Here is a 72,089-nt window from a genome sequence, read left to right on the forward strand (position 1 = left end):
GGTGGGATCCAGATAACCTGCGTTTCTCTGACAAGAGTCAAAAGGCCATTGATTTATTGCGTGTCAAGTGCCTGAAATTGAGATGTATGGTCCTAAGGTAAGTCATCTCTTTACACTTTCTTCTCTTCCAATCCCAAGAATTTACTTCAATCTTTTCCTTATATAGTGACGGACGATATTACGAGACAGTTAAAGCCAACTTTGAACGTGCCGATAGGTTGACTGTAGTCAGGACTACAACTTGTTGTCGCGTCTCAGCCTACCACCTCCTAAGAAACTACAATGATTTAATATTCAATTAAGATCTGAGAATGAAGTACCTGTAAAAATAAGAAACAGCAGAAATAGCATCAAAAAACAAACGTGCCTTCAACCACTTACGACTTACGACGATTTTTGAATGTTGAAAGTTTCACAATTTGTTGTTTATATTATTTTTTAATGGAAATGCAGAAATGTTACTACTTAATAAGTTAAGACGTTTTGAAAAGTAGAAGCGGAAATTCCCAAACTAATATTTAATAAAAGAATGACCACAGTTTGATGATATTGATTTTCAGTGCAATTTTATATATTTATTGGCCTCTTCCCAAAATTATGTACATCCAATCTAGTCAATGTCAACTTGGTTTTGCTTAAGAAAATACCAGGAACGCGGCATATCCCCGCAGTACCGAATAAATCCATTACACTTGCCAATGACGGGGGCGATTGGCAACCTATGCCCAAAGTGAATTATTGGGAATCTCAATAAAATAAACCAATTCGGCCAAACTTATCTACATTTGTAAAACAAACGCATGGCTTTGAATGGTTTTTTTGAGATGAAAAATGGTCTTCACTACCTTGGCCTTCAAAATCCACTATCTTTAAAAATCTAGATCCTCCGATCACGTCCTTTAATTCCTGAATCCGAGCAGCCATGCTCTACTTATACACATTGAATCTGCCTAGCGTTTCCTTGTTTTTCTCAATGATCTTCGGATTTTTGCCTCAAATACCTTTATAAATAATTTTGTCAATAAATTGGACGTATACACCTAAGCAAATAAAGCTGTCTATACCGGCGTTATTTCTTTGGGTTCCATAATTAATTTTATTTTTGATTATTCTCTGAACTTCCTTTGCGGCCTTGTCAAAAAAAATTAAAATATCAACATTTCATAAAAAGTTGTTCACTAACATGTGTCGAGGAGTGCTTATAAGTTTGACCAGAGCTGTACAAAACAGAGACATCTTTTCTTTATCATAGGTGATTAGCAAGAAACAACAAGAAACCCGATGGTCTCCTGCCAAAAGCTTCTCTATTTTGGTAGCTCACACACGTATACCATATTAGAATAACCATCTCAAAGGGTTTCCTTGATGCCATCAAAGAAGTAGAACGATTCAATGACAGACTGATGAAGCTCACCATTATATCAGCTGATCGCACTATTCAGTTTTTCACCGCATATGCACATGACGAGGTTTAAATGAAGGTCAGCAAAAGGAAGCGCCGCTACCACAAGTTTCTCAACCATAAAACGCTCGCCAATTGGCCAATTTATAAGACTGCCAACTGGGAAGCGAAGAAAGCGATTATCGTCATCCGAACGGTTCATTACAAAGATCTTTACGATAAACTGGACACTCGGCATGGCGAAAGAGATCTGTATCGACTTGCCAAATGCGACACGAACGCACGAACATTTCAGTTGTGTTAATGACAAAAACGGTACTTTGCTTACGGACCGACGAGTCGAGAATTTGTTCATCCTCCACTTCCACAAGCACTGGCATTTGGAGTAATTCCACCTGTAGCACCACGGAGAAAGCAACAACACCTGACAACATCACATCTGAGCATTGGAAAGCGAACCAACACTATGTCTCAGTGAATTCTTCAATCGGGTTATTGAGGAATGCAGAACACCATTTGACTGGCAAGAAAGTACCACAGTTCCAATATGGAAAAGGAAAGGTATCTCAACAAAATGTTCGAATTACTATCCGATTCGGTCGTTGTCCCATACCAAAAAGATTTTTGAACAGATTCTTGACAACAATGGTTGTTGGAAGTACCTGGTTTGCGCGGGAAGCGGTCCACACATACATGGGCCTCTCCAGACGGGACCATTTTCAACCAAATTGAACACAATTGATTGATTGATCGAACGTCGCCACCTCTCAACCTTGATGAATGTCAGAACATATAGGGGGGCCAATATAGACTCGGATGACTATCTCGTTGGCATGGTGTTCCGAGCTCCAATAACAACACCACCCAGAATCCCCTCTGACAATCAGGTGAGAGTTAATACTGAAGCCATCCACAATACAGTCCTTCACAACGCCTATAAGAGGGAAATGGATGCCGCAACAACCGCAGTCAACAGAGATCCTAGAGATGAAGCATCAACAAATGATCTTCACAATCACCTGAAGAACGTTATCATAAATACGGTCACAAAGATACTTGGCCCCAGCCGCAGAAACCTGGGAGAACCAACAGGTCTGTGAACTCGAAAAGTACAGGGAGCAACCGTACCAGGCGCGGAAGTCTTACCAATAATTCAGCAGGATGAAAGATGAATGAAGCCTTACACACCCCGATGTTCATCCTGCCGAGACAAAGAGGGAAATCTGATTTCCGACAGAGTGGGCATATTGGAGCGATGGGCTGAATACTTTGATGAACTATTGAATAATCGGAACATCGGCGAGTTGGAGGTTCCGCCAACTGAAGACGACGGACAAATGCTGTCACCACCCAGTATAGAGGAAACAGTCCGTACAATTTATCGATTTAAAAATCATAAGCCGTCAGAAGTTGCTGGAATTACAGCCGAATTGGTTAAATATGGAAGTGGTTCATCCACTTGTGCTCAAGGTGTAGGACAGCGAATCAATGTCTGACGACTGGCAAAGAGGCATTATCTGTCTCATACATAAAAAGGGAGATATCACACAGTGCAGCAATTATAGAGGTATCACGTTGCTGAGTACCATCTACAAGATATTCTCCGCAATCTTGTTAGGCCTGATAGCCCCCCATACGCTCGGAACATCATTGGTCCATACCAAAGAGGCTTCACTCCAGGCAAATCAGCAACAGATCAGATTTTCTCTGTGCGGCAAGCGATGGAAAAACTGTTGGAATATGAACATCAGTTGCACCATCTTTTCATCGACTTTAAAGCTGCCTATGATAGCATAGCTAAGGTAAAACTGTACACGGCCATGAGAGAATTCAGTATCCCGGCGAAATTGATAAGACTGAATAGGGTGACCCTGACCAATGTGCGAAGCCAGATGAAAGCAGCAGGATCACTCTCAAGACCGTTCTACATCAACTACGGTCTACGACAAGGCGATGCCCCATTATGCGTCCTTTTTAGCCTGACCCTCGAAGAAGTGATCCGTGATGCTGAGGTAAATGCGAGGAGTACGATTCTCTTTTAGTCCACCCAACTACTGGCCTATGCTGGTGATATCGACATCATGGGAAGAACCACGCGAGACGTACAAACTGCCTTCATTCAGATCGAGCAGGCGGCAATTGGATCGAGATCTGGGGCTGCACATCAATGAAGGCAAGACAAAATATATGGTGGCAACGTCAGCACCAAAAACCAACCAACCAACATCAAATCGCACTGGTTAAACGGAAAGAATAAAGATAGGAGGCTACAACGTTGATAATTTCTCCTATCTAGGGTCGAAAATCACAACCGATAACAGCTACTATGATGAAATCCGCGCACGGCTGTTGGCAGCCAACAGAGCCTATTCCAGCTTACAAAAACTATTCCGCTCGAAACGTCTCACCATAGGGTCAAAGCTCTTACTGTACAAGACAATGATCTTGCCAATCCTGATGTATTCCTCGGAGACTTGGGTTCTTATCAAGAAAAATTGCGAACTCTTGGCCGCGTTCGAGAGAAGAATCCTCCGAAGAATTTTTGGCCCCTTACATGAGGATGGACGATTCCGTAGCCTACATAACGGCGAAATCTACGAGCGATGCCATGATAGCCAGGTTGTGGATAAAATCCGGCTCAATAGGTTACGGTGGGCGGGTCACTTAATCCGTATGGATGAGGATGATCCAGCCTGGAAAGTCGATAAGGGCAATATCTATGGTAGAAAAAGAAGACGAAGTGCACCCTGCCTAAGATGGAGCGATGGCGTAAGTCAGGGCGCCAGATAGCTTTTAGGGATATCGAATTGGTGGACCTCGGCGCAAAATCGGGATGTCTCGAGTTCCTCATTAAGGCAAGCCTAGACGGGATACCGGTTGTTGCGGTTCGCGAAATCGTTCAAATAACCGTGAGTCCAATTTGCCAAGAACTGCGGAGCTACTAACGCAATACACGCTTCGCAATTACTCATGGAAAAACATCGTCCTCTTTACATTGCATTTCTGGATCTAGGGAAATTGTTTGACCGGATGTCACACGAACTCATCTGGTATGCTCTATGACTACATTTAGTGCTCGAAGAACTGGTACGCTGGGTTCAATTGTTCTATCACGATCCGAAAATTTAAGTTCGAAGTGTGGCGGGTATATCAAAACCGCTTCGTGTCTCTGTTGGTGCTCATCAAGGAAGCGCCCCCTAACCTTCATTGTTCTTGTTAAAAAGATTGTCGCCCAGGACATCTAACGTTCAGCGTCGTATACACCGCTTTATGCAATGATGTTTCCCTAGTGTCCAATAGCAAAAATAATCTCGAGCAACTTGTCAAATGGAATTGATCGCCGCATACAACACAGACTCAGATTGAATTTTAATAAAACTGAGTTGTTGACGACCGATTCCCATGAAACAACCACAATCACTGTCAGCGGCAGTGACCTGCCCAGATCTGAGCGATTTAAATATCTTGGGTCAATGTTATCAGCCAATGGTAAACTACGTAATGAAATTGACTTCAGTTCATCGCAATGGTTACATACCATGGATACCATGAATAGGATGCGAGTTGTAGTCAATTGTACAATCTTTTTAAAACGTTGCTCGATTCACATCACTTGAAGTATATTCACGCGTTGAAGATAGTCATTTTCTTGATCTTTACGATGGGCTGGACGAATTCTCATTCCCAATCGAGGCGTTTGTTTTCGTTCCTTGCTTCTGTATCTTTGAACTACGAAATCAAGCCATGTATTAATGGATTAGTGCAAAAATACAAAGCGAGCGTTCATTTTCCATTGGTTCTATTTTTATAATGCTTTCACCAGCAATTATACGAGCTACAAAACTGCAAGTCATGTTTACTTTTTGCGATTTCGTTGCTTCACCTACCTTTTGTCAACTGTGTATCGACCGCGACTTCGCGACGGGAGCGGAATCTCATTCGTCTCTTTCTGAATTAATTTGTTCAAATAATGCATTTCATAATGTGCAATCACCCTGATCTTCGCCGCAGATTGCACATTATTGAATGCATTCGGGTGAATTCATCTTGAAAGGTGCACGCGCCTGTTGCTGCAACATGAACTCAACAGAGTTCAAGGCGAACGTAGCGGCATGGGGAGTGGTTCTCGGGTGGAACAGCTGCACTGGCGGGTGACAAGAGGAGATCGTTCTTGCCTTTGCGAGAGATCGATTTTTCTTTTGGCGGTGAAATTCGATAAATTTTCGCACGGGAACATCTAGAGAGGAAACGTTTAGATTTTTTCGCGGGGGACACAGCGGTGAAGACGACAGGTGACGTGCGGAAGATTTTTCGCGGGGGACACAGCGGTGAAGACGACAGGTGACGTGCGGAAGATTTTTCGCGGGAGCTTCTGGCAGTAAGGAGCAGCCCCTATCCGTATCCTGGAAGCGGATCTTTTTCCGACATCGACAGAGGCAGGAGGGTAAAAAGGATACGTTGGAGCAGAGGAAGTCACGGATGGTTTTAAAGGCGCCGATGGAGTTGTAATCCCAGCGGGCGTGCCACGTAAACCTGGAAGGAGTCGAAGTGATTCGTTTAACTCCAATGCTGGTATCGTTGGCAATTTGACTTCTGCCATTGCGGACAATTGTCCAAAGACTTCAATCGTGATTATTACAAATCTTGTGAACTCGTGTGTATCAATTGCCGCAGAAGTTCTAAAATCCAAAGGAAAGAACTATCCCCGTCGTCTCTCCGGTGTTTCAACTTTGGATCCAACTTGTCATTGTTCGAAAATTCATTTCGGATTCATGTAAAGTTGAAACTCTAAAAGGGTTTAATTGAAAAGAAAAATGAAATTATCATCGTAACGTCTTAAATATTTTCTTTTAGCCACTAACAGAATCACCATCATCATATTTACACACCACGCCGAGCTCGGAGTGATTCCATGTATAAGTTTTAATTTTTCTTTTGTTTGGAGTTCATTTCTTTTTCTTCTATTTTTTTTTCATTTTATTTCTTTCTTTGATTTTATTTAATTTTTTTTCTTTTCATTTGTATATATTATTTTCAATTTTTTCTCTTATTTTTTTTGTCATCTGTTGGAGTGAGCAATATATAATAAATTTTGAATAACTTTGATTTGAGGACTTCCTCCCTCTCTCTTCCTCCTTCATCCCGCAAAACCTTTATTAGGGACATTCTCTGAAATACTGGCCTGAAGATTTCAAGGAAAGGAAGGAACCTCAGGGGCCGCGCTTCAATCACAATCTGAGGCAGAAGAAACCATGATCAGGATTGCGATCTGTCGTGGATCTTCCCTCTTGACCGCGGCACTTGGATCCAGAGACTTACGGCTCCACGCGCGCGGTCGAGTCGTTTTTTTTTTCATTTTTCAGTTTTAGCTCGCGTTCTGGTTTTTATTCGTTAGGCCGTCGCGAAATCCTTCGTTTATTGTCTATTTTGAAATCCGGTGCGGACCCACGCATCGGTATCGACACGTTGATTTTGTATTCAAAGCGCTCCAAAGACCCCCCACATTCTCGAGCCTGGCTTGCACAGAGGCGTGCAAGAACGTGTCGACCGAGCACTTTGATGGAGCTTCAATCTTTGCGGGCGGACCTTCTCGGTCAATTTCGTCAACTTTTTAGGTTTCTGGGATAGCTCTTCCCTCTAGGTCGTTTTCGGCCAGTTAGAATGTTCGTCAGATCCTCCTATTCCCATAAGTTCATTACAACTGTTTCAAACGTTTGCATCGTTTCCTAGTCTAAATTTACGCAGCAAAATATCTGTTATCAACTGCCAGGCCCAGCTTCTTTTGTATGTTTTCCTTGTTTTAGCAACATATTGTTACAAATGATTCCGTTAAAATGAAAATTATCTTGAATTCTAGTCCAATGCAAATTGTTTCCAAGCCTAACTTTGAGTATCTGAATTTACAAGGCTTTGTTTCGTGGTTTTTGTGACATTTTGTTTTGTCTGAAACCATCATTTGTAATTGCTTCCCTTATCGATATATTATTGTTTTAATGTGGTATGTTTTGAATTAAAATCGCAACTCATATGATTTCAACTTTGGAACCACCAAAGTTCCTTCTCATTTGCCAACTCACTATTGGTTGTTGCCTAGGAAACAAATGCGTTGATAGGAACAACACAAAGATTATCTCAAATAAAAATAATTTTGAGCGAGTTGTACATCATATAGTCATATGCCAATCCCGTCGTCAGACACTTTCGTTCTAAATATGCATTAACTCGGGCACTAAAATTTCACATCACAATACGGGGTTGAAAGTGCGTAAAACAGTTTTTAGCTTTAAACCTTGTTCTTTTACTACATATTAAAAATATATATATTGGACAGCAACATCAGAAACATCTTAAAAATTATGTCTGTGTTTTTTTTTTTTAAATAATTTACTATATAGAATATCATCAGACTTGACTTTTGAACATCCCATCTCTTCACTTAGCTTCAAGTGTTTTTTTTTGCCGTAAACTTAATGAGAATTGTCTACTTTGTCGCCTACGGCTCCACACGATTTTCTCCTCATTTTCCCTATATTTAAAATGAACTAAACTTCGAGTTTGGAAATAAAAAGAAAAATTCACAGGAAGTATAAATAAATAATTCAGTAGATTCAATTTGTTTTCTGTTTCTTCCTTTTTCGATTGTAAGTACGTTCATATAAAAAGAACAGATGGAAAAAGAAAAAACCGCGAAAGTATATCTTTTCAAGACCATAATAATAGTAGCGTGTAAATACATATCGATTGTTTTTTTTTTATAAAAAATTTAACTATTTTTTATTGTTTGTTTATTCTACTTCATTTCCAATTAAATCATGTTCAGCTGTGAGAACTTGTGTGGTATTTGTTGATATTCGAAACTCGATACTACTGCTACTGGTTTGTGAACTACCCGTGTTTTGCGTGGATGCCGACACTGATGAATTTGCTTCCTGAAATGTTTACAAAAGGATTAAATGTGCTTCCATTAAATAGTTTAACAATAAAAGAGACACATTCGAAACTTACATTGGCATTTGCACGACGATTTGAATTATCTATTGCTCTGTTATCTGCGGGCTGTTCGTCCTTTTCATCTGGCTTTCCATCATGGTACATCATTATTTCATGGCATAACGGACAACGATCCTGAACGTACAACCACTTTCGAAGACAAACACCGTGGAAGAAGTGTTTGCATCGGGTTATTTTTGCAGAGGCCATTTCCTATAAAGTATTATTTACAATTGATTAATAATAATTGACAAAGAGCTCACTTGGTATTGCAAAGGTAAGTTTGCTACAATCTAAAAGTGAATGGAAGCGATTGCACGGAATATTCTGAAATGATCTGAAACTAACCATCAGTGCAAAGGAACAGAGGATAACATAACAAGAATAACAAAAACCTAAACGGTGTGTTCTTTTGGTAAAGATATGCAAAACCCTGAAAAAAATGCCTGAAAAAAAGGACCTTAAGTTGCCGTCTTCATACCGACCACTTTGTATGCTTGATATTGCCGAGAAAGTGCTCTAAAAACTCATCAGCAGTAGATTCGCTGAAGCGCGGAGTCCTGCCGGAAACTTATACCACCTTTAGAGCAAGGAGATCCACAGTTGATGCTGCCATGCAAGTCGTGAATGTCATTAATCGAGCGAAGGCACACAGCTACCGAGCGGGTGGTGCTCTTCGTAACGCCTGACTTCAGAAATGCTTTTAATTCCGTAAGATGGAGACATGCTAGGTACACTAGACAGAACTTTCCACACGTCGAGCTATCTCTTATGAATATTGAGGGACTATCTGAGGAATAACTCCCTGCTCTATGAGGGGCTAGAGGGTCACAGGAGGATGCAGGCCACGCCAGAGGTACCGCAGGAATCCATCCTAGCGCCGGACCTCTGGAACACTTCCTATGATAGTCTGCTTAAATTGCACATGTCAGAACAGTCGCGCCTAGTCGGTTATGCAGATGATGTTGCGGCGCTCGTTGCTGGACGCACTGTCAAACAGGCGAAAACCAGACATATTGATGCGACGGGTAAGCGGATGGATGACTGCTCGTGGTTCCAACCTTGCACTGGAAAAAACCGAAGTAGACATTTCGACTAAAAAGAGAATTCCAACCCTGCGTCCCATATTGAACGGCGAATCGATAATCAATTCAAAACCAATGGTAAAGTACCTCGGACTGACTCTTGTCTCAAAGATGAGCTTTTTCACGCAAATCAAAGCAACAGCGAACAAGGCTGCAGCTGGAGTTTTGACCTTAATTCGACTAATGACAAATATTGGGGACCATGTATCTAGCAGGCGACGTCTTCTGATGAGTTCAACGCAGTCTATCATGCTCTACAAGGCAGAGGTATGGGCTGATGCTTTTCGCAAGAAAATATATCGTAAGCATCTCGCACAAGTACAGAGACAACTTTGCGGGTGGCGTCTGTGTACCACACTGTCTCTGAAGCCACACACATGGTATCTCTCTCCAGACGACATTGTCGAGGAGATCCTTAGGAGCACTGACAGGTGGAGCCGTAATGCGCATTACGTTCGGGTTACGGCCGTATGGGGTAAGGAGTTCCATTCCTTCTCTCCCCTCTCGTTGGTGAAAGGAATTCTATGGTTTGAAGACTTTGCAAGGCGGGAGAACTCAGGGACGAGCTCGAAGTAATGTGACAAACAGCTCCAGGCTAGCTCTATGCCGATGAGGAGGTGTTTAGTTGGTAGTCCGACGGCGTACAGTTGGGGGAGTCCAACACTATGCACAAATACATTCCTCTACTTTACTCGAAAAAAAATATGAAAGTTTTAGATTCAAAATCTACTGCAGCGTCGCTCGCCTAGCCCCTTTTTCCAGGCAAACAGCAAGGCATCGAAAAAACTTATTTCCATTGTTTTTTCTTTGCCGGAAAACAAAATACTCAAAACATCACCCTCATTTTTTACCTGAGAAGGAGATGGTGCTTGAGAAAGAATTGCGTAACGCAAATAAGCGATTGGCACCAGAAATGTGGTTCAGCTTATTGAAAGAGGACATTCGTAACACATTCTGGGAAAATGACTTCCATTGCATGAAATAGTCGGCATAGGCATGTGTGACCTATCTATTGTTGCTTTCGCCTTCTCATCCACATGTCCAAGAATATTTGGCTGTAGGTCGATATACTTGTTCATTAGAGATTACATGGGTTAGAGTAACTCGGCGACATGATGCAGGCAAGCTTAGGAAGAGTGACAGACACTTTCTATGTGATGTTTCCATATAGCAGTGTAGGGAGAATATCGACGTGCAAGAGTCCCCGCTTAAAATTGCGCTGCACTCCTACACTTTGAACTAAACAACGAAGGCGGTTACATCGCTGTTAATGCGTTGAGCGACATCAAGCCTGGTATCATCGCCAGCAGCGGTAACGCTATCTAGATGCTCAAATTGATAAATGCAGATGGAAAAAGCTAGGCAGAAGTTTGGTTTTTTGGTGTTGCTCTTCAGTCCGACTCTGCTTGTTTTTTCTCTAAACCCAGGACCAATTGGATAAAATTGATAACTAGGTGAGTGAGCAAGCAGATATCACCAGCGTAGTCAAAAGAATAATAATAATAATCGTTGGCACAACAATCCATGTTGGATCAGAGCCTTGAAGTGTGTTAGAGCACTTCATTCAAGACCGTAACGGTACAGTAGGAGGCAATGTGGTCAGCAGCGTAGTCAAAAGATTTGATGAAAAATGTCATGGTCCAATGAAGCCCTCCAGCAGGATGCAGCTACACCAGACTTCACTCAAAACGTCTGAGATTTTAAATTAAATTGTTTATGGGGCTCTTCTTCCCCCTATTAAGCTTCTCATCGTCGTGGATGTGGAGCTGAGGAGTGATATCCTTGATCCGATCGCGATGCGGTATATGGTTCTGAAATCGTTATTATTCGCAGCAGATTCTGCTTCTCTAACCAGCGCAATAGTCAATTTTTATTTGTCACTGAGCTTCCAGGGTTTAATCACGGTATTGGAACACCTTATGGCGGAGCGATGCTACCCTTCACACCTCTGTCATTACCCGACCAGGCAATGAGCGTGCCCGGCGAGAATGAGTGGTCATGAGGTCGGATTCTTCCATTCCGCACTTCTCCAAAAAATATTGCAACATTACTACCAAATGTAATATCACCTAGCCAGTTAAACATGATATTCGCCACCACATCGACACTACTGACAACTCAATCTTGTCGAAAGTGCGTCCTTTACTGCTCCAGAAGTTCGCGCGAAAAGAGTTTGAACAACTGCTTCTGCCGCAGTCGATTCTTCGGCAATCGCTGTACCAGGGAAGGAGGACGCAATTCGTAAGAGCCTGCAGCCGGACTCCAAATACACGTTCAAGGAGTTGCCTATCTTTGGCTCACCTTCTTCTATCAGCTGCGAGATGTCTGAAAAGGAACCTAGTATTCACGCCGTTTTTGCTCAGTACGCGATCTGAACACCCCAGGATTCGGACAATGAACCGGCTGGTTTCTATGATACTTAGTATTTCTGATCGTCCATACACAAGGACGTTAATTATTGCATGGCAGAAGGATAAGATCACAAGGCATTCTAAGAAGGAAGGAGATTTATTCCCTTAGTCACAGAAGCGCTTGCATAACCTTTGCGTGACTCGCACGGTTAAAAGTGTTGCCTCAAGACCATTGATCGGTTTACGCGGTGGCCTGAGGCAATACCTCTGTAGTAAATTATAGCACAGTCATGTGCTGAGGTTCTGTGTCGAAGGGGGATTCCGAGATTTGGCGTCCCAGCCGTTATAATCATGGGCGAGGACAGTCACATTGGTATGTGACTTTGAATTCGAATACACCTTCATTTTGGAGCTTGGAAAGCTTTTCGGTTTCAAACTACGGTGGACAACTGCATACCTCGTTCAGACTGGACGTTAAGGGCAAACCCAAAATGGCCTCTTGAGCAGGCTAAGAATAACTAAAGACACTGATTTTTTCGCCGAAATGTCTTTGTGCCCAGGTTCGCCACATTTGTAACACAAAATGCTTTTTCCATATGCTCAGCACTTAAAGCAGCAAGTCGAAACGGCCCTTCGCCTTATTCTGCAAATAATCGTCCCGATCTTTATATTATTGCAATGGAGAAGTTCGCTCGCTGTCTTCTCAGGGACATTGGCCAATTTTTGTCCTCTAAGTTTGACAGACACATGCACACAGAGTTGCCCACAACCCATTTTTATCGCCTCCTCCACCTCTTTCGTATTAGTGAGAAAATCCAGATCTTTTACTTCAAGGATGCACATGGGTTCTAGCCTGGAAACAACTGGCTTCGTGCCTAGAATGCTCTGGACTGTCTCGCAGAATGTACTCTTCTTTTTGGTCTTTGATCCAAGCTCTACGAATATATGGGTGTTTGCGTCCGCCAGATAGATTTAACATCTACCCCAATGCCTTCTGATTTGGCGTTGTTGCGGACTTCTCGAAGAACTTCCTCGAAAGATCCCCTTTCGTTCGCCTTCATGAAAATGGTCTCTGACCGTGGTTTGCCCTTTCCCTTTTTCTTTGACGCTGATGTCGAAGTCGACTTTGCTACAGTAGGGCCACTGCCGTCGCTATTCAAATAAGGTTGCTGTTGTTGAATTTTCTCCTGTTTTCGACGCTGCTTGGTCCACTTGGTTATCACCTCGCAGAATTCTTCCGTCGGCGTCCTCGTCGGCACATTCTCGCTGTTTTTCCCTCGCCTCCTTTTGTCGATTTTTTGTTCCCCTTTGGCGGACTGAGGACACTGCGTTTTTCGCAACTAGAGGCTGCACTAGCGATGTGCTTTTTCCTGAGCTCCTCTTCGGCTGTCATCCAGGAGTTTTGCTGCTGTGCAATAAGGTCCAGCAGTTCTTTCATCTCCATTATGTCATTTTTGACATTCGTGGAGATGTTTCGCTGGACATAGCCTTCGTTTTCTGTAGGACCACCCCGCCTTTCTTAAGTAGCCTTTCTTCCTGTACTCTCGCCTTTTGGATGAGGTCCACCCTCCCCGGTGAGATGACTTGCATTTCCGCCTATTTAGGGAATTCGTTACCCTTTTTTCCCGCGGAGTTTGCCACCTTTTCTCGTGGCCCCTTTCTCGAGCTCAAGTTAGATGGCGTCTCTCCTTTTTGGTCGCCAGGACTCTTAGCTTCTACGGTGTAATTCCCTTTTTCGTTTCCTATCGCCTTCACCGGTAGAACCTTCGAGTTTGTAGCGTTTCAAAAACTCTTTGGAAATCTGCACAAATTCTTAAAACTATTTTGGGGATTTCTGAGGCTTGGTCGATCTATTAAGTCGAGCGGCGCCTATTCGGCAGGAATATTGGCGACGGGGCAGAAGCTGAATAACTTCAATTTAACCAGTAGGAACTCAAAAATGATCTACACATTTTAAAATCTTATTTCTGATAATTAAAATTTAAAGCAAGACGAACACAAATATTTATGATGAAGCTGGACAACACATCAAGTGGCTAACGCCCAACTCCATTTTCGATAAAAACAGCAAATTACGGGAAATAGCTTGATATTGAATATGTAAATAGAATATCGACAACTTCCCAAACACGAGAGATATGATGTGTTCTTTTCGAAAGAAAAAGTTATAAATCGATTACTCACCTGATAGCAAATGGCACAAACATCATCGAATGCTTCAAGTTGACGTGGGGTAGCTTCTGGTAATGATGAAATTTTGTGTACAGCCGTTCTCCTTTTCATGAATACAGACCAACCAGCCCGTGCTTCGCACCATATATTGAAGTATGCATGAATACACATCATCAGAGCCCTGATTGCACCGCCTGCAGCATTTCGCACTATCAAATTGTATCATACATTCCAATCAAACAAAAAACCATGCACACAATATAAAAAATAAAAGAGAAAAGAGACTTTAGGGAAAAAAGTAAAGAAAGGAAATCATGGAAATATAACCGAGATAAACTAACAGACAATATCATGTAATTAATATGAGAGAGAGAAACAGAACTATAAATGTAACCACACTAAGTCCACATTCACAGAATGATAATGAATTGCAAGAAATTAATTTTACCATTGTTTGGTCCCTAAATGCTGAATAATGAAATAATTTTTAATATAAAATGGTAAAAGTTGCGATAAATTAAAGAAATAGTTCAGAATTTCGAAAACAACAATTTACCCCTTTTTTATTGTAAACTGAACATTAATGATATTCAGAAAATCTTAATTATTCATCATATTAGGTTGGGGAAAAAGTAATGTCGTATTTTGTCAATAGATGGTGACACTTAAACATATCTTGTGTTGTACTTATCACATCGGGTCATCCTATACGGCGATTTGAAGATGACAATCTGAACTACAGGTGTCTCTTTGACAGTTTTATGATCGTACGTGTCAGTCTCAAGTTATAGCGCGTCAAAGATAGAGTCCACCAAGCAAGAAATTCGTAATATTTTACATTTTTACTATCTGAGAGGTAAAAATCTGAAGAGGCAACGAAGGCACCCAAAAAAATTTGTAAAGTTTATGGGTCCGATTCGACAGCACAGCGTTGGTTCGATCGATTTCGTTCTAGTGTAGTGGATGTCGAAAATACACCCCGTACTGGTAGGCCAATCGTCGTAGAAACCGATAAAATTCTCGAAATCATCCCAGTAGACCGCATGTGAGCATTCGCTCGATTGGCCAGGAACAGGATAAGGACCATAAAACCGTTTGGAACCATTTTCAGAAGATTGGTTTCCAAAAAAGCTGGATGTTTGGGTGCCACACAAGTTGACGGAAAAAAATCTCTTGGACCGAATCAACGCCTGCGATGCCCTGCTGAAACGGAACGAATTCGACCAATTTTTGAAGCGAATGGTTACTGGTGATCAAAAGTGGATCACGAACGACAACCTCAAGCGAAAAAGATCGTGGTCGAAGCGCGGCGAGCCGGCTCAAACCATTGTCAAGCCCGGATTCACGGCCAGGAAGGTTTTGCCGTGTGTTTGGTGGGATTGGAAGGGAGTGAGCAACTCGACCGTTTGAAGCAGGCAATTGACCAGAAGCGGCCAGGATTGGTCAATAGGAATGGTGTTCTGTTCCACCAGGACAACGCTCGGCCTCACACATCTTTGATGACCCGCCCGAAGCTACGGGAACTCGGATGGGATGTCCTATCGCACCCACCATATAGTCCGGACCTGGCACCAAGTGATTATCATCTCTTCCGGTCCATGCAAACCGCTCTTGGTGCTAGTAAGTTGGCCTCAAAAGAGGCTTGCGAAAACTGGCTGTCTGAGTTATCTGCAAATAACGAGGGGGGGTTTTATAAGAGGGGGACAATGGAGTTGCCTTCTAAATGGCAACAAGTTCGCAAACAAAACGGCGCATATTTGACTTAAATCGGATAATTCTAAGTATGTTAAATAAAGCGTTAAAATTCGATCACAAATACGACATTACTTTTTCCCCAACCCAATATTACTATCTGCTACTCACAAACAACTAAAAAAAGACGACGGAACAAAGCTAAACTATAAACTACTTTAGAAAAAAACAACAGAAAAGGTGGAAAGATAGTGAAAAGCAACGGTGTGGAAAAGAATGGAATGAAATCACTTTCACCATAAGAGCGACAATCACATATCCAGACAATAGCTGCAAAGAGAGAATACGCACCCGACTCGAACACCAAAATCCAAGCACCATTGAAAAACAAGAAAATCCCAAAGAAGAATTCCACCGAATTCCCAACGGCACGAATGTAATAAACGTAGTCATCTAATTTCTCCCAGAAGGTTTGTCTCCTTGCGTCCAGCAGAAATAGGGTGTACGTCGCCAAGCTCACTAGGACCTGTAATAATTGCATAGAGAATACAGCACTTTTATCTGAATTCCAGATTTATAGTAGTCATGGGTCCCAAAAAGTAATCGAAAAACCAAAAAAATGGAACATGGTAAGCCATGACTACCAGGACCACAAAAAAGCAAAAGGCAAAAGGATAAATAAATAATAAATTAAATTCCTTGTAGGATATTTCATACATACTTTAACTATGACTTCAACCGAGAAGGCGGTTACAGCCAGGAGCCAAGTTGATGGTGAATGCTTTGACCATAAGACCGTCAGTAAAACAATCGGAGCCACCAGGAGGAATGCACATACAATCAGCGCCCGAGCGTGTCTTTTCCGCGATGGATTTCGGGCCGCACTTAATGACATTAAAATTGGCGATACGATATTATGCAAAAAATGCAGTAATGCCGTAACAAGAAGGCACAGATTTCGGCATAAACGAATAAAACGCTTTTCTGGACTAAGCGATGTCAAACCCGTCTGAAGTGCTAAAATATAAAAGAGAATTGCCGAAACAGTTCCAATTGATTTATCCTCGTCATAGTCTTCAGATAGCAGAAAGAACTGAAACATTTTTCCGATGTAATGACAAATGATGGATATTATGCTGGTCATCCCGAGAACTGCTGTCAATGTTTCGCAGCCGCTCACCAGTAGACTTTGTATGGTACTCAAAAAATTTAGCGGGGCATTGCTCGTGGCAATCACTGAAACGAGTTGTTCGCACAATCTGTAAGGATAACACAAGAGGAAATATAAATGCAGAATATTATCTCTCCGGATCTCAAAATCCTAAAGCAAAACAAAAAATTCAGCTCATCTTAAACAGAAGCACATCTTCCTAAGTCCTAAACCAAGGAGTACTCACCGTATCGTCCAAAAAGCACGTAACACACATGGCACATTAAGTCGTTGCCATTCATTTTCAACAAGTGCTGAAAGGCCGAAGTTTGTTGCAAAATTTCGTGCATATTGATAGCCATTGTACACTGTTTTCCCGACATCCATCGAACTGCTCCATAGTGAAATCTTCGTTAAGACTAGAGGTAAAATAGCTGCAAATGCTGGTGAATGTTTAAGCACAACATGCGGTAAGGGCAGCATAGCCAAAAGTAACGGCGTAAGGAAACACAACGGGAGGATCTTCTGTATGGGTGCGTATCTAATAAGAAAAAGAAATATAAATTCAGCTCAGCTAAACCATGACATCTGTAATTATTACCTTGGTCCCAAATGGATGTATGCGAATAACATGCCCATAAGCCATTGCGCGATTAGATGAGGCAATATTAAAATAGCTACACCTCCTGGATCCAATAGCCGCGACATATTCAATGAAAGAATATCCTCGAGCAAACAAGGACCATTTTCAATCAACGCAAGTGCCGATACATTGCTCCAATATGACAGAAATATTAATCCTACCGATATAACGAACATGTAAACTATCACCAGGTATCGGGTCCATAACATAAATATACACGCCGAACAGAAGCAACCTGCAAAGAAGAGAGATAACGTGAGTATTTAATTCAATTTCAACGTCTATTTTGTTAAATAATTATAATAAAAAGTTAGAGAAACATAACTTGGCGGGGTCAAACTCCTAACAAACCACAAAGCCAAGGGGTAGTCAAAAAATCATCATCATCAACGGCGCAACCACCGGTATCCGGTCTAGGCCTGCCTTAATAAGGAACTCCAGACATCCCGGTTTTACGCCGAGGTCCACCAATTCGATATCTCTAAAAGCTGTTTGGCGTCCTGACCTACGCCATCGCTCCATCTTAGGCAGGATCCGCCTCGTCTTCTTTTTCTACCATAGTCAAAAAATCACTTCACTTCACTTCTGTGAATGGCACCTCAGTGGTAAACCTTGTGTGACTATCGGGCACTACGGGCCCTACAAATACAATAAGATGGAGAAAGGGACATGAGGGTAAGATCAAATCAACCTCCCATTACCGAGACTAACGGAGTACCCGGAGAAACCCATGATTAGCTCAGAGCGACAAAAAATTCCAATACTCGCAAGCTGTTCAGAGAAGTTCCGTGGACAAATCCATGGATGCAGCCACATCCGGAATGCAGAAATTAGCCATATCCAGAGACACGTTGCCCGGGACCCAAAGGCGAAAGGGGTCTCTAGAACGAACTAAGTAAAACAGGTAACCTATTCAACCGCGTAGACAACTCCATCCCTAGCCAAATAACCGACTTGGTAACGAAACTCCGAACCAATTGAACAACAAAGGTTTGAATTTAAAACGTCACCGGTGACAGTTTCAAAACTCCCTTTAAACGTCCAAGAGGTAACGCCCGACTGGGGAACCTGAGAAAACCTACAGAGAAGTGTTAATCCCTTTGAAGATGACTTTGGTGCTAGGAAAGTGCTTGAAAGAAAAACTGTGCCCCGAACAAACCAAGACGGTACAAAGAGCCCTACACCCAACACCAGGGGCCAAATCCTCCTTCAAACCTTTACGGAGCTATATTGTACTGTCCAACGTTGGATCTGTGTCTACCTCTGGAAGAAGAGGATTAGGCTCGATCATCGGTTTGACATACTTCTGTACTTCGTTGGCGGGAGAGATGATCTAGCGAATGAGTGAACACTACACTGTGAAAAATTATGTATTTGGCTGAGTTGATCGGAGGGTACTGACCATCTCATCAGACGCTGCCTCAGCGCCGAAAACCGACTAAGCCAAAATACATAATTTTTGAAAGTATTGGCCACATGCCCAAGAAAAGAGGAGTCCGTGCACTTAACAGAAGAAGTAAGTTGCTTCTCAAACAAGTGCGCCCAACTCATTCCTAAAACAAGTCGGGAAACCGGAAGCTGGACGCTTCAGGTACGAAAGGTTTTGTGTATTTCTTAGTACGTAGCACGTAATATATCCATATATTATGTGAGAGTATCCACTTTCGGATGATATTGACATTCATAGTCTTCAATTTTCAAAGAAGCAACAAATTTGAGGTATTATAACTTTGTTAGTAATAGTGCGATTTCCACCAAACTTGGTAAGATCATGCTCTACACTATAGCCTATATTACTGCAAAATTTCATGGTACTAGGATGAACTTAAGGGGGGTTTCTAACCAATTACAAAAAATTGTAGTAATATACTATTATTAACTTTATTTAAACAGATATCGGCATGGAAGGTATTTCGGAGCCCAGGCACCATATAGTCGCAGCCTCCTGATTTTTTTCAGATTTTTGGCTTTGGTAGTTTCTGAGAATGGCCCCCTTAAAGAAGTGATTACTTTCAACCCCCCGCGCTCCCCACACTTCCAACGAATGTCAAAACTAAGATCGGCTTTGAAAAGTACTAATCGAGACCTTTAATTTGATACCCCACATGACTATATTTGATGAAAAAAAATTTTACACCCCCCTTTTGCATGTATGGGGACCCCCCCTTAAATTCGACGTAAAAGGATGTAATTCACTGTATGCGTGAGCCTTCACAGTTCCCATCTTTCAACCAAATTTGGTCTCAATCGCTATGACCGTCTCCGAGAAAAATGTGTGTGACGGACAGACAGACAGACAGACAGACAGACAGACAGACAGACAGACAGACAGACAGAGGACAGTTGTCAGAGGAGTCTGTTGTCGGTCTACGGAAAGCCTATGGTGGCACTCAAACGGCCACCATACGAGTGCCAGCGGAGACAGCGCAGATGTTGTTAGCTGCCGGAAGGGTTCGGATTGGATGGGTTGTTTACCGTTTAAGGGAGCAAACTTCACTAAAGAGGTGCTTTAAATGCCTCATGTTTGGGCACTTCGCGAAGGCATGCACCAGCAGCATTGATCGGTCCGATCGATGCAGAAGGTATGGGGAGAAAGGCCATATTGCCAGAGCGGCGATATGGGCTTGTGGTCGACAAGCCATACAATGTACTGCAAGTCAGGCAGCCAGTGGCTTTGTGTGGGCGAAAATAAGTGGTGTATATGTATACAGCTGCTACGCCCCACCAAGTTTGATAATGCCTGAATTCGAGCAAATGCTTGATAATCTTGTTCTCGACGCAAGGGGGCGAAGTTGCTGGTGATTTCAATGCTTGGGCCCTAGAATGGGGTAGCAGAGAATCAAATGCTAAGGGGCGCAGTCTATTAGAGGCTTTTGCGCAGCTGGACATGGTTTTGGCTAACGAAGGTACCGTAAACACCTTTCAGAAAGGGGGGGTCAGGCTCGGTTGTAGACCTGACCTTTATCAGCCCTGCGCTGGCGCGTGATATGTCCTGGTGCGTCAGCGAACGCTACACCCACAGCGATCACCAGGCAATCTTCTTTGAGACATGTGTCGAGCCACAGGGCAAAGAGCTATCATGCCCAAAACCGAAAAAGATTTCAGGCTGGTCTGCAAAATCTTTGGATGAGCAGACCTTCATAGAGGTGTGGTTAGATCAACCTGATAAAGCAGGCGCCTCTACGGAAAGAGCCGTCCATCTGGCTCAATGCATCGCCAAAGCATGTGACGCGTCCATGCCTAGGAGGTGCTCATTCCCCAGTAGAAGACCAAACTACTGGTGGAATGATGAACTGGCCGGTCTTCGATCAGCCTGCCACCGAGCCAGAAGAGCGGCTCAGAGGGCGGTAGGTAGAGTCGATCAGAGGCAGAAAGAGTGCGCCTATAAGGCAGCCCGCAAAACCCTCAAGCTTGCCATCCAGCGAAGCAAGACAAAATGCTTTAAGGAGCTCTGCTCAGAAGCGGACATCAACCCGTGGGGGAGTGCTTATAGAATAGTGATGGGACGATTCAGAGGCCGCTCCTCTCCGCAGATCACGTGTCCCACCCTCTTGCTGAAAATCATCCAGGGGTTATTCCCCCAGCAAGAGGAGAGCGCCGACATATTCCAACCACCTCTGAATGTGACGGCAATTCCTCCAGTCACCAGAGACGAGCTGCTGGAGATCTGCGGCAGAATAGGAGACAATAAAGCGCCGGGCCTGGACGGAGTGCCGAATAAGGCCCTTAAGCTTGCCGTGAAATCCAGGCCGGACATGTTCGCTGAGCTGTTCGAAGCGTGCATGTCCGAAGGAATATTTCCGGCGGCTTGGAAGCGACAGAAGTTGGTACTTCTGCCTAAGCCTGGTAAACCTCCAGGTGAACCATCGTCATACCGACCCATATGTCTTTTGGACACGGTGGGGAAAATGTTAGAGTGGGTAATCTATAATAGATTACTCCCGGTTGTTGAGAGCCAAGGCGGCCTTTCAGATCGGCAGTATGGGTTCCGAAAAGCCAGATCAACCATTGATGCCATCAAATTGGTTACTGGTTTGGCCGAAGATGCAATTCACGGAAAGGGTAATACCAGCAAATATTGCGTGGTAGTAACCCTGGACGTGAAAAATGCATTCAATTCGGCCAATTGGAATCTAATACGGAAATCCCTAGCGAAGATTGGTATTCCCGCCTATCTCGCTGCTATCGTCGATAGTTACTTAACTGAAAGGAGGCTATGGTATGACACTGATGACGGACCGCAGGAGTACGTTGTTTCCGCCGGTGTCCCACAGGGCTCCGTATTGGGCCCACTACTGTGGAACATCATGTACAACGATGTACTTAATCTTCCCCTTCCGGAGGAAGCCACAGTGGTGGGTTACGCTGACGACATAGCACTGGTTGTTGTCGCAAAGCATCTTGAAGATGCTGAGTTATACTCAAGTGAGGCAATCAGTGCTTGGAGAGCTCTGGTTTGACGCTTGCGGAGGAAAAAACAGAAGCGGTCCTCATCACGAAGCGCCGGAAGAGAAATTACGCCTGTGTTAGAATCGGGAATCATATCATCACTTCCAAGCCGACCATCAAATACTTGGGGGTGGTGATAGACAGGAAGCTCAGCTATAAGCAACACTTACAGTATGTTTGTGATAAATCATCCACTGCTAGTATGGCCCTGGCGAGGATGATGCCGAACGTGAGAGGGCCACGGCATACCTCTAGGTTGCTTATAGCCAGGGTGGTGACCTCGATCATGCTCTATGCGACCCCAGTTTGGAGGGAGGCGTTGTGGATGTCAGGGAATGCTACCAAACTGAGTTCAGTCTACAGGAGGACAGCCCTGAGGGTATGCTCTGCCTTCAGGACTGTCTCAGATGATGCAGCATTCGTCATCTCTGGAATGATGCCGATTGACATCTTGGCAGATGAGATGGCGAATATATACAATACAAAGCCAACCTCTTCCTCATCGCGGACGAAGAACGCTGAGAGGGAGAGATCCATAAATAGATGGCAAGAGCGATGGGAACGCTCGGGAAAGGGCCGGTTGACGCACAGGCTCATTCCTGCCATCAAGGAGTGGTTGGAGAGACGACACGGTGAGATTAATTATAATCTCACCCAGTTTCTTACGGGACATGGAGGATATCTCCAATACCTTCACAGGCTTAAATTGGAGACCTCATCCGATTGTCCAAATTGCAATGGAGTCCCAGAGGACCCAGAGCATGTATTCTTCCACTGTCCGAGATTTGTGGAAGAAAGGAGGAATCTAGAGGAGACTCTAGGAGAGGTGCTGGTACCAGAAAATCTGGTACCGAAAATGCTAGCACATCAAGAGAATTGGGATGCGGTCAACTCCATGATCGCATCTATTCAAGATAAATTGCGAAAGGCAGAGGAAAGGAGAAAAGCGCGGTCACGTACGCCGCGTATAGAAGAAAGGTGACAAAGCTAGAGTGAGCTGACTCCGCCCCGTGATGTAATACCTTATGGTGGTTCCGCAGGGCAGGGAGGGAGTCGGGGGTGGTTTTAGTGGATAAAAATCCCACATGCTGGTGTGTCCAGACCAGTGTCTTTTTGAAGATTTCCACCTCCTCAACAAAAAAAAAAAAAGACAGACAAACAGTAAACCGATTTTAAAAACACTTTCTTTATCGACATTGAAAACGGAGGAAAGCGCACTGAAAGTAAAAAAGTAAGGATATTTGGCTGATCTATTAGGGCTGTGATGTTACAATGCCACATCGGCGCTCCCACTTTAGTAGGGAACCATACTACGGTTGGAACCACTTCAATACTGAGAGCAAAGAGAATTTCTCAAAGGATGAAAGTGAAGCCACAGCTGTGTCTCGAGCCAAATATGTCAAATATGAGCCCGCCGACAAGGTTGCAATAAAGAAGATTCGTGAGCAAAAATCACTTCAAGCGACTCTTGTTCAAAACGATACTGCCCTGTTTTTGCAACACGAAGACCTCGGTCAACGATTAAATCGGACTCCTTCTCGATTCCTGAAGAGAAACTGCCAGAGTTCTGTCGACGAATTAGGGATAACAAGACTCGGGGATTGGTAGAGATTTCGAACAAAACCCTTGAGTTGACTGCTAAAATAAGCCCAAAACACATTCAAATCGTGCATGATCCTGTCCAGCGGAAGCGACAGAAGTTGGTTCTACTACCGAAATGTCAAAAACCACCTAGCGTGTTCTCTTCACGTCGCCCTGTCTGTCTGTTAGATCATAGTATCTAGGAGATGTTGTAGAAGGTGATATACAATAAACTGTTCTCGTTCATCAAGTTTGTGGGTGGATTATCAGGGGAGTGGTATGGCTTTTGGCTAGTCCTTTCTACGGTCGATGCAATAGCAATGGTTGCAAATCTGGCTCAGGAAGCGATGACCATTGGTAAGTACGGCGCGATCGTAACGCCAGATGTCAGAGAACGCCTTTAATTGATAGAAGTAGGATTGCATTAAAGACACTTTGTTTAAACTAAGTATATCTGGCTTCTCTAGTACGAGACGGACAACGGCCCGAAAAAATACATTATGGCAAGAGGTGTTCCTCAAGGCTCCCTACTGGTACCCCTGTTAAGGACCATGATATATGATGAAGTGCTTGAGATTATCATGCGGACGGGGCAACGTTAATTAGTTGTGCAGACAATATGACGATGGTTAGTGAAAACGTGGAACCCTATAGAAGTGAAATCGGTCATGCCATCAAATAATGGTTACGAATGGTTAAACTGGTAATTTGAATTAACATCTGACACAGTTCTTTACAGAACACGCTGATTATAGGAGGTTTTTACAACGGGGGCAAATAGGAATGTGCTTGCTAAGTAGCAACCGCTTAGTTCTTGTATGATTCACAAGCATCCAGAGGATCCAGTCAACTACTACGAAGCGCGCAACCTCCAAGTAGTTGTCAGTATCCAAGCAAACTCTTGCCATGCACCTTCAGCGGATGAAAAACAAATTGCAGCGCAACAAATGCAAAAACCACCGCAGTAGAGGAAAAGCTCCAGAAACTGGATCGAAGAGGGATGGAAGTCGTTAAAAACGACCAAAACAAGAAAATATACTCCGTATTATACCGTAGCACAAACTGGGAGCGCTACAAACGAAACATCGACTGAGATGGTGGCGCAAGGAGGGTGGTCAAAACTACATACCAGGTACAAATAGTTGAGCGTCAGCCTCTCCATCTCGTTATTCCAGTTTGAATCCCAGTTGTCCTGAATGTTTGTACTATCTCGCTGTTATAGGCTTATCACTAGCAGAACGTTAAGTGTGATGATACTGAAACTGCGTATAGTTCACAAAAGAGTGAACATGTGATATGCTTTAGATGGACGAAACAGGACAACTACCATATCGTATCTGCAGCCTGATAAGGAACCGCCAGTACAGCGGGGAAGATTCTGTTGGGAAATAGAAACACTTCCAAAAGGGGCTCAAGGTTGGCAGATTCTGTTGGGACCCTCAAATAATACAATACAAGTGATAAGCCTATAACAATCACCGACGAATTAAAAATAGTTTGTGGAGTCATTGCGGGAGTTTTTTCGAATACGCAGTATGGCCGAATCGCACGGTCTTTCGGGATTCCCTAGTGTATTTCAAGCTTAGGTACTGACGATAATAGAAGCCTGTCGAAGACTGAGGCATGGTTCGAGTCGCAAGTGTAACATAACCATGACCGACAGACAAGCTAATATTAAGGGTTTGTACTCAGTGGTGACATCTTCTAAGCTGGTGGAGCATGTACGGGCAGAATAGACTAATGAGCAGTACGTTGAAAGTCACCCTCCTCTGGGCTCCCGATCATAGGAACATAGAGGGAAATAAACAAGCGGATGGGCTGACCAAGCTGGGCTCCGTCCTGACTGTACCTTAGCAGACGCAGTGGTGACTTAAAAGGAAACATCTACTCGCACGACTTAACCGCCATTGAATTTAGATGGTGAAGGTTCACCTCTTCTATAGCAACAACAGTTTTGGTGCCAGACGCGTGTAAGGATTACGACAGTTTGTCTGGGGCACTGTCCTATAGGGGACCATGCCCCCATTGAGAATGAAACCTTCACACACTTTCCTTGTGATCGCCCAGCTCTAAGTAGAGCCAGGCACCGAACACTAGGTACACAATTCTTTGAGGACCTCATAAAGATTTCTGATTGTAGGGTTGGGGAACTGCTATCTTTCGTTAATGTTACCGGCTTCCCACAGCAGTTAGGGTATTAAGAGTTTGTGGCACCAAAACGACGCATCACAGCGGTAATTGCGCTCCACGAAGCAACCACTGATAAGTCCCTACCTAGCGAGTGAAATTAGAAAAACGCTGAAGTGATTTTATAACACAACACATTGTTTTAATGAAGGAACATAAAAAACAGAGAACGCAAATAGAGAATGAATCAATTTTTAAAAGACATTTTTCCTTATTGAACTTTGGAGTTCCTTGATTAAAATTTCAGAAAAAAAGATTTTGATACTATATTTGGTGCACAGTAGACATTTTTTCGTCTAACAGCAAGAGACCAGCGATTAAAACTTTAATTGTCGACAAGATAACAAGCGTTCAAAAAAATATGGAAACATGAAGTAATTGATATGACATAAAGACTGCCCCCTTTCCACTTCTCCATAAGAGGTCACCGGGCCGCACCAGATGTGAAGTGGGCAATGAAGGTGTTAACCCAAAGTATTCCAAATATTTGGTTACATTTTTTTTTCTTAGACGAAAATGAGGAAAAAAAGACCACAAGATCAAATGGCCATATTTCTTCTGGCACTCAGATAAGGGAATAAATTAATCGCTATAATTTGGAGTATATGAATCTGCAAGTCATTAACAAGCCTCAGGATTTATGTATATGTCATTGTGATGACACCACTTGAAAAACTAATGAAATACTTAATATAATGAAAACTTGCATCAATTTATCCAATAAAAATATTTTGTGTAACATTCGCTGAGATGAGCCGCATAATCGATCACAGCTGGATTTCTCAGTCTGCTTTGTTGATGCTTTAGTTCCTACTCATCTTTTCATATGGAAATTCAATTCAAAATTCATAGGCAGTTTCACGAAATTCCTGAATGAAATTTATTGTGTTAATATTACTTAATCATAATTTGAGCATAACTGATTTCATTCGCTAACGATGACTAACCCAGCCTACATCAATAATAATTGAGGATGGAGAATATTTTTATGCTCTTTCGAGAAAGATGATTTGACCTTGAACATTCCTAACATTATTTCACTTTTCGATTGCTAATGAAGCGTTATTGCAACTCATGCTGTAGACCCTGCGCCTAAGCGAAGTAAGATGATGGGACTCCTCTCCTTCTTGCGGCAATGTGCTCTGCAAAGTCAAGCTACCACCAAGCGCGCTCTTTTTACCCAGGGGTCGATTTCTGACAAGATTCTGACTGCAAGTTTCCGGTCCAGGCTAAAGGCCATCCCAATTATACAGTACTATGCACCAACCGAGGTTGCCCTCTGTAGGAGCAATTATACGCATTTCAGGAGGGACTTCCTAAAGGTGAAATTGTTTTCGTGATGGGTAATCTGAGTGCCAAGGTGGGGTTTGACAACACCTTCCTCGGCATTTGATGTGTTTGGCAACCGTAACGACAATGGTGGTAGATTTGTGAATTTTCGCAGCTTCCATCACTGTATGTACATAACAAGAGAAGCGCTGACATCAACATCGAAAGGGATCATCATATGATGTCGCTTACCTCCACTCGTGGGTTGCCTCCGCCTCTTCTCACAGTTTTGGAGTTCAAAATCGATGAGCAACAGATCTAAGATCGTCGACCAAAATCTATCTGCGGAATTACGGATCGTTGAACGGAGAGACTGGAAGCTCTATTGACCGCTGTGAACGATAGGGAACGTGTAAGGCCCGAACTCAGATACCGTGCGGTATCAGCAATCTGCGGTGGGCGGGTCACTTAATCCTCATGAGAATGGATGATCCAATCTGAATTGAATTCGATACAAAACCAGATTGTCTCAAGCTAATTACTAAGGCAGACTCCGACTGGACATCGATTTTTTCGCCATTAATGTTGATTATAGCATTTTTATTATTTTCTTCCACCCATTGCCAATTTCCTGTATCCCATGGTGATTCCATTGCCATTGTAAATGATAAAATTAACTTTGTTACGAAATCCAATCCTCAACCCTCAAATATAAAATTTCCCACAACCCTAACTCCCTTCAATTATTATACAATTGTGTAAAACAAAACCTCATTAAAATCGGTTTACTGTCAAATAGACAGTCCGTCCGTCAGCCTGTTTGTCACGCCCATTTCTTCTGAAATGGTTACTCCTATTGATACGAAATTTGGTGGAAATATGAAAAGTGTGAATTCCCTCGCATGCAGTGATTAACATCGTCTTACGTAGTCGAGACCTTTCATTTGATACCCCACATGACTATATTTGGTGAAAAAAATTTTTACACCCCCCTTTTACATGTATGGGGACTCCCCCTAAATCTCAACGTAGGAGGATATCACTCACTGCATGTCTGGGGGTCCACAGGTCCCACCTTCTCACCAAATTTCGTGTCAATCGGTATAGCCGTTTCTGAGAAAAGTGCCTGTGACAGACAGACATTGAACCGATTTTAATAAGGTTTTGTTTTATAAACAAAACCTTAAAAAGGAAATACCAACATTATTTGTATACGATCCTTTTGCTCTGTTAATAATGGCCGGGATACGAGACGGCACTCCGACACTCTTCTTGAGAAATGGGAGTCCAAACTTCTTTGCAGCGTCCCCGAAGTTCATTTGAAATTTTAATCGCGCTTTAATTATAATTATAAACTCGATTTTTCCCAATGCCCCACAAATTTTCTAGAGATTTTAAGTCCGATGATTGTGGTGTGGTGTGGTAGCCACTCCAGCATTGAAATTTTCTCATTCTTTAAGAACGTTTATGTTTGGGGTCGTTGCCCCGTTGCATTACTGTGCTCTCAAGACGTTTACCCCACTTTCGCAAATTTGCCATGTAAAACGACTTAATTATGTCAATAGCATGTTAACGTCCATATTTCTACCTTCTTCACAAAAACATCCCGAAAATAACAACTTTCCGCCACCAAATTTCATTGTAGGAATTACGTCGAAGACTCTTACTGGCATTTTGGGCTTTTTGTCTACATATTTTGGTCCATCAGGCCCAAGCAAGTTGATTTTGGACTCATCTATCTAAATAACTTTCTTCCAGTCCCGTTTTTGCAGTTTTCATATTTTTTTGGCAAACCCAACCCAAAACGGAGTGCTGTGACGGAGTAATACCGAGCACAACCGATCGAACCGATCGGAAGTAGGCTTTGCCGGCTCGGTTAACAATTTTGGAAATTAAAAAAAGAAATTTTTAGCTTGTCATTCAAGGAATGTGAACTCCTCTCTTTTAGATCGTTTTTATAGTTTTGTGTAAAACAAAACCTTATTAAAATCGATTCAGTGTCTGTCTGTCTTTCACACGGACTTTTCTCCAAAATGGCTAAACCGATGCGAACGAAATTTGGTGGATAGATGGGAACTATGAAATCCCACGCATACAGCGAGTGACATTATTTGTATCTGTTGTAGGTTAAGTTCTTCACATTTGCTAATAATATTAAACTCCGATTGTGAACCGTCTGAGGTTGACTATTATCAACACAGTACTTTCCGTCAAATGATTTTTTTTAAATCGCTTTTTAAAAAATGGAGGGCAAGGAAATTTTTATCTATGTACACCCGGAACTGTCATGCATTCATCGCTCCTCCCATAGGGAAATACAAAACCTTTTATACCTGAAGCGTCAAACTTCCGGTTTCCCGACTTGCTGATATCTGCTGTTGGTTAAATTCTTCGCATTTGCTAATAATATTAAACTCAGAGTGTGAAGCGTATGAGGTTGACTATTATCAATACAGGGCTTTCCATCAAATGATTTATTTAAATCACTTTCTAAAAACTAGAGGGCAATAGAATTTTTAACTATGTGACACGGGGCTGTCATGCGCTCGTCGCTCCTCACATATTCTTCTTTTTCTTTAGCCTTTGCCCCATTCACAAGCGATGATCGGTTTTGCCATTTTATTTTATCAAACGCCTGATCTGGCTGTAATCGTGAGGCTTTTAAATCCCCATCCAGGGTATCAAGCCACCGTTGTTTCGGTTGTCCTTTTGGTCGCTTACCATCGACTTCGATGCTCAGACCAATTGAGCAATTGAATTCTCGTTAGCGCGAATTACGTGACCATACCATCGAAAACGCCTCACTCGCATTTTTTCCACGATCGGTGCAATGCCATATCGATCGCGGATATCCTCATTTTGGACAGTTAAGTTCTTGAGGGTTTTACGTGAGCACCTGTCTGGAAGACTTAATCCCACGGTCTTCTTAGGACACGAATTGATTTTGTGACCACAATCAAAGCCCCGCTGGGACAAGCAACAACGGTACCAGTCCATACCAAGTGCATGGCTTAGCATTCATACTGGTGGATGCAAGACCTACCTAAATCACTACCGAACTAAGGTACCCGTGTTTAAACGCAACACCACGCTGAAACCCGAAGGTCTCTTCTAGCTTGAGCAAAACCTCAACCTCCATGAAACTTCCACTAGGAGGCCAACCGCAAACAACCGAGCTGTACTCACACACAATGGGAGTTCACCCGAAGTATGAGAGTCCAGGGGCTATCCCGGTTCCCATGGTACCAGTATCATCATCATGAACGGCGTAACAACCGGTATCCGGTCTAGGCCTGCATTAATAAGGAACTCCAGACATCGCGGTTTTGCGCTGAGGTCCACTAATTCGATATCCCTAAAAGCTGTCTGGCGTCCTGACCTACGCCATCGCTCCATCTTAAGCAGAGTCTGCCTCGTCTTCTTTTTTTACCATAGATATTGCCCTTATAGACTTTCCGGGTGGGATCATCCTCATCCATACGGATTAGGTGACCCGCCCACCGTAACCTATTGAGCCGCATTTTATCCACAACCATCCACAACCAACCAACATTGTGTAGGCTACGGACTCATGGTACCAGTATACCCCTGGTAAGGTTTCGTGGCCAAATTGCCACTTCAGATGAGTCCCCGTGCAAACTCGAGTCTGATCGCCCTGATTAGGCCTTTGGAGCATTCACCAAAGTGAGTACAGCGTCTCCCGGTGCCACCACTATGGAGGTTCTCCTCGGCCACTTGGTTGTGTTTGGCCGACAGGGTTGCCGCCCCATCAAAACGTGTCACGCCATTAGTCCAACACAACATCTTCGTCTCCATTACCGCAAGACGCAGTTAATTGTCTCTTATAGTCGGCCAACACTCAGAACTGTAGAGAGTGGCAGACGGACGGTAAATTTTAGATTTGAGACGTTCGCTGATACGTCGATCACAAAGAACACCAGTTGTGGAATTTCACTTCATCCAGGTCGCATTAATGCGTGCAGCAATTTCAAAACGCAGTTCTCCATTGGCTGATAGCATTGATCCGAGATATTTAAATCGCTCAGTTCTGGGCAGGCCCCTGCCGCTGATAGTGATTGTGCCTGTTTCATGGGGGTCGTCAAAAATTCAGTTTTGTTTAGATTCAAACTGAGACCGGCTTGCATGAGGCGATCATTCCATTTTTTTTTGCTATCAGATGCTAGGAAAACATCATCTGCATAAAGCAGTGTGTAGGGCGCTGGACGTTAGATATCCCATGTGACGGTGGCCATAACAAGAACAAAGAAGAGTGATGAGAGTGCGTTTCCTTGATGAACATCAACAGAGACACGAAGCGGTTTTGATACACCCGCCATACTTCGAACTTTACTTTTCGGATCATGGTAGAGCAATTGAACCCAGCGCACGAGTTCTGCTCGCTCTAAGTGTTGTCGTAGAGCAGACCAGATGAGTTCGTGTGACACACGGTCAAACGCTTTCTCTAGATCCAGAAATGCAATGTTTCAGGGATCATTATCGTGTTGAAATATAGTGCCAGAAACACTTTTTCGAAAACCCTCATTCAAACTATTGTTTAAAACAGCAATATTAGCATTATAGCAGTTATCCTTTCCCATACCCTCTCACACATACCGACCCCTTCTGACGTCATGCAACCCCACATCATCGCATTACCCCCCACCCAACTTAAGCTTTTCCTTAACAATATGTGGTGTCAATTTCTTTTCGCAATGTGCCATGTCCACTTACGTCCATTTGATCTCCACCTATTCATCCTCATTTCACCTGAAAAGACAGCATCCTCTTAGGCCTCTATAGTAAAATGATCGTAATTTTTCGTAAGCCTATTCTAATGGCGTTTGATCATCATCATCATCATCAACGGCGCAACAACCGGTATCCGGTCTAGGCCTGCCTTAATAAGGAATTCCAGACATCTCGGTTTTGCGCCGAGGTCCACCAATTCGATATCCCTAAAAGCTGTGTGGCGTCCTGACGTACGCCATTTTAGGCAGGGTCGACCTCGTCTTCTTTTTCTACCATTGATATTGCCCTTATAGTTTTTCCGGGTTGGATCATCCTCATTCATACGGATTAAGTGACCCGCCCACCGTAACCTATTGAGCCGGATTTTATCCACAACCGGACGGTATTGGTATCGCTCATAAATTTCGTCGTTATGTAGACTACGGAATCGTCCATCTTCATGTAGAGGGCCAAAAATTCTTCGGAGGATTCTTCTCTCGAACGCGGCCAAGAGTTCGCAATTCTTCGTGCTAAGAAGCCAACTCTCCGAAGAATACATGAGGGCTGGCAACATCATAGTCTTGTACAGTGAGACGTTTCGAGCGGAACAGTTTCTGTAAGCTGAAGTAGGCTCTGTTGGCTGACAACAACCGTGCACGTTTCATCAACCAAGCTTAATTCGTGATCACTACTATCGGGGCAGGGTCTGAGCTTCAAAATGGTATATAGGTTGGGGGTCTGAGTGCCAGGAAAATTGCTGATTTTTTTGTGCTTGGGGTATTGCATCCAAATCTTGTTTTATTATGGTTGCCCGATATTTACTGTCCTTGCTAATGTCCTCCAATTTTTTCTTTATTTTCGCAACCAAATCTGATTTTACGAGTTCCATCATAAATGAAAATGTAGCAATCACAAAAACAAATCTTGTTGAGTTAAAGATGCTTGAGAAATAGAATATATAAAGTTTTGAGGCAAAAAATGGAAAGAAGCTTGCAGAATATACCCGAAATTTTGATTAATTAATATTACACATTTGAAATTCACGCAATTCAGGAGGGTACGGTTTTCATTTTGACCAGAATTTGGCACCATTTTTATAAACGCAATCTATTTCAATTCTACTGCATAAATGGTAATAGCCTAAGCTGAACACCTGCTTGACGGTATTTTGATTTGTTAATCCAATAACGGTTAAAAAAGCTTAAATATGATCCAAAGATGGTCATTCGATCGGACTTGTGAGTCATTGTATATAAACCTTACTACTTGAGGCCTAAGTCTTCATGCCGAGGCAAAGGCCCTCTTACACAGCCTACAAGCTGTGAGAGCTTGTTTTATGTTTACCTCTAGAAAATTTGTTCCAAAGAAGCTTCTTGTCTAGAATAACTTCAAAATATTGGGTTGGGGAAAAAGTAATGCCGTATTTGTGATCGAATTTAACGCTTTATTTAACATACTTAGAATTATCCGATTTAAGTCAAATATCCGTCGTTTTGTTTGCAAACTTGTTGCCATTTTGAAGGCAACTCCATTATTCCCCTCTTATACAACCCCCCCCCTCCCCTCCTTATTTGCAAAAAACTCAGACAGCCAGTTTTCGCAACCCTCTTTTGAGGCCAACTTAGTAGCACCAAGAGCGTTTGCAGGAACCGGAAGAGATGGTAATCACTTGGTGCCAGGTCCGGATTATACGGTGGGTGCGATAGGACATCCCATCCGAGCTCCCGTAGCTTCTGGCGGGTCATCAAAGATGTGTGAGGCCGAGCGTTGTCCTGGTGGAACAGAACACCATTCCTATTGACCAATCCTGGCCGCTTCTGGTCAATCGCCTGCTTCAAACGGTCGAGTTGCTCACAGTAGAGGACCGAATTGAGGGTCTGGCCATAGTTGAGCAGCTCATAGTAGATGACTCTCTTTCAATCCCACCAAACACACAGCAAAACCTTCCTGACCGTCAATCCGGGCTTGGCGATGGTTTGGGCCGGCTCGCCGCGTTTCGACCACGATCTTTTTCGCTTGAGATTTTCGTACATGATCCATTCCATCCATCACCAGTCACCATCCGCTTCAAAAATTGGTGGAATTCGTTCAGTTTCCGGTTCAAGAGATTTTTTACGTCAACTCGTGTGGCACTCAAACATCGAGCTTTTTTTGCAAATGGTTCCAAACTGTTTTATGGTCCTTATCCAGTTCCTGGCCACTCGAGCGAATGCTCACATGCCGGTCTACTTGGATTATTTCGACGATTTTATCGGTTTCTACGACGATTGACCTACCAGTACGAGGTGTATCTTTGACATCCACTACACCAGAATGAAATCGATCGAACCAACGCTGTGCTGTGCGAATCGTTACAGTATCTTCACAACTTCACAAATTTTTTTGGCCGCCTTCGTTGCATTTTCACCTCTCAGGTAGTAAAAATGTAAAATATTACGAATTTCTTCCTTGGTGGACTCCATCTTCGACGCGCTATAACTTGAGACTGAAACGTACGATCATAAAGCTGTCAAAGAGATGCCTGTAGCCCAGATTGTCGTCTTCAAATCGCCGTATAGTATGACGCGGTGCGATAAGTGCAACACAAAATATGTTTAAGTATCGTCATCTATTGACAAACTACGACATTACTTTTTCCCCAACCTAATATATCACTTCTTCGGAGAATTGAAGGGTTGCAGTTTTTATCTCTCGAAGACAAACGCCATTCAATTCCATTCTTTTTGTAAATAATACCATATTGTGGTTTTATTTGAATTTATAGAAAGTCCATGCCTTAGACACCAATTGCCAATCATTTGTGTATTTCTACACACCATTTCGAGATCCCGACCAACAGCTAGCACAGCCAGTTATCCGCATGGGCTTGAGCGTATATTGGCAAATTTTGCAGTTCACATAGTAGCGAGTGGATCAACATACTCCACTTAAGTGGCGATAGCACACCTCCTTGGGGCAGCCTTTCGTTGCTTCTGTTGTTAGGTAGCAAACGACTCCCACTTCAACACACAGTAACCTTTGCGTTAACATAGGATAGATTAAAGTGTCATCAACACGATGCCCTCTGGCGGCATCACAAACATTTTGAGACCGCATGCAGTCAAATGCCCCTTCAATATCCACGCGTACTCACTCTTCAGAGTTGCATCCTCTGTTTTTGCAACCAAGCAATGAAGAGCAGACTCACAGGAATTTCCACGTTGTTACGCATGTTGGTTTTCATTTAGTGCGTTCAACCAGTCTCTCCAAAGCAGCAAGGATTATATCAAGCTAATCTGACTGAAGTTCTTTGGATTTGAATAGTCATCTTTTCCAGGCTTCGGCAAGAAGAAGGGGGAAGAAGATTACCTTAACCTTCTGCCAAGAGATAGGGATGTAGCCCAATGCAAGGCATGCGAGCAATATATTTAGCAGTCGCTCTAAGTGCTCCATACCTTCCTTTAGCATTGCTGGATAGATACCGTCCATGCCAGGTGCTTTGAAATGTTCAAAGGATATTATGGCAGTTCTCACTTTCGGGTTGAAGGGGTTGCAGGAGCCGTCAACTCTCCCCCTTCTACTTCTGTCCCCTGCTCTCCCGGATGATGTGCTTCCAACAGTCTTTACAGACACAAATCTAGAGTTCGTGAAAGTTCCATCCGATTTTTCCTAGTGGTTTACCTTGGTCAACCTGGATGGTCACTTTGACCATCGACAACTAGTTCATTACAACACGCTTAGGAACTTCGCAACGTGTGACCTTCTTGAACATTACACTCAACCTTCATTCCAAGGTAATTGGAATAGATACCCAGCCCTCCAACGCTGTCACCGGAACGGTGCAAACGCCTCACCTTCTATGACGAACTACGGGGAAATTTTATGTTTTGGGAAGTTCATGTTTACGTAAAACGTTTCCTTAGTCAAGTGTGCATACACGAATTGAATTTAGACGTTGAGCTGCCAACTTAGACCCGTTGCCGTTCGAAGGTAGTTGAAGTGAATTCGAAATTCCAGAAAAGTGATAGAAAAAATTGTTCATGGAAATGAAAGATTGGAAGATCCGAGATGGGCTCAGTCGCAGTCTTGATATCTACATTGATACGAATCCAAAACGCCATTTCATGCTAGATCGCGTTAATTTTGAATGTCATCATTACTCGCAACTGATAGTGCACGAAATCAACAATCATCCACTATCCCCGGAGAAAATACGTAAACAAATGCGCGTCATGATGTGAAAGGTTCCCGCGTGTTTTCCCTTCGTCATTCAGCGACGAAATCTGGGTTGTCTCCGAAACGTCGCGAATCATGTGACGATTAGCCGAATATTTGCGCTGAGGTGGAGGCCGATTGCTCGGTAGAAAGCTCGCGAAATGGGTTGATCTGGAGACAACTGACAACCTTTGACTGCCGAAATCAGCGGCAGTCGGACGGTGCATGCATGCACAGCGTTCAGTCATGCGATAATAATCTTTATAGACTTCGCGATGACTTTGAACCCATAAACATGGGTAGCTGGAAAGAACGCAATTCGCAAGTAGAACTCCCAAACAGTTTCTTTCTAACGGAGATTGAAAATCAGGAGCAAGGTTGCAAAGTTGGGCATAACTAAGGAAGCATAGGTGGTGGTGACCAACTAATTTTTAGCATTTTTGTGCAGAATACAAGCACGACATGGCTCTATTTTAGCACTGGATCTACTCGGGAGCCGGGAAGGTCGCCAGCCAACATCGCGCCACCTCCACGGCCAACCACGTATCTCGCTAAGCAGACGAGACCACTTCCAAGTCTCTTTCCTCATTCAACTGTTGCAAGTGGCATTGAGCCGCGGGCATGGGTACCACTCGCGCAAACACCACCATCACGTTCACAATTCACGCTCTGAGCATTTCTAATATTTCAAGTCATTCACTCGCGCCACTGCCTGACACCTGTTTCGAGGTCACGATTTGACATTTCCCATCTGACAAGAGTCGCGTTGAGGTTATGTGTGTTCTGTTTCCGTTCCTGAGCGCTGTCAAACGACTGCGCGAGCTTTCGAACGGGATCGCGCAGCTGGGCCGAACGGAACAGGAGCCACCGTCGGGATTCAATGCTTACCGAATAAACAAATGATGAATTTCAAGGTGGTCAGCGACAGGAAGTGGTAGAAGTCAGGATCTGTGGAGAGGGCGTCCATGATGTCGGCGGCCGCCGAGCCGTCGAATGCGTCCGTCGTGTTGTTCCTGGCTGCTGTGCTGGCGACCGCCCCCGGGTCAGCGGAGTCCGTGTACCCGGACCCGGGCAGGCCCATGCTGATCTTCAGGATCTCGTCGATCACCAGCAGCGGCGGCACGCGCATAATCACGTCCACGAGACCGAGCACTTTCGTTCGCACCGACATTTCTCCGCTAATGCATAAACTGATCGAGTTGCAACGTCGCTGGCAGTCGCTCGAACCGCGGCCCCGTCCCCAACCCCCGACCGAACCCAAACACTGGCTTTTTCGCTCGTTTGTTTGTTTCCACTTTCCCGTAATTCTGCGCCTCTCGACCCGACCCGATGCCTGCCAATCCGACTACGCGTCTACTGCTCCGGTTATTGATGTTGGATAGTAAAAAATAAACGGCGAATTTCAAATATTTTGATTTCTCCACACAAAACTCGAAATTGACAACCAGAAATTTTTCTCGCCCGTCGTTGGTCGCTCTGCCGTTCAGTTTCGAGCGTTCCGTTTGCCTGCAACTGAGCTGAAAAAGCTGCGTCTCTGCTACCGTCGTCTCGCGCGTGGGAACAGTCCAACTGGCAAATCCCGCTCCCCGTCGTGGGCTCCAAGTCACCACCACTTACTCACCCACTCGCACGGCGCTGGGCGGCTTAATTGCGGTGAACTAAAATTAGAAAAGCTGCTCTACTCGCTGGATGGGAGTTTGACGTGTGTCAATCGTCTCTCAATTTGCTCTCTCCTGTCCCAGCCGAGAGTTCCAGCCAATCCCAATAAGAAATTGTATTCGTTAGATACTTTAAAAGCTCCTCACATGTAAACAAACGAAGCTTTGAGCCTAAGTTCATTGTAGAGTTCCCTACTAAACTCGAGATGTCTCTGAAAGTTACTGCTGGAGCCCTCTTTGCGTCAATAACTTCCATTACAGACTGTTGAATGAAAAATAAGAAAATTCCTCAAATTCCAAAGAACGACTGGCTTCACAACAAAACCCAGGTAGGATAATAGGTTTTAAAAGGAAGACAGATGGGTAGCGTCAATCTGAATAGCTGGAGGCCATGACAGCGTCTCAGAGATAGCTGAGGAAAATGCAGGTATTTTGTAGTCTCTCAGATTACTCACTGATGAAGCTACCACCACACGTAGTAGTTCTGGCCCCACAAAATCAAGGACTGACAAGAATGTCGGTCACTCGACACTAACAAAGAAGTGGAAGTCCACTGGTGTCCTGGTCAAAAGCCAGTATGAGAAGGCTATACAAATTCTGAGCAAAATTATGAAGAATAAGGATTCCGATACTGCCGACGAGCGGGATGTAGAGGATCTCGTAAAATACCAAGCGAATGCCAAAGAATATAACAACAAACGCCTGGGAAACGAGCAGAAGGCGAAGCTCACCGCCTTCAAATGCAATTAACCTCAAGACCAGGTTGAACAGTTACACAAGCGGAGCAGAGCGTGTAGGTGTTCGGATAGAAAAACCTCTGCAAAAAGGTGAGCAGCAACAGCCGGCTGACGAGGCAAGAACTGCGAAACCTTTCTGCGACGTGGTCAGGAAACATTCAGATGTGACGTTGCCGAATGGTAATTCCGCTGGCCTGAAACTGGCGTTTTTGTCGCCACGTGGCACATACGGGTTATGGTGCCGTGTATTTCGGGACTCCACAGGTGACAAGGCAGTATTTATTCGAATTCTGCGCTTTTGTCTCATCGATCCCGAGGGGGGAGGTATCCAATAGACTGGGTGCATTATTCTATCCTCCCGAAAGGCCACACCGGCAATGGTCGCCCAATGTGAGAACGAGGAGCAAACCACGCAATGGGATGTCGGGTGCCGAAACGAGCATAGACGCGAACTAGGCTCGCCGGCGCCGTACGTTGCGACCATCGCTGGCGACACATCCGAGAAACGACTCTACGTCTCCGATCACACCATGACGATATGCTTCCTAGTCGACTAAGACTCTGTTCTCTCCATCGTCCCTAAGCGGTTCGCTGCCAAACCCCTTCCGAAGCAGGGCCTGACATTGCAAGCCGTTAACGGGACACCTATTTCGACCTTCCGCACCCAGCAGCTTACCCTGGATTTCCGGATGAGCCACCCTTCCACTGGTCGTTCACCATCGCCGACGTGCAATCGGTCTTTGCTCTTTGTCACCAGTTTGACAGGCTTACCGGTCTCTCCACAGCCTTCACCATCGACCCGCTTCCTCGTTTCAACTTCTGCGCCGCAGCCACATCGTTACCTCGGCGACGCATATTCCAATATTTTCTTTAAATTCATCAAGGTCATCATCCCATTTGGGGAGTTGGCCTCCGGATCAATTGGGGCAAGTGACAAGTCGATCTCCCAGAGGTTCTCTTCACCGGAATTTCCATCAATAACAAAGGCTTCCGCCCACCCCCGCCGAAAACGCGTGCTATCATCAAGTGCATCAGTTCAGGCGCTACCTCGGCATTATCAATCATTACCGGCATTGCATCCCAAATCCCGCCCAGCGAAAGGCGCCTCTCTCGGAGTTGCAAAACCAAACGGTCCAAGGTAAGTAAACTGGACACCGGGCGTCGACGCCGCTTTCGAATACTGCGAATGAAGCATAGCATCCGCAATAACCATGGCCTTTCTCGAGCCTTCCCAACCGGCATGGTACTGGATAAGCTGTGACCCAACGGTATCCGGACCACCCTGGGTTTCTTTTCGAGAAAATTATCGAAAACCAAGCAGCGATACTCGACGTACGACCGCGAGTTTTTGGCAGTCTCCACGGCAATTAAGTACTTTCAGCATATTTTGAAAGAGCGAAGTTTCGTTATTCATACCTCCCAGGCAGAGTAGGCAACACGGATTCAGCTAATTGAACGCGTGCCTGCAATATACGCCGGGCGCGGGCAACGTGGTGGTCGACGCTCACCCACGGGTTGAGGCTTTCTCTATGGCCATAGCAATATTTGCGAAAATCATCAGCGAGGCCCAGGCCAAGAACATTCAGCTTTCTCACCCTCTGGCCAATCCTTGCCTCGAATTGCACGAAAAACGATCTCGTCGGCCACGAAGCCCACTAAACGGAGCTCAATGGTAGCATCAAGCCCTATCTACCGCCTTCCCTTCATCGACAAGCTTTCGATATGGCACACCAGCTCCGCCACTTGAGCGGACGCGTTACCGCCAAGAGGGTAGGGCTTAAGTTATTCGGACTCAGTCTCCGTAAGGACGTCGCACACATCATCGCACATAACGGGCGAGTTCATCGCCCCGCAGAGTTCCATCGAAACTACTCCACACAACTTCGCCTCGAAACTCCGGCGACTCTTCAACGCCATCCGTCCGGTACACCCAGCTAGACACACATTACATCACCAGCGAATACGTTTTTCGCCATATCGATTCTGTCAAGAAGCCGCTGGAACAGCATCAGGGTTCCGGAGATATAACGACTGAACATTCCTCAATTTGCAAAAATATATTCCACAGCACACGAGACACTGATCGGGGGAGACCTAGAGCATGAATCCTCTCCAGGAAAAGCCTGCACAATCTTCTATGTTCAAACCTGAGTTCCAGCGACTTAACCGTGATCAAACTGTAGCAGGCAGAACCTCGGCTTACATGGGTCACGACCGATAAACTCCGCCAGAAGAACTGCAACAGTTGACTTACAACATCACTGTAAAAAGGGCAAGCTATTGATTGACTGCGAAGTCAGTGCAAGACATACCTTTTGGATTGGGAGGAGGTCGTTGATGTCACCCTACTAACTAGGTGGAGAACTGGAGTTTGCCTGACCAGCGATCCTTTTCAGATCTACGCGATACTTTTCGGTCTAGAATTCGCTGCGGAGGTCTTTAACCCTTTCAGAGACCCGAAAAGGGTTGACTGCAGGAAGTTTAGTTAAGTTATCAAGAAAGAACTCTCCGATGTAGGTAGGTAGGAAAGGAAGGAAAGCAGCTCTACCACCCTGCAGCTAGAAATCTCTCTGAGGTTCCCAAAAAAATGGTTTACCCAGTATCTGTAGACTGACTCTAGCTACAGCTGGGCAATCGCAGAGACAGTGCATGAGGGTTTCGGTTCCTTCTCCGCAGCTTCGGCAATGCGAATTGTAGGGTATGCCGAGCCTGGTGGCATGGTCCCCCATGGGCCAGTGCCCCGTGCGGACCGCTGTAATCTTGAATGCATTAGTACGCGTCTGGCACATGAGCTCTCGTGATCAGGCTATGTTACAAGTGGGTCAAATTCTCCTTGACTTGGCACAGCTCGTAATCCTTCGCCATCTAAGGCCCGCGACTACTAGGTAGTGTGAGTACACTCCGCCCCTGGCAGCCGCCAGCGAAACACCGACTGTATTTACCGAAGAGTTGCCAAAGGCAGAGCCTGGCCTGGCCAATTCCCCTCTATGTTCCTATCCCTGGGAGCCCGGAGGAGGACGACCTTGAGCGTGGCGCATGACGGTTCAGCCCGTCTCTGCACTGCCCCATCAGCCTGGAAGATTTCGTCGCTGAGTACAAGGCCTTGATAGCCGCTTGGCTGTCGATCAGAATGGCAATGTTACGCTTGGGGTTCGAATCTCGCTCCAGCCATCGGCAGACTTCCAGTATCGCCAGTACTTCCGCTTGGAATACACTGGCGAAACCTGGGAGACCATACGACTTGGATACACTGTGTGTATTCGTGAAAACCCCCGCGCCGACTCCACAGGCCATCTTTAATCTATCGGTAGAGAATACTAAGTCATAACCTTGCAACACGCCGCCGGTCCTCCACTTTGCCCAGGTTAGAAAACAAAGCAAAGCAAAGTTTCTCGTGAAGTTTAGCTTGCGTGTGGCATAGTCCGTGGGGAATACCCAGATTTCCCATCTAGGATGTTACTGTGGCCGTAGGGCTTCTCTGCCCAGCATCCGGACTCACGTAGTCTGACGGCACTGAACGCTGCAACGTATTTAATGCCGGGGTCTAAGAGGAGGAGATGCAGTTTACACGGTTCTTTGAATCCTATTAAGCTTCATCCAATAGTATTTTTGCTCAAAGCCTGGTTAACATTACGCTCGCCTGAGATTATTACCCTGATTTGACTCAGGCACTCATTCACAGCTGAATCGACTGGCATCCGAAATCCAGTCACGACAACAAATCCTTCTGCCACCAGTGAGATTTGAACCACGACCTTCCGCTACGACAGCCTAGCGCTTGAATCACTTGAGCCATCGGGACCAATTCAAACTTGCTTCAGGTAAATCTACCTTCAAGCAAAAACAAACGGATTCGGGCCTCTCGAACACTGAGACCCAGCGAACAAAAACAGTTTCCATCTTCTCCCTGACAACGAGCATCGCTCCGAAGCGACGCACGCACGTCCCGAAACTTTCAAATCTGCCGAGACGGCCAAACCGCCGGTAGTTAAAGATAAGAATAGAATCAGCTTTCTCCCCTCGATTTTTCTATATGGCTTGACGGCCAGGGCACTGGGCCTTGTTATCAAGAACATCGACAAAAATACCAAATTTGAGATTACCAACTTACCGGCCGAAAGGCTCAAAGTCTGGCTCAATTTCCCCAATACCCATAAGAAACTCCTCTACCCAATCAAGATCACCAAACTGGAAAGTCAATCCTTTACTCTAAAGGAGGAGAGGAAACCAACCCTAATCCTCAGAGGAATCTCTCCTCACGAATTCATTTCCGAAGACGTGACATCGGAAATTAAGGAGATAACACAGACTATACCGGTCCGTGTATCAAAGCTTTCTACCCCATGGTCACGAGTCAACGACACCAACTTAAGCCTGTTCAGTGTGATCCTCAATTCCGAGGCAGATACCCCCCCCCCCCCCCTTCTTCATCAGCGGATCAGATAGGAGAAACCCAGAAAGGGGACGTCAACCGATCTTTTAACTGTCAATAATTTGGCTACGTTTTCTCAAAGTGTGGATACGACCCCAGATATGTCGGGTGCGCGGGCCCACAGACCCTTAGGGACTGCTCCGGTTCGACTGTACAAGACAACGCCGACAAGGAATCGGCGACGCCTATCAAATGCGCAAACTGTGGCCAACTGGGTCACCCAGCCAAATGTCTAAATGTCCCGTAAGCTAGAATCCATCCAACGTAAAGAGAGAACTAAAAGCATAGCGCACTCTCGCCCTGCTCCGTTCTCCCCCCCCCCCCTTGACGTGTTCGTTTCTCTCATCCTAGTTCTTTGCCTCTTTCCAACTGGACCACCTTTCCCTCACTGAGCCCTTCTTTTGCCGCAGTGGCCAGAGGTCGAGTAAGACACGAAACCCTTAGCTCTTCATCGCCCCCACATTCTTCCATTCACAGGGGCTTCTTCGTGGAAGCCAGGTCCCTATTCAACATGTCATTCTCCTCCCTGTAGAACACAATCTCTGAATTCTACCACAACTACCTCTGTCTCCCCCTCAAGACAAATCCAAAGGGTACTTACAATTCCTCTTCATATTGCTAGACCACCAAAATGTAGGTGCTCACACTCAATACTAATTAGCTTATTTCTAACGACAAACGTCTCGCTCTCCACATGCTCCTCGAGAATTCCTATCCCAATCTTGCTCTCCTAAAGGAAACGAGACTGGGGGAAGCCCCTAACGTAAAACTACATTGTCGCGGTTACTTTACTTTCCGCAATGACGCGGGCAGAGACACATCCATACCAGTGAGGTCAGGACTTAGGGCAAACCGCGCATCCACTCTAATGATGAGCAATCCACTTACATCTGGCAATTCAACTCTGCCTTCGAAACTATAATCGACAAACACGCTCCAGTTAAAGAGATGGTTATTACAAGTATAGGTGCCTTTCCCCCTGAACCCTCCTCTTAGTCCATAATGGAAATAAACTACTGCAGCGCAGAAAACGATTATTTCACCGGCCACGGAACAGATGCAACGCTGACTACCGTCTCCTCTTCGACATCATTAAAACCAGCAAAATCAATGGATCATCCTACAAGAAACTCCTCATATTGCTCAAACTTGGCCCACAAGTTTTCTCAATAATTATTCGATTGGCTGGAAGGAAAAAATCTTCTCCCAGCGTGAACTAGTCCCCGATAAAAATAGGTAAACCCCAGTTTTACTCCCCTGAGAAAAAAATATCCAGTTTCACTCTCCTGAGGAAAAAATGTCCGCTGCGTAGACTACTTCAGATCCAAATTGCCCAAACCTCAGTGGTCGCCACTACTGTTAACGATAAAAGGTTGAGCTTGGAAGGGTCTTACCTTTGCCCCTTTTCCGCCAACCATCTGGCTGATGTAGTCAGAATCTGCCCGTTCACCTCCTTCTTTACCTCCCTAGTAGAAGTCGAACTTCCAATCACCCGGTCCAACAAAAAAAAATCATCGGGCTCCGACGGTAACTCTAACTTTGTCCGGAAAAGTGTGAGGAAGTGTGCGCCTATCATCAGCGAAAGTCTCACCATCCTCTTCAACAATTGCCTGAAAAACGATATGAGGATTATCTCTCTTTTTTCCAATATTGGAAAAACCTTATAAGTCACCTCAATAGGCACTACTCCCCTATCATTCCACTTAATCAATTCGGCTTCGAAACCTCAGATCCACCGAGCAGGCAATCCTGTAGCTGCAAGATCACATTGTCAATCATCTGGAAAATAGACATTGCACCGTAGCCTGCGCCTTAGACCTTAAAAAGGCATTCGATTCAGTTTGGAAAGAGAGTTTGCTCTACAAACTAATTCAGACTAATTGCCCTCTCCTCTTATTCAGAATCCTTGGAGACTTTATCTCCAACAGAACTTACCACGTGTGCTTCGATGGACTTCGCTCCATCGACTTCCCGGTAAACTCAGGAGTCCCTCAGGGATCCATTCTAAGCCGCAATCTTTTCAACAACTTCCTCCACGACATTCCCCTCCCTCCTGTAAAATGATCCCCTACGCTAACGGTAGCTAAGGCAGGATCATCCATACGGATTACGCCTACTGCAACCTGTTGAATCGGATTTTATTCGCAACCAGACAGTCGTGATATCCCTCATAGATTTCGTTATTACGAAATCTTCCATCCTTATGCAGGAAGCTAAAAATTTTTCAGAGGATTCTCTCTCGAACGCAGCCAAGAGTTCACAATTTTTCTTGTTAAGAACCCAGTCTTCGAGGAATACATGAGGACTGGCAAGATCATTGTCATGTACAGTAAGAGCTTTGACCCTATGGAGGGACGTTTCGAGCGGAACAGTTTTTGTAAGCTGAAATAGGCTCTGTTGGCTGCCAACAACCGTGCGCGGATTTGCTCCCTGTACTTTTCGAGTTCACTGGCCTGTTGGTTCTCCCAGGCTTCCTTTTTCCATCGGTGAAGTCGCTTCTCCGCTCGCTGGAATTCGTGATAAGTCTCCGCGCATGCCCGGGTCCTTTGAGAATGAAACATTACTCGGTATGTGACATTCTTCCGTTCCGTTGCTACATTCATTGTCGAACCATCCGTTCCGACTCTTTTTGCGGCTGGGGCCAAGTATGTTTGTGGCCGTATTTATGATAACATTCTTCAGGTAATTGTGAAAATCATTTATTGATGCTTCATCTCCAGGATCTCTGTTGACTGCGGTCATTGCGGCATCCATTTAGGGTTTGAGGCAGCGTACTCTGTACTATCCTCAGTAAAACAAAAATAAAATGCTGAGATCAGGGAAAGAGATAAATAGAGTTTAGTTGGAGTTATTCTATTATGCTAAATCCTACCTGATCTCTCTTGGTGACAGGCCCCGCGACAGGTCGACCAAGAAAATGCAGAGAATGTCGTTACAAACATGATGATCGGATTGAGTCACAAGCCTCGGAGAAATGTTAAGGCGTCCACCTCAGTCGACGCGGCAGGACGGGCCCCGGTCCTGTCGAGAAATGGGCAAGGGTTCTTGACGCATGAACGGCGTCAGGACGTAAGCAAGTTAGTCCGCACACAATGAACAAAACAAATATGTGTCTGCACGCTAAATGTTGGTACCCTAACTGGAAAGACGGAGGAACTCGTAAGAGCCCTTCGGAAAAGGTGCATTGACATCTGCGCTCTGCAAGAAACCCGACGGTCTGGTGCCAAAAGCTGCGACATTGAACGCGGACGCGGTAAAAATGGCTACAAACCTCTCTATTTTGGTAACCCACACACTCAATATGGTGTTGGCATTGCCATCTCAGAGGGTTTCCGTGATGCCATTAAAGAAGTCGAACGATTTGATGATCGGCTGATGAAGCTCACCATTATATCAGCTGATCGCACTATTCACTTCTTCACCGCGTATGCACCACAGACAGGTCGACCTGATGCCGAGAAAGATGCCTTCTGGCAACTTCTCGATGAAAAGACTTGTCACGTGCCTGCTGACGATAACATAATCATTGCCGGCGACCTTAATGATCATGTGGGTGAAAAGGCAGACGGTAACAGGTGCCATGGGGGAAAGGGGTTCGGAGCGCGCAATGAAGTTGGCGAGCGTATAATCGATTTTGCGGACACCCATGACCTTGTACTTATGAATACATGGTTCATCAAACGATTGTCTCATCTTCCCACATTTTATAGTGGGAACAATAAAACGCAAATCGACTATATTCTCATAAGACGCCAACATTTTACCACTGTCACTGATTGCAAAGTCGTTCCCTATGAGACCATCGCACCTCAACATCGGCCGTTGATTGCCGTCCTGCGAATTAAGGCATCGATAAAACAGCGTGAGGAACGCACTGGCCCGCCGCGCATTAAATGGTGGCAATTTGGTGAGAAGAAAGAAGAAACGGTCTCACTCATACGATTGCCAACCACTACGAATGTGGAAGAATCATGGAACCAAATGAAAGACACGATCCACAAAGCGGCCTCTGCAACCCTCGGGGTCACCAAGCCGGGTAAGCGGTACATCAACCGAGATATTTGGCTTTGGAATGATGATGTTGAAATGAAGGTCCGTAAAAAGAAACGCCTTTACCACAAATTTCTCGACGATAAAACACCTGCTAATTGGCAAATTTATAAGAATGCCAACCAGGAAGCAAAGAAAGCGGTCGCTGTCACCCGAGCGAAGCATTTAAAAAATCTTTACGATAAACTGGACACTCGGGATGGCGAGAGAGATCTTTATCGACTTGCTAAAAGCCGTGATGAACGCACACAGGATATCGAACATTTCTGTTGTGTTAATGACAAGAACGGTACTTTGCTTACCAACCGTCGAGCCGCAACGGATAGATGGCGAGAATACTTCGAGCAGATTTCAACTGAAGAATTTGCTCATCCTCCACTTCCACAATCATTGCCGACATTTGGAGCAGTTCCACCAGTCAGCGCAACTGAAGTCGAGGAGGCAATAAAACAAATGAAATCGGGGAAAGCAACAGGACCTGACGACATCGCATCTGAGCTCTGGAAAGCGAAGAGCTGGGACCCAACACTGTGGCTCAGTGAATTCTTTAACCGGGTTATCCAGGAAGGAAGAACACCATCTGACTGGCAAGAAGTACTTTCTGTTCACTGTTCCAATATGGAAAAAGAAAGGTAGCCCAGCAGAATGTTCAAATTACCGTCCGATCCGGTTACTTTCCCATACCATCAAGATTTTTGATTCTTGACAACCGTACTCGCGAAATCGTTGAAATAACCGTGAATTAAGCCGGATTTGCCAAGAACTGCGGAACTACTGACGCAATACACGCTGCGCGGTTACTCATGGAGAAACACCGTGAGAAGCATCGCCCTCTTTACATTGCCTTTCTGGATCTAGAGAAAGCGTTTGACCGTGTACCACACGAACTCATCTGGTATGCTTTACGACAACACTTCGTGCCAGAAGAACTCGTGCGCTGGGTTCAATTGCTCTACCACGATCCGAAAAGTAAAGTTCGAAGTATGGCGGGTGTATCAAAACCGCTTCGTGTCTCTGTTGGTGTTCATCAAGGAAGTGCCCTCTCACGACTCCTCTTTGTCCTTGTTATGGACACCGTCACACGGGATGTCTAACGTCCAGTGCCCTACACACTGCTTTATGCAGATGATGTTTTCCTAGCATCTGATAGCAAAAATGATGTCGAGCAACTTGTTCAAAAATGGAATGGTCGCCTCATGCAACACGGTCTCAGATTGAATTTAAACAAAACTGAGTTTTTGACGACCGATCCCCATGAAACAGGCACAATCACTGTCAGCGGCAGTGATCTGCCCAGAACTGAGCGATTTAAATACCTCGGGTCAACGCTATCAGCCAATGGAGAACTGCGTTATGAAATTGCTTCACGCATTAACGCAACCTGGATGAAGTGGCGATCCACAACTGGTGTCCTTTGTGATCGACGTATCAACGAACGTCTCAAATCTAAAATTTACCGCAATGTCGTCCGTCCAGTCGCTCTCTATGGTTCTGAGTGTTGGCCGACCATAAAAGACAATGAACGGCGTCTTGCGGTAATGGAGACGAAGATGCTACGTTGGACTAGTGACGTCACACGTTTAGATCACATCCGAAATGAGGATATCCGCGATCGTTATGGGGTTGCACCGATCGTGGAAAAGTTGCGAGAGAGGCCTCTTCGATGGTATGGTCACGCAATTCGTGCAAACGAGAATTCAATTGCAAAGATTGGTCTGAACATCGAAATCGATGGTAAACGACCAAAAGGCAGATCTAAGCAACGGTGGCTTGATACGCTGGATGGGGATTTGAAAGCCTCGAGATTGCACCCAGATCAGGCATTCGATAGAGCCAAATGGCGAAGCCGATCACGACGAGCCGACCCCGCTTGTGAACGGGACAAAGGCTGAAAAAAAAGAAGAAGATTGCGGCATCCATTTGCCTTTTATAGGTGTTGCGGAGGGCTGTGTTGTGGATAGCCTCAGTGTTAACTTTCAACTGATTGTCAGAGGCGATTCTGGCTGGTGTTGTTGTTCGAGCACGGAGCACCATGCCGACGAGATAGTGATCCGAGTCTATATGGCCTCCTCCCCTCCTATATGTTCTGACATTTATCAAGTTTGAAAGATGGCGGTGTTCGATCAGCACGTGGTCTATTTGGTTGAAAGTGGTCCCGCCTGGAGAGGCACATGTTTGTTTGAGGACTGGATTCCGCGTGAACTAGGTACTTGCAACAACCATTTCATGTGACACTGCTAATTGAATAATCCGCAGTCCGTTATCATTTGTATTTTGATGTAAGCTGTGGGAGCCAACGTATCGCTTGAATACGGGCTCCGTCCTTACTTGGATGGTAAAATCCCCAAGTATGATTTTGACATCATATCAGGGACAGGCTTCGAGGGTTCGTTCTATTGCCTCGTAGAAGGTATGCTTCTCCGACTGTGCAGTCTCCTCTGAAGGGACGTGAACGTTAATGAAGCTTATATTTCTAAATTTGCTTCGCAAGCGCAGAGTGCATAGTCGCTTATGTTTATGTTTTCAAAGTCGGTTTTTGGCTGACTAAGAAACCTACTCACACGCAGCACATAGTTTACTGGATGGCCACTATAATATATGATGTAGCGGCTCTTCTCCAGGAAACCGGTCCCTGTCCAATGCATCGCCTACAACGCTGTTACGTCAATCCTATATTGTGACACGGTATCAGCTAGTGTAGAAACATGAAAAAAGTATGTTTTTAAGGTTCTACCCATTTATTCAACAAACACCGAGAAGGTCGAGAGAAAAAGTGTGTAAAAGAGGCGGATGGCGTCGAATTTATATCCTTGCCGATCCATATAGTGACGTTACTTTGTTGAGCATATCAGCTGTTGAAAGGCGTTGCCATGTTGGTGCTGTCATGTCATTACCATGTCGCTACACTGCTCCCTCCTGAGTAGTTTTGACGGTTAACGGCTGGAAAACTACGTATCGAATATTACTCGCCTCTCACTCGCTGGTTTCGCTCTTGGACCTGCATACGTTTTGGGAGCCAAACTTATTGGTCGTTGGGCTGCTTCCGTTGGATCAGATGTTACTTCGAAATAGGCAGGTTTTAGTCGGTCAAAAACAGGCGGTCCTTTAGTCAGGATATGGTGGTAGATATCATGAGCCATCACTTTCACTCCGTCAGATGGAATTGTGATGTCGACAAAATCTCTCAGAATGTCATGATAACTTTTGCTAGACTTCAGTGTTGTCATACCACAAGTTATGGTGCCGGTGAGCTTAGCGATGCAGGATAAGTTGGTCTTTTCGTCGATTATCTTCCTCCTGCGTAGGTCCACTAATAAGCCATAATGGTGCAGCAAATCGACACCGATTATTGGTTGTCGAACATCCGCTAAAACGAACCTCCAGGTAAACGGTCGTCGTAAGCCGAGGTCGAGCGTTATGATGCGATGTCCATATGTTTTGATCGGCGTATTGTTGGCGGCATAAAGCTGAAATTGCATTGGCGTGTGCTGATTTTTGTCTTTAGGCAAAACTGAAATATCAGCACCGGTATCCACCAGTAAATGCATGCCGCATTTCCGATCGAGTACTAATAATCGGCTGGGTTTACTGTGAGAGGGGTCGTCCTCGACCGCCGAAATTCGGGACGACGAATTTAGTTTTCCGAAGTCGCGGAATTATTTTGCCACTTACATGGCGGTCGGCAATTACGCGCTTGTTTCCCAAACCGTTGATGAAAGAAGCAAAACCCTCGATTCCGTGAACCTGATCTTTGCCTTCTGGTGCTCCGTTGTTTGGATCGGGACCGGTTGCGTGTCGTGATTTCCAGTCGGTCTATTCGGCTCAATATTTGCTCCAAGACATCATTTTCCGTGGGTGCCTTCTGAACGGTGGAAATGCAAGGCAGTTGTTGCATCTCGATCAGTAAATCCGCCATTTTCGCCAATTTATCGACGTCTGCTTCGTTAGAAATCGCTAACATCATTCGAATATTTTCGGGCAATTGCTCAAGTAGCAACGATCTTAGCATGGCGTCAGTTACCTGGTCTCCGCCAGTGTTTCGCAAGTCCTGCAGGTAATGCGATGGTCTCTTTCTTTGCAAATTTTTCCCTTGGAAAAGTCGTCGCAGCTTGGATTCGGCGGACTCTGCAAATGCTGTCAATATCCTCTCCTTCACGGCTTCGTACTTATTTATTGCCGGAGGATTGCGTGCTATCGAGATCACATGCGGAAGGATTTCCGGCTCGGCAAATTGTATCACGTACTTAAATCTTGTTTCGTCCGACGTGATGTGATTAGTGTGGAACGCAGCCTCTACCTGCTCAAACCAAAATGCCGGATCGGGTCGATAAAATGACGGAAATTTTTGTATGCGTGCCGTTTCCACGAATACGCCTGCTGGTCGATTAGCTATCGGCGGCCGGAAATCACTCTGAAGGGATGTTTTCGGCGTCTCTGGCGATTTGGATTCGGTGGCCATTTTGAAACTCGCGCTTGGTGTCGATTAAACGTATAGAAATTTAAGATCACTGCACTTTTTATTTTAACTCTAGTCGTCGGGGTCACCAATGTAGAAACATGAAAAAGTATGTTTTTAAAGTTCTACCCATTTATTCAACAAACACCGAGAAGGTCGAGAGAAAGAGTGTGTAGAAGAGTGAGAAACAACAATTTTTTTCGAGAAACAACAATTTTTATTTAACCTATAAACATATAATGCTAAATAACCTAACTTAAGTGCTACCTTAACAGCCTAGCTTAATCTAAGGTAAAATCTATGGCTTAAACTAACTTATCGCTAAAGAATAAATGAAAAAAATATATGAAATGTTATCTGGAGGAAAAGTCGAAAAAAACCTCCATTAGTTGAATTTTTTTATAAAAGCGGGCGGGCGGGGAAGGAACTAGGATGTGGGATGGGATGGGGGGCATGCGGGAGGGGTTTGGGAAAGGAAGCTAGGAGTGGCGCTAATGATGGGTAGGTTTTGAAAACTGGGATGAGGAGTAATTACCGTTGTAGAAGATTACTCTACCGCCGGGGTCGAAAAGAAGGTTACGGACCTGGAGAGATAAGTGGATTTGTGGGAACAGATGAGTTCGTAGAAGATTCTCTTCGACGATCTCGATCTGCATGGCCTGGGAGATGAGTGGATTTGGGTGGGATCTGGATTTTTCCAGGAATTTGAGGGCATGACGGGTTAAGACAGCGTCGATGCGGGGCGTTTGAAAGGAGTCGTATAGGATCTGGTTTGAGATGTATTTGGAGCGGTCTTCGTTCTTGTAAATATTGGTACAATGGCGGAGGATTCTGCGCTCTTTGAGGCGGATTCGTTCCATTTGGTAAGGGGAAGTGTCGGACCAGAAGATGAAGCCGAAAACGAGGAGGGGACGGATAAGCTGTTTATAGCAAAACAGCTTGACTTTCTGAGGAGTTGGACTTGTGTATTTTAGGATTGGGTAGAGGAATTTGAAGGCACCTGTTGCACGGTTCAGTGCCTTCGTGATATGTGGGACGTGGGATAGGCGGGAGTTAATTGTCACCCCAAGGTAGGTGACTTCCTTGACGGTTGGGATGGTGTCGTTATGGATTTTCAGGGATAGGGTTGAAATGTCGTTCCTCATTTTCGGCGTCATCTTAGCGGTACCATGGAATACGATGGTTTCGCATTTTTGTGGGTTCAGGGACAGTTTCCAGCGGGTGAAGTACCGGTAGAGCTCGTCCAAATAGGAATTCAGGCGGGCTTCACCGGCAGGGATGTTTCTGGTGGAGGTGTAGAGGATGAGATCATCCGCGTATTGAAGGATTCGGATTGGATTTGGGTGTGGAGTTGGTTTGGGAAGGTCTGCGGTAAACAGGGAAAAGAGGGTAGCGGAGAGGACTGACCCCTGAGGGATGCCAGCCGGGCTAGAATATGGGGAAGTGTGTAGAAGAGTCGGATGGCGTCGAATTTATATCCTTGCCGATCCATATAGTGACGTTACTTTGTTGAGCATATCAGCTGTTGAAAGGCGTTGCCATGTTGGTGCTGTCATGTCATTACCATGTCGCTACACTAGCTGCTTGGCAGCTCCATCTCTGACTGCGCACGTTCCATAAGATAATGCGCAAATCGTTATTCCTTTGTCGTTGCCGAGTTCGTCATTGTGTTACCTGTCCTGTCCGAGGCTCCTGTTGTGGCTTCGTAACAAGTTGTTTTCCGAGTAGGGTTGTCAGCCCTACCCAATCCCCAACCTGGAGGGCTAGTTGTTTCAATTTGTTTCGTTTTTAGGTGCGGGAGACTCGCCTTCATCTTTCTCCGCCTGCAGCTTTTCGTTAAGACGGAGCTCCCAGCGGTCACCACGTGGAGGTGGAGATAGGGTTTGGTAGTAGAGCTGTTGGTGTTGGTTCAGCAGGTGTTTCCTAGGTTTTATGCTCCAACGTGGGTGCCAATCCACGTTTCGCCCTGGAACCTATACTAACATTTGACCACCTATATACTATATTGATGAAAAGAGTGAACAGCATATATATGAACATTATTATTATACGTAGAAGTTCGAAGTACATTGCATGATTCCTGTCATTGATGGGATGGGATATGAAGTTCAAAGCTGTTAAGATTGAGTCAATACGTATTTTGCAACGTATGCGAGGTATTTTTGCGTCCTGGAAGATTGTCTGTTCAAGAAGTCAAAGGAAAAATGGTTCTTACGAACCCACTGTGTGTTCTAGTCGCATAGCTCTTTAAACTAATTCTTTAATTCGCAATCATGCAATAGACTGTATTTCCGGTTGATGAAATCGATAAATGGTTGAAGCTACTTACCGCTAGATGGCTGTTGGTAGGCATGGTTCGAGGAGATAATAGGAAGCGGCATCTTTACTTCAAAGAGATGAGTAGAGGATTACAAATTTTATCCAATTCAACCTTCAAGTCTTTCGATTTTCCTTTTACTGCGGGGAAGTCCCGTGACTAAGACGGGGAAAATTTCAATTCAAATATCCTCTTATTATATTAGGATTCTCATTGCAGTATATAAAGTCTCAGATGGTTTGATGGTTGTTTTTGGCGCGGGGCGCTGTGAAGATTTTAATTTAATTGGGGCAGGACTGAGGTGACTTCATTTTCTAAGGTCACCACACCATAAAAATCTCTTGATCGGAGGGTCCTTAGTACTTTGGTACGAAGGAACAAAATTCAAATGGTGGATAAATGTACTTTATGGGACTAATCTCATTTAGGAGAATTATTTCTAAATAAGAAAGTTAAGCTTCGACGGACGATTGCGTGCACATATATACAATAGATAACAAAAGCGTTGGTACAGCGGCCCAAAAAAGTATTCGACATGTTATTGTGTTTGCAAATATTCTTTAAAATTTTAAAAAATGCAGTAACAAAAAAATGCTTGTCGATTTGTTACAAGCCATGGCTTACCTTTTCCTCTAACACTTTTTGTAATTACAAAAACAAAATTTAATTATCAGTTATTATAAACGCGGTCTGTCCGAGATCAAAATATCGGAAATAGTGAATAGACTCAGAACAACTGTGCATTTTATAATTAAAAAGTTTGAAGAAGGAAATTCAGTTGGCAACAAACCCGGATCTGGCCGACCAAAAAAATTGACTGAAACTGCAGAGCGTTGGCTGGTAAGGGAAATTAAAAAGGGGCCAAAGACGAATGCCGCAAAATTGGCAAAAGCTACCAAGGAACATTTAGACATAGAGATTACACCCCAAATCATTAGAAACTATCTATTTTCAAAGAAGACAGGTCAGCTCGGAATAAGCCATATATATCCAAAAAGAACCGCAAGGAAAGGCTTCAATTTACCCGGGAATACGTCAACAGGTCCGCAGGATTTTGGTTTGATTTTATTTTTGCAGACGAAAGAAAATACAATCTCTTTGGATGCGACGGAAGAGTGATTGTATACAGAAAGCCAAACACTGAGTTGGAAGAACGAAATATGGTTTCCACTGTGAAGCATGGTGAAGGTGGTTTGATGGTTTTAGGGGTGTATGGCGGCGATGGGGGTGGGAAATATAGTGCCAATCAAAGGGACTATGGACCACCGATACTATATTAATATTTTAATAGAAAATATGCATACCAGTGCCATGAAACTCGGAATCGAACGAAGCTATAAATTTTATCAGGATAACGACCCAAAGCATACAGCTCACAACACAAAGCTTTGTCTTCTTTCCAATTGCCCAAATGTCATTAAAATACCAGCCCAAAGCCCCGATCTCAATCCAGTTGAGCATATATGGAGTATTTTGAAAAAAAGGCTAAGAGACCGCCGCTTCACTAATGTTAAGCAGATGGAGGAGATCCTGAAGAAAGAGTGGCTGAAAATCGACGCAGAAACGACAAAAAATTTGGTGCAATCGATCCCACGATGATTGATAGATTATAGTACTTTTGTTTTATGTCGAATACCTTTTTTGCTTTGAAATTGCCTACGAAATGGCTTCCTTTTGTTAATTTACTTTGTTTTTGTAATTCAAAAGTGTTTTAAGAAAAACTGTATTATTTGTATTTTATGTTTCAAAATATCAAACATTATTTCTTTGTTAAATTTAGGTTTTAATATTTTGTAGGTTATTTGTAACAGTGGTCTCATGTCGAAAACTTTTTTGGACTACTGTATACTACGAAGAAGCGTTCCAGAACAGTAGAAGTTGAATGACTTAATGGAAACACATTGGAAAAATCTAGACTTTTTTATTACATAATTCAAGCCATAAAAGCAACTGTGAGACTACGATCAAAATGTTCTCCTATAAGTCAAACAGGAGCATCTTTTGACTACAAATGTCAACGATCGCCATATTAGGAGTATTGAGTTTGAAGTACTGTTCCATTGACACCCGCATCAACCAGGAAGCTGAGTCTTTTTTTAGACTATTTCTATTTTAGTTTCAGAATTATTTGGTCACCATTCGCCCCTATGTGGACCAGAGCGCATTAAGTACACCTGCGTGCCACCGGTGTCGGTTCCCGCCTCGATTTTTGAACAAGCCTGCACCCCTCCTTCGGTGTTCTAGACCACGCAGTTCTAGCGCGGTTCGTCGGCAATTCTGAGATAGTGGGGTCCGTTGCATATACAACCTACAATGGAGCTGGAGTCTTTCCTTAATGTGTAGCCTATCTACTACTACCTGTGTTTTGTAATGAACTTGTCCCCGGGTATCTGGTCCGTATGCCGAGCAAGTTCTTCATTAGTTGTTGTCTTAGGTCAGAATACTGCCTTTGGAAGACGCTCTCAGATTGCCAAAAGCCTGTAAACGCTGCAGGCGGGACGTTGAATAGAGTATTTTAGGGGACGGTATGTCGGGTATAACAAACGACCTGAGTTCTTGAAGCTGGGGCTTCCTCCTACCAAACTAAACAAGACTTAATGAGGTCAGAACATCTCGATGACGAGAGGCAGATATGAATTGATGAAAGCTTGGAGTTTTTGAGTAGCAGTGGCAGTCCCTGGTCTCGTACAGTGTGCTGCCAATGATGAGGCGGTTAAAATTGTAGAAATTTACAAACCTTATGTCGTTGTTGTTACCGCCACTAAGTCCCTGCATCTCCATAATATGCCCAAGCAAGGGATGTTTTTAGAACCCACCATGGAATGTAGATGACTTATCAAAATCACAGTGTCACCTTTAGGAGGCTTCTTTTGAAGTGCGTTACTCAAACATTATACTGGAATTGTTTAGGATATGGCGAATCCTAAGTCCACATCCACATGATGTTGGAGCGGACCAAATGGGGAGCAATTTACTCCCACGTTTTTTGGCCCACGGATCCCTAGTTTGGGACATAGCACTCAAGCATTCAAAAACCAAAAAAAGACTAACGGGTTCGTCAAGGCAGAGACAACTCTTCAGATGCTGCCTTACCTCTGCTCTGGGAGCAGCATGACCGAAAGTGGCAACAGGTGGAATAACGCTCCTTTATATAATCGCAAAAACACGACAAGGGCTCCTTGAATGTTTGGGTGTTATGCCCCAAACTAGGGATCCGTGGACCAAGAAACGTGGGAGTAAGTTACTCCCCATTTGGTCCGGTCCAACATCATGTGGATGTGGACTTAGGATTCGCCATATCCTAAACAATTAGCCAGCTTTAGTTTAGCTTAGACTTAAACTACTGGCGGTTTAATATAATTCGTAACCTTGTCGTGTTTTTGCGATTATACGAAGGAGCGTTTTCCACCGTTAGTCCGTTTTTGGTTTTTTCGGTTATTACATTGGAAATCTCCGTTGGTACGAAGTACTGCATTATTGTGATGCCCCTTAACCTGGACCGAGATTTTGCAGGCAATATACTGTCAGAAACTAATTCCCAGTATATGAAAGTGCATCTCGCGATTGACGTCAGCAACAGTTTGACATTGAATTTGGGTTTGCAACCACTAGGCTTTCCAAAGTATAAAAATAGGGTGCCGTAACTGGTAGAGGAAGAGTAAGAGTCCCAAAATTCCACTTCACTTACGCCCAGAATGCCCAGTGCACAAGTTGAAGAAAGCGAGCTTTCTGGAAGTCCTCGATGCGGTCGTTAAGTTGGGTATCCGCATTGGGTATCCACATTCCAAGGCCGTAGTCGGGAGCTGGGTTCCTACCCGAAACGTTTATTGGCGTTTCTGTGGCAGGACATTTTCAAAATTTGCAGGTTGGTAGCCGAGAACCTGAGAATACTTTGAGTGTTTTCTTAAATGCCCAATTTTTTGAAAGGGTCGCGTAGGCTTAAAGGAGCGGGAAGGGTGATTCACACGGGGAAAGTTTTCTCTTTTAAGAAGTGAAACGGCTGAATTTACGTTGTAGCTTTTCAAGGGCAAGACTGTTACAGGAAGATACTTCAAACAAGGGAATTGAAGACAGTTAAGGCGGATTGGAAGCAGCCAAATCCGAGGAGGAGCGTGTGTAAACCTCGAAAATTTTGCGGCCAGATTGATGACTTCGTGGCTGTGGGTGCCGAAGCGTAGCTTACTGTCGAAAGTTACTCCGAGGTCTTGAATGTAGGTATATCGTCAAGAGCATAAGAAAACGAAGTGGGCGAGGATTTGAGCGAATAGCATGTACAGTGACACTTTCTGGCATTTACCATTAGACCATTGGCGGAATACCAGTGAACCAAAGTGTTTAGGTTCGACTGAAGGGAAAATCGGTCCATGGACGATGATATAGCGAAAAACAGCTTAAGGTGATCGGCATAGAGCAAGCAGTGACAAGTAAAGAGGGGGAGGAGGTTCTTTGATAAAAAATAAGAATAACAAAGGAATCAGAAGAGAGCCTTGTGGGACGCCAAAGTTGGGGGAAAGAAAAGGCAAGATATATAATAAAGGATATGGGAGGGCTGAGAGAGGTGAGTTTGGACAAAAATATCTTACGATTTACAGTATCGGAGGTTTTGGAAAAATCAGTGCTGATAGTGTGCACTTCCCGCCGTGAATTTATATATTTGGCCACAAAGTTGGTATGAGGTGGCCAAAGTAGGCGTTCAGCCACTCGCTGACATACCTTTTCAAGATTTTGGAACGGGAGGAGAAGAGCGAAATAGAACAGTAATTCTCGGCAAGAGTGCTATTGCCACTTTTTGAAATGGGGATGATAAGAGCCTCTTTCCACAGGCTAGGAAAATAGTTCTCTGCGAGGCTTTTGTTGAAAATAATGGAGAACGGACGCAAAATGAACTGACCAGTTTTAATTAAAAGAGGTTAGAAAGACCGTCGTGACCAGGGCCAATATTGGTGGCAAGAATGCCAAAGATGAACTCGAAAAGGGAAGGAGTTAGGAGTGGAAGGGCAGGAGATATGAAGCAGGCTGCACCCACAAAGTAGTAGCAGAGTACATCACAAAATGTTTGGGAAGCTAGCAGAGGAGCCAGCGAATTTAATGAAAGGAGGAGATAGCTGGGTGGGATTTACAACTGTGGGACAAGAGTGATTTGCCGTTTCTGCGCTCCATTAGCTTGCGCACGACTTGGAGGAGCAACATAAGTGGTAAGTGAGGCGGATAAGTGAGCATTAGTGGTTCTTTTGACAATATAGTCTTTCTTATATGATTAACAAAGTTCCTAGTGTCCTCGATCTACTGCGTTGGAACCGTACTAAAACCTGAAGTACCATATGGGGACTATCGCGAAATACAAACACGAATTGTAATTTGGAAGGATACAAAAATATCGTCGTGACCGCGCTCATGGAGCAGGAAAACATGTGACCCGAGTAACGCGATTAATTGGTATTTCTGCTGACTCAGATCTTGAGAAGGCGCAGCTTAGGGGGTATGTGATTGATGAATTCCGACTTTTTCTCGACAATTTGGGATAGCTTAGCCCTTACGGCTAATGTTAGTCAATCCGGATGGTTCATGGGCCATCTCGCGATTTATTTTATTAGTCATTACAAATTATGCTGAACTTGAGGCTCATCGTTCTCTAAGTTTCAATACGATAAATCAGTGGAGTACAACTTTTTCTGGGTCTCAACTTCATTTTAATTTTCCAGATGGAGATACATCAGCTTCCCAATGTTGCTTGCGGGTAGACTTCACGTGCCCTTGATTTCTTTCTTCGAAGTTTGAGATGCACGCCTTTTCCCCGTAAAAGTAGTGTTCCTAAACCTCATTCCAATTCCATCTTCCAGAGCAGTTTCTTACTTTTTCTTTCGTCATTATAGCCCAAAGAGTTTATCGTTTTTTGGGTTCGTCTTTGGCCTTACCGTCACGTAGGCGTTGCCTTCCAGGAGTCTTAGATTTACTCACTTATGCAAGAATATTCTGAAAGGTATTAACATCTGAACTTCTGGGGAGTTTTTAATGTTGAAGATACTGGGAGCCCCGGGTCCGCATCCACCACCAACTCACCTCCCCTCGTGTGGTCCATGGATTTCTCTTTTTGGGTCAAACACCCAAGTTCAAAAAGAAGAAAAAATCCCGACTGACGGTTTCGTCCAGGGCAGAGGCAACTGATCAGATGCTGCCTCACCTCCGCCCTGGGAGCAGCGTGGCCGAAAGCGGCGACAGGTGATAATTGCTCCATTTATATATAATCGCATATCCTGACATGAGCACGAACTATATTGAATCGGTACTCCCAGTATCCCTAACAGGAAAAATGTGTGGAGTACTCATATCGCAACACAAAGGGAATATTGGTGCGGCACGATTTCAACTTGATGTTGATATTGACATAAATGAGGGGGCGATGAGTTGCCAGAATAAGAATTTTAGTTTGATACTTCAACTATTTGGAAAAAACCTATGTAGATTCTTTCAATCAAATTGGGAAGTTCTAGAATGTATGTCGTTATCTAGATGGTAGACGGAAGTAGATTAACCAAGTGGTCGAGGAGAAACTCCACGTTGTACTCACTATGGTTTGCTGGTCGCAATACAATCGGTGAATGCTCCAAAGCTTAACAAGGGCCATCAGTCCCGAATCTGTACGGGGACTCATCTGAAGTGGTTTTAGGTAACGAAACCTGACCAGGGATATACTGGTATCATGGGAAACAGGATAGCCCTTAAATTCATATGTCTCAAGAGAATTTTTAGTTCATGTGCGTTCAGCTCGGTTACAATGGTTTGCCCCCTAGTGGGAGTTCCATGGGGGTTGTGGTTGCGTCCAAGCTTAGAGAGACCTTTGGTCGTCGAACGTGGTGTTGCGTTTCAACACGGGTGTGGTACTCCTTAGTTCGGTAGAGAGCGTGCTTGCCTGAGTGGGGCTTTAATTGTGATTACAAAATCAATTCATGTCTTAAGAAGACATTGACAGATGCTCACGTTAAACGTCTAATGATGTAATATCACGTGCTTGGAGAAGTAATATTATAAAGTAACATCAATATATAATGTAACATTGTGACAACTAGTGCCATTTGTTGGCACAGTTCCATAGTTTCCTTGAAGTTTCCGAATGCTTCCTCCTCTAGCCGTTTTATCACCGTCATCGGAGAACTCCCGACACGTCCTTCAAACTGAGATGCCGGCCACAGTTTCCTGTTTTCCATGGACAGCAAACGACAACAGGCTCTGAGAGTATCAAAGTAGTTCATTTAAAGTGGAACTCGTCGCCTCTACCAAGACGGAGGAAGGGGATGTACATTACAAAATATTACTTTTCACAAGAGTAATATCATCATTACTTCTCTACTGGGTAGTGATGTGGTGATGTTAAGTGTTGTTGTGATGTTAGGTGATAATGTGATGTGATATTGATTAATTTCTGCTCGGTGATGATAATGTGATATTGCATTTTGAGGTGATATCTTTCTTGCAGATTTTTTGTTCTCTCTATTGCATTATTTTCTCGAATCAATAGTTTAGATTCTTGGATTGGTTGTTTGGGATATTTTTAGCTGAATTGAGTTATTTACAATTCTCGACCTTTACGTAGGTATGTCAAATTTTTACTACAATTTAAAATGAACCAGTATTAAAATTAGGCAGAGCGAAAGCAAGAAAAAAAAATACAAATGAACTAGTGAGCCCACAATCAAAATGCCTTCGTAGAAGAGTTCCCGTTCATTCAAATTAAGGCAAATTCTAATAGTTGACGTAACAAAATAGAATGTGACCAACAAATTTCTATTTATACTCGCTGAGCAATTAGCCGGTGTGCTATGGGAGGGTTCACACAAGCTCGTATCTTGATGAACCTTTTCTAATTAGTAATCGATGAATGTTTAGTGCACACGTTGGCTTGATTTCACAGGTAATATGCAGAAGTCGAAAGTCCGTCAAGGCAGAACAATGTTCGCTGCTTCGTCAAGCTAATTTCCAATGATAATGTCCAGTGGGACTCGAACCTGGAACATTCATGCATGCCTTTGGTCACCGACAATTGTGGGTTTAATGGAGAAGTAATTATGAGCACAAATTTGATATTCGTAATTGCAACTAGCCGAGCGTCCGTTCACTTACCGGCCACAGGCAAAGGGCGAAGGTCGACCGAAGGGCTGAATATTAAATCAATAGATCACAAATAAATTACGGAAGTTGGACGCATTCAACTGAATTAATCAGGTTTGCCGTTTTCACGGAACTCGGTGAATTGACATTTTCATGATATGACAATTACAATTTCATTTTACGCATCCTGTTTGGTACTGGTAAAGTCAACTGCTATTGGCTTTTTTGATGGTGACCGTATGACCATCTTGCAACCGACAGGTTTGTTGGGTAATGGAATAAATTAAAAGGTTCGTAAGCTTATGAATCTGCAAATCGGTCCCCAATGGTTAAAAGAAATCCCGTAAAATTGCATGTCCTACTGCAATGAATAAGGTGGCACCTCGGTTCGGAGAGATCGACAGTTGCAATGTGCACTTGGATTAATTCTGTGGATGCACCTGGAATTCACTTTTAAGTGGTTGTCTGTTCACTTAGTTGCAGTGCAACAGTCCACTCTGCTTACATAATCGATTAATTCATTATCGCTGGTAGCAGCTATTGCCCGTTAAAGGTTGCCCCCACTTCGAATTTAAAATGAATAGAACATGGAACTAATAGGAATTTATGCAGTGTCATTGCATTCAGCGCCCTTTGAGGTTGGAGGGTAATGGGGAATGAAATTCAATGAGATGAATTGCAGTTGATAGGATTTAAAGCGTTGGACATAATAATTGTCAGTAATTTTTAGGATTGGATGGCACTAAGTATGCTACATTGTTTCTTCTAATATTCTATGATTGTGGCAAGAGCTGGGTGTCCTAAAGCAGAATTAGCCACATGTCGAATACTTCAACCCTTAAAATCCTCAAATATAAAGTAATTTAAGCGAACGCGAGCGATTCACTCAATCAGAGATGACTCTCTCTCTCAAATGAGTACAATGCATAAATAAGGACATAGTCCATCGACGTTCAGTTGAATAAGAACTGAAGCTGACGTTCTTTAAATTATCTGCCTTGGCTCTACCTGCCATGTTATTTATATGAAGGAAACATGTTTGATGGTAAAATGTCAAGTTCCGAACTCTTAAGAGGATAACCCGATGGCTGCAGAGATCTGATGGTACCACGTAAGTCCCTTAGTATTACCTTTGTGAATTTTACTACAATTATATTATCTTATGTTCATCTTCATTTGACTCCACTCCTTCTATTGTTTACTCCCCTTTGCCTGTCCACTCTATCTGTGCAGAGAGTTCTTCTTTTTCACCTTAACCTGTGCTGACATCAATGCTCAACTAGTCAGTGCATTCTACAAAAGGATCTTCGGCGGTCTCTTCCACTTAGATCCTTAGCCTAAAAGAAGGCGGCCATGCCCTACAGTTTCTCCTTAATTGGTCCGATCCGTCATCAAGTGGATGTGAACTCAGGACTCCCTTAATCCCTAAATCAAGGTATCCCAATTTACCAGTCTTTTTTAATAAGTCCTTGCCTCTATTATTTTCTGATATTGATTATTCATTTCTATTTCATCAGATTTTTTTTTAAATTGTAGGTTCCATCTCATTTTGCTGCTTTCATTGTCAGAAACTTCAGCAAGAGTCCCAGAGATAATCGTTTGCCGATCCTTAGGAGAGAGAGAGGAGGTAGCGGAGATTCTATTTTGCTGAGAAATACCGCCCTAGTTAACTCCTTTTTAAGGTTTTGTGTAAAACTCCTGCCCTCTTCTCCGCGGAACCACCACAAAGCATTTCGTCGGTGGACATGGCTCTTGCCTCTCCCTTCGCCCATCCATTGCACTGCATCCGCCCTACCATGGTGTTCACTGCATTCCAGTTATATTTGCCGGTGCTACTGTTCCTCCCAATGTCTCGTCTAGACTCTTCTCTTCCTCTACGAATCTAGGACAATGGAAGAAAACATGCTCCGGGATCTCCAGAATACCGGAGTGAGTTGTCCAGTTTAAACCTATAGAGGTATTTACAGTAACCGCCATGTCTCGTGGGAAACTGCGTGGATCATAGTTTATCACGCCATGCGTTCTCTGCGTCCACATCTTGATGCTGGGAATTAATCCACAGCTTGATGCTGGGAATCAATCTGTGGGTCCATCGACGATCGGCATCATTCCGGCTACTGCGTAGACCGCTTTTTCCGAGATGGTTCTATAACCGCAGCACACTCTTAGGGCGGTCTTTCTATAAGCCACGCTCATCTTATGAGCATTGAATGCGGAATGCAATGCAGTTGACCTAATTGCCGCTGCGTAGAGCAGTATACATGCATACTTCTTTTGTGGTTAAAGGGGTATTACAGCCACATCTAAAGATGTCTGTAAACTGTAAACGTTTGTGCTCTCTTGAGGGAACAAATAATATAAATAATTTGCGGAGCTGCTTGACCACTAAATCTTTCCATCACAACTCTGTACGTCCTTCAGCATGGGTCTGCGCAGAGTTGCTTGAAGCAGTTTCTCTTGCGTCGCTGTGAAGCCAGCTCCAAGTTTCTTCGAGTTTTCTTGTGAGCTTACTGCTCCACCTCCTGGTTAATCCTACCCATTGCTCTCCGAGTCGCTCGTCTGGTCCGATGACACGCCGACCGAAGATCAGACAATTCACTATTCTACCAGCACTGGGGAACGTATAACGTCTCGGCATCGATAAGTCGTATGCCTTCGCGATACACTCCGTGATACGCAAGGTTCTTTCCGAGGGTGTGCCTGGTATAGTGTCCTGGTCCTATCACACATCTATGAATGTTAGCTCGTCAATCGCTTTCGTAGCCCGATCTGATGTTCTTCCCATTTTTGGACGAGCAAATTTCCAACCGCTTGACTTTCTCTTCATATTAAAGACTACTGCCTGGTGATCACTGCGGGTGTAGTGTTCACTGACGTTCCAGGATATATCCCGAGCTAGTGAAGGACTAACAAAAGTCAGATCCAGGTAAGTATTAACCTAAGCGTCGTTAGCCAATATGATGTCTAACTGCGCGAAAGCCTTAAAGAGACCACGCCCTCTTGCATTTGTTAGTGAACTTCCCCATTCAATGGCCAGGGCATTGAAGTAACTCGCGATGACTTTTGGTTTCCGACCTTTTACATCCAAGACTAATCTGTCCAATATGTCCTCGAATTCAGCCAACTTCAGGCTTGGAGGAAAATACCAGCTGTAGACGTATATGCCGTCTTTTGCGTTTAGCGTCTTTTTGAAATCAGGACAATTGCCATTTCCATCAATATGCCTGTTGTCCAGGCCCACCGTTTCATTACCCAACATGGATTGGGGATTCTTGTTACATTCCCGAACAATGTGACCTGTTTCTTCACAACGTCAAACCGATTAACCACTCTTGTGCACAGTCTTGCTAGATGTCCGCACAAGAGACACTTGAAGCATCTCCTCAACGAGATTTACTCTGTAAGGCGACCAATACTTCATTCAATTCCCAACATCCAGCAGCTTGTGTGCTGCCTCTGCTAGTCGCCGTCTGTGTACCTTCATACGCCTTTCTCCATACAATAGATGCCTCCTGTAAGTCGTGCAGCTTGAACTGCTCCTCTAATGCAGTGCAGATTTCCACCTTAGAAGTGGCCTCATCTAGGTCCTTGCACTGTATAGCCATCTCATATTTTTGAGCACGCACGGCAGCATTTTTTCCAATTAAGTTTTTGATTTGGATGCGGAAGTCGTTGGGTTTGCTTTCTTCGGAACTTTTCAGTTCCAGCATGAGATCTCCCATTTAGTTCCTCTGGATCCTGCTTACATTTCCAGCTGGGCCTATGACATCAGGATCAGCTTTCACTCTTCTTAGTATGTATGCATAGGATAGACTACCCGTGTTTGAAATAATGATTGCCTCGGAATGGATCCTCATTCTCTCTTTCTTATTCTTAGCTTTTTTTGTTTAACATAACCGTCATGTACCTTTTGAGACATTGGCTCCCTTCGTGGTGCTAGTGTGTCAGGTATTGTCTTCCTGCCTACCGTGGTTTTAATACGCTTCTTCAAAGCGGGTGATACCGTTACCGTTGTTTTTGGAAACCTGCTGATTTCCTGGATGTTCGTCTTCCTTTTCCCGAACCCTCTTTTTCCTCTATCCACCCAAGAGTATACAGCCGAGTGTCACCTGCGTTGACTGCGTCACCTTCGAAGGAGTAGTCTTAGGGCTATGCTTTGAATCTTTTTCATCTCCCCGCGATTTGTTATATAGAACCCTGATGGCTCCCACAATATACTTGATTGCTTAGTGCACGTTGTGTTTATCTTTGACGAATTTCGCCAACTCAACAATTTTCGCAATAAGTAAAATGCAGGATGACTCTTTGAGGTCGGACTTCTGTTCTGGCATTCACCGGATTTCTTTGGCTTAGGTCCTTTTGCGCGTTGGATATTGGAGGAGATCTCATAATCGTTGAGCTTCTCCGAAATGGATTCGGCTCTCGATCCTGTGCAGCTTCCCTTAACCCTTAACGCTTGGAGGCGGTTGGTGTCATTGCGGTTTTTAGTGGTCACCGTTCTACCTTGTGCACATCTTTCTGCGCTTTTGTTATGGGTGTTATAGGGAGCGATGTGCTCGGTTTAAACCCATCCTTGCCTAAGCTGCTTGTAGCAATAGATGCCACCGTGGCCAAGCTGTCCACCACCGAGGGATAGCGATGACCTTGAGCCAGCTTCCTACTCCCAAAAACCGCCGATACTGGGTTTCTCAGCCCCTGCACCGTAAGTTTATACACCTTCTCTTCGTTCATATTAGTTTATTATTCTAGGCAACCTTCTCAAACCGTACCAACTGGCCCTCCACGTTGGGGGTTGGATAGGGCTGACAAGCCTACACGGAACACCAACGTTACGAAGCCACAGAAGGAGCCTCGGACAGGATGGCAACGACAGCGGAATAACGATCTGCGCATTTTCTCATGGAAAGTGCGGTCCCTGTACAGACCAAATACTCAGTGGATAGCCGATACCCTGTCCCAATATAAGGTTGATGTATTAGCGTTGCAGGAGATGCATTGGACAGGTACCGGCTGGAGAAGAGCCACTACACAATATATTATAGTGCCATCCAGTAAACTATGTGCTCGGAGTGGGTTTCCTAGTCAGCCAAAAAATGGAACCTGCTGTTATCGGTTTTGAAAATATAAGCCAAAGGCTATGCACTCTGTGTTAGCGAGGCCAATATAGAAAGATAATCCTCATAAACGTTCACGCCCGTGCAAAGGAGATTGCAGATTCGGAGAAGGATACCTTCTACGAGGCAGTTGAGCGGTAGCTGTGCTTCCGCACAGGAAAATAAAATTCAGGCTGTCGCGTAACATCACTCCGCCCCCAGCTGGAACCTGGGGTTTTGGCGACTGAAATCAGAATGTGGCTCCATTTAAATATTAAAGCGTACGCGCCGTTGGTAAGGAGATGTGTCAAATGGAAAGAATGGTCTTAGCCTAGATAAGGAGACAATTTTTGAGTGGCCTCCGATCTCGAGTTGGAAAAAATGCTTTCCCCGCTCGAGCACACGATATGGGCCCTTATAAGCCGGTTGCAGTGGTTTCCGAACGACATCCGTCCTGACCAGGACGTGCGTACATTTATCGAGCTCTTTTTCACTGGTGTAGATATTTATTCTTGCAAATGCCGATATTTCGTGAACCACTTGTTCCCGTCATCAGTGCTAATAAGGACTTGTTAGCGAAAAAGAAAAAACAAGTTTTATATTATTTCAAATAATTAATGGCTGCAAACACCGCATAATTACACTCAGATATAAGTGACCTGTTCTGCAGATCCACTAGCAACTCATAGCACACAAGAAGTCTGCGCCTAAAATGGGGAAGTCGACGTCCGCTAGGATGAACCGCCATGAAAACATTCTACGCAGGCCAAGACTCACGTCCACTTGTCTGTACCCATAGGTATTCATTTGTGAGAAGTTGCGGCTGCGAATTTCGAATTTTGTGGCATTAATCGGTGGTGCCGGGGCACGGGAAGAACCGAAACCTCCGTGCCGGTATCTAAAAGGTAGTTGAGCCTGCTGAGAGGGTCTTGAATTGTGAGGCGACATGGTGCTGTGTTCTGGGTGGCCGGCAACAGGACCCTCCGCGGATCTAGTTTTTTGTAGAGGTCGCGATGTTATACGGTGGTGTAACTCCTGCAGCTTTATCTACGAATATACGATGTTACTAACAAATGCCTGGGTCCGTAGGTTGTCTAGAAAACCGGCTACCCGATCGCCTTTTTCGTGTGGTGGACCCTGAGCAAGTTCTCGACCTACCACCCGAACGTTTAGCGTTCCACGTCGCTCTCATTTCGGCCATGCCTGCAGCAAGAGCGGGCATTTCACGTTTTAGTGAAGTCAATTCCTCGGTAGGCTACTCTATGGCAGATAATGTAGGACGCGCGTGAACCTCATGCCTCGAGCCTCCAAACAGCCTGTAACGCACGCGAGCATCGCCTGGATGCCTCCTGGAAGACGCCACAGCCAGAGTGATTTTAGCAAGCCGTCGTCGATCATACTCCCGCCCAATTGTCTCATTTCACGAAACAATTGGCTGGGGATTCGATCGCCCAACGTTAAGCCTGCCAGCAAGTGATCCAGTTTTGCTGACTCATTTACTGACAATACGCTCTTGAGTTTAATATACGAGGCATCTTTGACTATGTTGGAGAGGAGGACCATGGTCTCCTCATCTAAATGTAAATTAAACACTTTAATTTAGTTTATTTCATCAATTTTGATCATGAGGAGTCTTGCTCCTTCTCGTGCTCGTTGTCGGATCGAACTCTGAGGCGAGTACCACTTCATCTAAAATCGACTCGGCCCGTTGTCAGTTAAGCGGTACATTCTTAACCACTCGGTTTCCGGGCATGACAACACGGTCTAGCAAGTTTAGTGGCCCACGTTGTGGAGAGCTCTAGTGGTGACATCTGTTGTGCGGTAGCTGCACTTCCGTACAGGAAATTAAAATTCAGGCTGTCGCGCCACAATAGCATGACCAGGGTAAAAATGCTCATGGCCATGAGAGAATTCGGTATACCGACAACATTGATGAGACTGACTAGACTGACGCTGATCAATGTGCGAGGCTAAATAAAAGCAACAGGATCACTCTTAAGACCATTCAACATCAGCAACGGCCTAAGACAAGGAGATGCCCTATAATGCGTCCTCTACAACCTGGCCCTGGAAAAAGTGATCTGTGATGTTGAGGTAAATGCGAGAGGCACCATCCTCTTTAAATCCACTCAACTACTGGCGAGATCTTGGGCTGCATATCAATGAAGGCAAGTCGCCAACCAACAACATCAAACCCCACTGGTCAAAAGGGAAGAATAAAGATAAGAGACTACAACTTTGAGACTGTTGATAATTTCTCCTATCTAGGGTCGAAAATGACAACCGCTAACAGCTACGACAATGAAATCCGCGCACGATTGTTGGCTGCCAACAGAGTAATTGTACAAGTCAATGACCTTGCCAGAGCACTTCATTCCAGACCGGAATGGTACACTACAGGATTACAGTACCCTGTGGGGAGGCAATATGGTAAGCATTGCGCTAACGCGAGATTATTATCCAGATTTGACTCAGGTATTCACAGCTGAGTCGACTGGTATCCGACGTCAAATTATGATACAAATTCCACTGCCACCAGTGAGGTCTGAACCGAAACCTTCCGTAAGGAAGGCTTGTGCTCTGATCACTCAACTATTCGATCTTAGTCAGATTCAATCTCAGACTGTGCTGCAGCATTCAGTTTTTTTTTCGCTTTGTTGTTGAATTTTCTTTATTTTTCTCGTAGATTATGTGATTCTGAATTAATGAAATACGAACAGCTTACATCTGGCGACATCCACTCAAACTGCTCGCTGGGCTGAGGTGAAAGAGCGTCTTTAGAGCTGCCTCTATCTAGGATGCAATCATAGTTTATTTTTCGTAAAAAATGGTTATTAAAATGACAAAAATAGATGTTGCAGGTCAGAATAAAGGTCTAAAAATTACAATTTTTTCTAAAAACCACACACATAAGATACTTATCCTGAGTAACCGCATATGTCATACTCTGACGTTTTATATTAAAATAAATAGTTTAACATCAGACATGGGAGGAGTATTCTCGTTATATCAAAACTACTGGACAACCACTCAAGAGCCCTACTCAAGTAAAGTTCACATATTAAGCATTACTTGCAAGAACTCTAATTGGATGAAACGAAATGAAAACCATCCCCCTGCGTTGCCCTGAGTTAAGCGTTATTGGAAGGAAATAGTACTTAGATGGGGGACCAACTGATAAAAAATCAGTATTGAACAATAAAATGTATGATGTCAGGATGGTTGAGAAGTACAGAAAATATAACAGAAGACAGTGTATAAGTATATATATATATATAAGGATAAAAAACTGGCGGATGCGACCAATGAGCCACTAAGATTAAAAACGAGCAAATCAGGGAGTTGAGGCTCAAAAGTGATGTACTAATTTGAATTTTTTTTCTTTTTTTACATTGGCTTATATTATTGTGCGAAATAACCTTGAGAATTAATGAATGGTGTTGTTTCGTATCAATAAAGATTGTGGCGATAGATATGAGTGAAAAAAAACCGCGCGTTTTTTGAATGGATGTTTTGTTCTGACTTTTATGATTCTTTTGGTCATAAATGCTTCCTAGGTTGATGAACATTCTATCATCTCAGAAAGATAAGATCTTTACAAAAAATCGGAGGATGTTGTTATTCATATAATATGAAAAAGATAACTTGCAATTTGTTTTCAGGAATTTGAGATAACAATTGTTGGAAAATTGGGAATCTTTCTTCAAACCGAGTATCTGAAGTTATCGGATCAATCCAACTTGCTGAATTGAGATGATTCATAAACCTTTCACTATAATTTTACTTAATCCAATTAGCATCACGATTAAATGCATACTTTCTCTGTGTAGGGATGTTGCGATCAAGATTAATTTAAATATCAACAAATTAAACTTTCTGTCCCTCAAGTCTTCAAACAAAAGCAACTAATTAACAAACATGTACGGATTCGGGCCTCTTAATAGAATGTCGAATTTTATTGTCACATTTTGCTTGTATTCCTGTCCATTTACTAAAAACCCAGCGTAAGGCCGAGGTAGAATCAGAAACGAGAACCTCTGCGGAGCCCATTAAATTTATTTGAATGACCTCACAGTCAATAATCACTTCCGTTTGGTATAATCAGATTTCGGAAATTTATATTCAAGTTTCTTTTTGTGCTATCATCATCCTTAAGATAAAATAGACTTGTCGCTCATAAAATTCCATTTTAAATGTGTCCAATTTGATGGTGCTACCGAGTATCGATTTTGGTCGAGATAGGTTCAATGTAGAACTGAAAAAAATATATCGGGTCCCCTGTACTTCTTGTTATGGCCGTGAATACTTTAGATAAGAACAGACGAGTGAAGAGATTAAGAATAAAAATCAACGTAAAATATTTGATCGGTTCGATCATTTGAAACTAAACAGAAGGCGCGCATAAAATTAACGCACCACCATCCACGTTCGATAGCCAAGATTTAAGGACGTCGTTGTATTGTAAGCAACATTACAATAAATTCTCATCTAATCAACATATTCGACACAGGTAAAAATTAATAAGAGTCAATTAAAAGTGAACCGAAGTCCAGGTCTAATCGGAATCTGATATCAATGTCACGAGGATTCTGTTTGGTGGAAGGAAATTTATTGATTTGACGGACCAGGTCGCCACTGAAAACATGTAATGAAAGTGCGGAGGTGGATGTGAAGTCAATCGGAGATGATATTTGTGATAAATTAAATAGATAAATCGATAAATATATGAGGTCGTTTGGGGACATATTTTTTTACGAAGTCTGGGCTTTTGTAGAAGTCAGGGATTGTAATACATGGTGAGCCTCCTCAACGTCAGACTGGGAGGGGAGTGATTACCTCCGAGCCCAGGACTTCCTTGTGGGGCTCGGAAATACAGTCATCCTCAGAACTGATTCTGGAAATTCAGGATTGAAGCAGGATGTGTGCATGATTTTTACCCCGGGTCCGCATTTCGATCCTGCGCAATCTAACTCCTTATCGTTGCCATCCTGGAGTTTGCCCCCTTCGAATTCGTTGTGTACAAGTCCAATGTTTAATGTAATAAAAGTTGCAAAAACTCGAACCAGTGACTAAGGCAGTACTGCTCCTCCCTCAACGATGTATGAGAGGGTGCGCGACAAACCCTGAAAAGGGTCTGTGAGAAGTCATCGTTGAAAAAGTGCTTCTTCTGGCTCCCAGAAGAAGAGCGTAATGGTGCTGAGGTTCTGAAACAACTAGGTCCCCAGAACAACCTCAACACCTCCTTTGCTGCTAGGCAGCCAAATAGGAGAGAGAGCCAATAGGCTGGGAACTTTCCTTACTATCGGCGTTTCCGAACCCGATATTAAGAAGGTTCGGGAACAAACGG

The 72,089-nt window shown here is 44.1% G+C and overlaps 2 protein-coding genes across 4 annotated transcripts in view; one reads left to right on the forward strand and one right to left on the reverse strand.

The window, feature by feature from the left end:
• Positions 1 to 559, forward strand: part of LOC119658325 (F-box/LRR-repeat protein 7) — a 20,318-nt gene extending 19,759 nt beyond the window's left edge. For both annotated transcript variants that reach the window (XM_038065664.1, XM_038065663.1), the window contains 2 exons: positions 2 to 97; positions 167 to 559. In XM_038065664.1, the coding sequence (XP_037921592.1) occupies positions 2 to 97; positions 167 to 302 (232 nt within the window). In that variant the 3' untranslated portion in view covers positions 303 to 559. The remainder of the gene's footprint in view (position 1; positions 98 to 166) is intronic.
• A 7,117-nt stretch (positions 560 to 7,676) lies between these two features.
• On the reverse strand, positions 7,677 to 37,523 carry LOC119657035 (protein TRC8 homolog). 2 transcript variants are annotated; one of them, XM_038063789.1, is made up of 8 exons: positions 36,782 to 37,523; positions 17,444 to 17,720; positions 17,090 to 17,383; positions 16,414 to 16,951; positions 16,044 to 16,218; positions 14,013 to 14,194; positions 8,408 to 8,605; positions 7,677 to 8,331 (listed from the first exon to the last, which is right to left on the reverse strand). In XM_038063789.1, the coding sequence occupies exons 1-8, from the start codon at positions 37,062 to 37,064 to the stop codon at positions 8,188 to 8,190; spliced, it is 2,091 nt and encodes a 696-aa protein (XP_037919717.1). In that variant the 5' UTR covers positions 37,065 to 37,523; the 3' UTR covers positions 7,677 to 8,187. The 2 variants fall into 2 exon arrangements, with proteins under 2 accessions (XP_037919717.1, XP_037919716.1); XM_038063788.1 differs by having other exon boundaries at positions 14,013 to 14,209.
• Positions 37,524 to 72,089: the final 34,566 nt, after the last annotated feature.

Source organism: Hermetia illucens, chromosome 5 (genome assembly GCF_905115235.1).
Source record: "Hermetia illucens chromosome 5, iHerIll2.2.curated.20191125, whole genome shotgun sequence".
NCBI lineage: Eukaryota > Metazoa > Arthropoda > Insecta > Diptera > Stratiomyidae > Hermetia > Hermetia illucens.

What these genes read in the sequence shown, in the direction of transcription:
- LOC119657035 (XM_038063788.1), bottom strand. Translation starts at nt 37,064, where the DNA reads ATGTCGGTGCGAACGAAAGTGCTCGGTCTCGTGGACGTGATTATGCGC. An exon ending in ATTCATCATTTGTTTATTCG is followed by an intron (nt 17,721 to 36,781) that starts GTAAGCATTGAA and finishes TCTTCTTTGCAG; the next exon opens with GTTGCTTCTGTTCGGCGTGT. An exon ending in ATCGTCGTGCAAATGCCAAT is followed by an intron (nt 8,332 to 8,407) that starts GTAAGTTTCGAA and finishes TAAACATTTCAG; the next exon opens with GAAGCAAATTCATCAGTGTC.